At 43.3% G+C, this 72089-nt stretch overlaps 1 protein-coding gene across 3 annotated transcripts; it reads right to left on the minus strand.

Moving 5' to 3' along the window:
• Positions 1 to 1035: 1035 nt before the first annotated feature.
• LOC110506258 (AN1-type zinc finger protein 3) lies at positions 1036 to 47407 on the minus strand. 3 transcript variants are annotated; one of them, XM_021585692.2, is made up of 6 exons: positions 46964 to 47385; positions 20414 to 20454; positions 18123 to 18320; positions 13661 to 13726; positions 8231 to 8401; positions 1036 to 3181 (listed from the first exon to the last, which is right to left on the minus strand). In XM_021585692.2, exons 1-6 carry the CDS (start codon positions 47023 to 47025, stop codon positions 3027 to 3029), a joined length of 693 nt encoding a protein of 230 aa, XP_021441367.2. In that variant the 5' UTR covers positions 47026 to 47385; the 3' UTR covers positions 1036 to 3026. The 3 variants fall into 3 exon arrangements, 2 of the variants coding, with proteins under 2 accessions (XP_021441367.2, XP_021441366.2); XM_021585691.2 differs by having other exon boundaries at positions 13661 to 13729; positions 46964 to 47383; XR_005039673.1 differs by lacking the exons at positions 1036 to 3181; positions 8231 to 8401; positions 13661 to 13726; positions 18123 to 18320; positions 20414 to 20454 and adding an exon at positions 34004 to 34688 and having other exon boundaries at positions 46964 to 47407.
• Positions 47408 to 72089: the final 24682 nt, after the last annotated feature.

The following is a 72089-nucleotide window of genomic DNA, read 5'->3' on the forward strand; positions in this document are numbered from 1 at the left end:
CATTTGCATGGCCGGCCAAGAACCAGCTAAATGACAGGACTCCTTGTTTGTTGTGCTGCAAATGGATGTCTTTACCCTTAACAGCATTTCATCTTCAAATCCCCCTTTACCACTATTGAGCCACAGGCAGCTACAGATCCCATTTCCTAATAACCAACACACAAACTCACAGGCTACTCTCTCTCACACACCCACACCCACACAGTGGTAATAACAGTGCTAAGATGTAAGAATGAACAGAAAATCAGCTCTGACGATAATGGATAAGATCAAATAAATTATCTGGATTTTAGATTTCTTGAATTGCTCGATTTAAAATAGAACGGATACCAAGCTCAAAACGAGATAGGGAATAGGGCAGAAAGGTAACTGGGCTGTGTGCAGACAACTGAGCATATCGGTGGGCTAAGCATCTCTTATCCAAATTGGGGATAGTGGAGTACTACAAATTCTGCCCATGTGATGTTGGCTGCTGGCCAATGTTAGCGTTCGTTTGAAGCCACCTTTTGATCATACATAGGTTTATCTTATATCGAAAACACTAATTAGTGGATATGAGGATGGCATCAAATACCCACCTTGCCTGTTTGTAAAAATCTCCATACACAAAAGCACATGGGCACCACACACGCAAGCACACGTAAATGCGCACACACACACACACTTAACAAATTATTTTTGTAATTCAGAGCAGCTGCAAGTGGGTATACTGTTGCCAATAAACAGCTATTTACATCACCATAAAACTCTGCTACAGCCATCATGGCACAGAGCCAACAGCATGCACAGTGCCAGCAAACACTAAGTAGCAAACTACCTGTTAAATGTGTGAATGTGTGTAGACTGCACACAGACACCATACACACGTGCCGTTGAAATAGGATGTACGCACATTCATAGCTGACGACATAGGTATGTTTGTTCTGAGTTGCATATTTCTACCGAAACATTTTGCCCTGCTGAACACGGCCCAGTGTTTGTTCATGCTCCTCCCTCCATCCATCTCTCCATGAGACATTGACCACACTACACCTCCTCTCATCCAGTTTATTACTTTATTTTTTAGCAACAAAAGGGAACAAAAGAAAACGAAGGCTCCAGAATTCCCTTATCCATTTTTTCTTAAAATGTCAAACAAAAAATGCAGCACTATGCTAATGTGTAAGTAAAATAACATTTCAAAAACAAAGAGGGTTAAATAAGGGTTTTTCTTTCAGATACACAATATTATTTTACGACAATTCAATTTCTATTACATTTTTCCTCCCCGCTCTGCTTGTAGCCCCACAGCCCCACCTATGGCCAGGCCCCAACCTCTCACTCAGTGTTTGCTCTTTGGCAAGAAGAGGTGTGTGTGTGCGTGTGTGTGCGTGTGTGTGTGTGCGCGCGCGCGAGAGAGAGCAAGCGAGAAAATCAATACTGTGGAGAAATGAGAATGAAAGAGGGAAGGATTAATGGAGAGTAAGGTGGGTGAGAGCAAGACATGCTGTCTGGAAACGGAATGGAGAGAGTGAAAGGAGAAAGACAGTGGTGTGCGACGGGCAAGGGCAGGAAGAAGAGAATCTGTGAAAGAAAGAGGGAGTTAGAATCCCACCGAGGGGTCGGGGATGGCATCGAGAGACAGAGGCGTCGCAGAAACATTTCAAACAGTGGGGGCTGATGGGAAATTAAGTCCATGGCTAAGATATTATGGGTTATATCGAGCGAAACCTGAACAACCATGAGCGTCCCACTGAAGAACTTTGTCAAAAGGTTCTCCACAAATTCAGCACAGTCCAATGTGTACCACTTGATTTTGCTTAGCTGTCATTGTGCTCTGCGCATGTGGGCTGAACTGTATGTAAGAGTGTTTGTGTATGTATGTGCGCATGTGTGCAGGGGGAACCAGATTCCGATAGAGGCACATATAGAGGTCTCGTGACAGCTCTTTGCTTTTGTGTCCATCTTAGAAGTTTATCCTTGGCCAGCACCTGTAGTAGCATGAACATCATGGCCAAAGTAAATCTCAAGGGGTGTGTTTTCCGTCTCCATAGCGACTGAAACTCACTCGGGAGATGGATTAAATCCCTGACAGACAGACTGTTCCATTTTTAATCCAACCCCACTAACTAGGGGACGATCGGTGCCTGTTGTCTAGAAAGGAAGTTCTCTCTCCCAAGATACAGAAAATGGCTGCTGTGTCAACAGCAGCAGGCAGGTCAGAAAGGGAGGGGGTAAGGGGAAGGGAGTTGCAATAGTCCAACCCCCCTGCCTCTCCCCCTGTAAACCCCTCTCATTGGATTCTCCCACAACCTGAGGTGGTGGTGATGATGATAGGGACAGTTGCAATAAGCAGCAGATGGCTTTAGTTTTTTCTGAACAGGGATGTCCCTGATCTGGAGATGGGAGGGGTTAAGGCTGAGAAGCAGTGGTGGGTGTGACATGCTCAAAAGTCATAGGTCAAAATCACAAAACAGTGGAGGGAGAGGGATTCAAGGGATGTCTTGGGGTGGTAGGTGCTCCTTAGGTACAGATCTAAGATCAGCTTAACCTCCCTTGCATCACACCCTTAATCAGTGGGTTGACCTGAACTAAAAACTGACCTTAGATCAGTGTTTAGGGGGTAACTTCATCCCACTCTGTGATAGTGATGACACGAGGGGGCTCTGGTCTTTATTATGAGGTTGGCAGACAGGGAAGTGACAGATAGGTGGCTTTAGCAGTCCCTTGTCGGGGCACGAAAACTAGAAGTGCTTTGTCTGCTTATTTGAGGTAAGAGCATTGTCACAACAAAAAGTGGCAGTGGGGACAAAAGTGAGTATAAAGTGAGCATTTGTCTCCGTCCCCATTTGCCACCATTTCCCCGAAGTCTCCACTTACACACTTTCTCACATTGATTTAACAACGCAACCAATGCTTTACACCAATCCTATACTTTTAAGAAATCCATGACGGGGTCTGTACAAGTGCACATTTCTGGATAAAGATGAATGATTTAGGACGCAGTCTCCTCTTCCTCGCTCTCATCGTCGGGGTTGGGGGGGGGTTCAGGTGCACTCCTCACCGATGCGCTGGCATGAGCGGCCCACCTTGCGATCCAGCTTGACCATCTTGAGGATGGCTTCTTCACGCCCGCGCCCCAGGTGGTCGAAGACGCAGTCGTGCTGCTCGGGCAGCCGGTGGAGCATGCAGAACACATAGCCTGTTGGTGAGAAGGTGAGATGTTTTTTTTACTTTTTTTATATAGCATGAGTTGACATACCCAAAAATGTTGAAGTGGTGCTGACTATGCTCTTTGCCGAACGGAACGAGTGTGATCGTATACTCCCTTAAAAGACCTTTGCTTGAAAACTAGAAAAACGCATTATCAATAGTAATGTTTGTCCATTTTGAGAAGCTGTAGCCAGTATACACTCTCTCAAAATAGTCCGAATTAATCTAACAAGAAGTCTGTCATTCATTCTGACGTTTTGCCGAATAGATCTTAGTCGCACAATTTTACATCTAAGTAAGATGTTTGGTGAAGTATTTCTCAATGAAAAATGTGCATGAAAATGAGTCGTCTCATTAAAAGACTATTGAAGAATCCATACTGTTGACCAATCACTAATGAAGGGGCGTAGACTTCGGCTCCAAACTTCGGCTTGCCTCCAGAAAATAATGTGTGCCTGAACAGCCGAAAAAACCCTCACCGAAGTCCAAAACTAACAAAAACATCACAGAATGTTGTCATAGATGTACAAACTCTACCAAACTGTTTCAGCTGGGAAGCATACGTCTTATGGACATTTCCAAACCTAAATACATGTAATGCATTCTTCAACATAGGGGAGTTATGGAGTGGGGAGAAAATGAGGCAGGAGAAATGTTGTTCTCCTTTTTCAATTGGTTTACAGATGTGTCGTTGCACCAATAGTTAAACTCCCTTACTTTTCTGGCCCTCCCCCAGTTTTTTTAGGCATCATTTTGTCCTCTTTGGGAGCACCCTTGTTGTTAGACTACATATTTTGATGGTGATGGGCAGGAAAGGGGGACAAAAAATATTAAATGAAGATGTGAATAGATAGAGAGGAGATGGAGAAGGGGAGTAAGGGTGCAGAAGAGTGTACTTTTTCAAATTCTTTCAAAAGTTAAATTGGGCACAGACCACGATCCCCTAGCTACAGTATAGTGGCAACATTTTCTCTAATACGTCAATACATCCAGATCCAATTCAATAGAACAGAGACAAGCAAATGCATCTCCACATTGTAAAGCTTCAACCCCAGCTAATGCAATTGCAGCTAATGCAGCTACCAGGGCTTTGTGGAGGGCCGACACAATGGAGACTCAATGGGGAGGATCGCTGGTGGTAGTGGCTTCACTGGCAATGATACTCAGCCAGCTTAGCTCCTAAGGACTGAGAACAGAGTATAGAGAATAAAGTATTCTAATGCTATTATACTCTGTTCTCAGTTCTGTGTTCACGAGAACACCAATGAGTACATCAAACACCGGATCTCAAATCAGTCCTAAGAAGCAACAACGCCTGTCTTCAATACTCTACGCCTGAAGCATGTAATCACAAACCAATTCTTAGGAGCTAGGGCTGACCTCGAGTCAGTCATTAGGAGGTACAACACCCACCTTCTTGAATACACTCCAGCCTGAGTATCATTGTCAGTCAAAGATCCCTGATCTCAAATCAGCCCTTAGGAGCTAAGCTGCCTGAGTATCATTGCCAGTGAAGACACTACCACCAGCGATCCTCCCCATTGAGTCTCCATTGTGTCAGTCCTCCACAAAGCCCTGGTAGCTGAAAGGAGTCTCAATAATACAGAGAGAGAGAGCGACTCGTTAGTTATGTTGGGAGTCTTAATGTATTCGTTAATATGCATAATGTTCCTGACAGCGACGAACACTGATTAAAGTCTCAGAGCGACAGCGACCGAAGCGCCCTTTAATTGAAGAGTGGCAGAGGCAATTATTAAGCAATGCACAGGAATGAATAAAGAAAGATGTGGTTGTGTGTGGGGTGGTGTGGTGCTACAGCGGGGCTAGCATGGAGCCGAAGATAATGGTGGAAGAGGGAGTGGCTGATGGACACAAAAGGGGAGTGGGATAGGGGAGAGCGTGGCTTGGTGGGAGTATGAGGAGAAAGAGGTTTGGTGACTAAAGTAACTGGTGTGTGTCCCTGAAGTGGTGTGTGAGACTGTTGTGTACATATGGACACATGCACCGTACACACACACACACACACACACACACACACACACTCTGACATGTAAAATGCTAACAGATGTACCTACTTGTGTTAACAGTTAACACACAACTTCAAACAGAGCATGGTTAATATAAGATAAAGGGACAAAGCTATTGCACCGAAAAACGTTCACAGCTAAAAACAAAGCACAGCCAATAGATACACGGATCAAGTGAGGTACTTCTACTGACAAGCGGCAGGGAAAGTGCTTTCTCGAGTGATAGTAAACTTTGCTGTGAAAATGCTGCTAGCTCTGAACAGAATGTGCCATCAATTTGGCGGCGAAGCATTCAGTCACTAACAGCGAGACGTGTCATTAAGCCATCATTAGAATGACTTGTTGTCATAATAAATAGCAGTGCTAATAAAGCACGGGCGTTGGCTTCAGTAATGACACATTAAGTAGCCTACAACTACTGCTTTGTGGCTGAAATGATAGGCTTACTAACATGATATGATTGTTATCCGATACAGTATAAATATATACTATATATATAAATATATATATATATATATTAAAGAGGTAGCTCATTCAAAGTGATTTAGACTATTGATTTGTACTTGCTGTTGACAACATGAAAATAGGGGTACTCAACTATGCTAGTGCTAAATATTAGTAAAGTAATCAACACCAAGTTAGTTTAGCTGATTATCTGTATCCATCTAGTTGTCTCTAAGCTAAGGTATGGCCAATCAGAGTTGGGGTCACTTCCCTTCTAATTCAGTCAATTCAGGACGTGACCTGAAATTCCATTTAACCTTTTCTTAATATATACATATATATATTTTTTTTTTTAAACAGTTAAGAATATTGGAATTTCACTTAACTTCAAGAATTCACTGCAATAAAATGGAATTTACACCAACATTGTGGCCTATTTCTTTGAGTGAGGCCTAAATCTATGCCACCAGGTCTGCAGTTCTAGAAGACGAGGGTAAAGCAACGCTCAGTCCAGTTCTAATGCTCAAGAGGAAAGTAAAGAAAGGGAATCGCTTTCTGTCCCGGAATGAGGCCTAAACAAAAGCAGAAATGTGCTGTTAGATTTGTATTACCACTGAGAAATATCAGTACAGTATTTTTGTCAAGTCTGAGTATATACAGTGCATTTGGAAATTATTCAGGCTCCTTGCCTTTTTCCAAAATTTGTTACGTTACAGCCTCATACTGAAATTGATTAAATAGTTGCTTTTCCTCAATCTACACACACTCCATAATGACAAAGCTAAAACTGGTTTTTGCAAATTTATTAAAAACAAAAACAAAGAAATATCACATTTACATAGGGATTCTGACCTTTTCCTCAATACTTTGTTGAAGAACCTTTGGCAGCAATTATAGCCTTGAGTCTCCTTGGGTATGACGCTGCAAGCTAGGCACACCTGTATTTGGCGAGTTTCTCCCATTCTTCTTTGCAGATCCTCTCAAGCTCTGTCAGGTTGGATGGGGAGCGTCGCTTCACAGCTATTTTCCCATCTCTCCAGAGATGTTCAATCAGGTTCAAGTCTGGGCTCTGGCTGGGCCACTCAAGGACATTCAGAGACTTGGCCTGAAGCCACTCTTGCGTTGTCTCGGCTGTGTGCTTAAGGTCATCGTCCTATTGGAAGGTGAACCTTCACCCCAGTCTGAGGTCCTATGCGCTCCAAAGCAGGTTTTCATCAATAATCTCTGTACATTTCTCTGTTCATCTTTCCCTCGATCTTGACTAGTCTCCCAGTCCCTGCTGCTGAAAAACATCCCCAGAGCATGATGCTGCCACCATCATGTTTCACCATAGGGATGGTGCCAGATTTCATCCAGACGTGATGCTTGGCATTCAGTTCAAAGAGTTCAATCTTTGATTTATCAAACCAGAGAATCTTGTTTCTCATGGTCTGAGACTTTAGGTGCCTTTTGGCAAACTCCAAGTGGGATGTCATGTGTCTTTTCCAGAGGAGTGCTGCAGAGATGGTTGTCCTTCTGGACGGTTCTCCCCTCTCCACAGAGGAACTCTGGAGCGCTGTCAGAGATGACCATTGGGTTCTTGGTCACCTCTCTGACCAAGGCCCTTCTACTCTGATTTCTCAGTTTGGCCGAGCAGCCAGCTCTAGGAAGAGTCTTGTTGGTTACAAACTTCTTCCATTTAAGAAAGACACCACTGTGTTCTTGGGAACCTTCAACGCTGCTGAAATGTTTTGGTGCCTCGACACAATCCTGTCTCGGAGCTCTACGGACAATTCCTTCAACCTCATGGCTTGGTTTGTGCTCTGACATGCACTGTCAACTGTGGGATCTTATATAGTGGTGTGCCTTTCCAAATCATGTCCAATCAATTGAATTTACCACAGGTGGACTCCATTCAAGTTGTAGAAACATCTCAAGGATGATCAATGGAAACAGATTGCCCGAGCTCAAATTTGAGTTGTACAGCAAAGGGTCTGAATACTTAGGTAAATAAGTATATACTATATAAAAAAAATTATACATTTGGAAACATTTCTAAAAACGTTTTTTTGCATTGTCATTATGGGGTATTGTGTGTAGATTGATGAGAAACATGCTTTATTTAATCCATTTTAGAATAAGGCTGTAGCCTATCAAAATGTGTAAAAAGTCAAGGGGTCTGAATACTTTCCGAATGCATTGCACTGCGTGTCAACACAGGAATGTTAGCATACCTGCATTTGTATGAGAACGTGTGTGTGTGTGTGAGTGTAAGTATGTATGAGCCTCTGTGTTTGCTTGCATGTGTAAAAGTGTCCCATATGTTTGTGTAACCTTTATTTAACTAGGCAAGTCAGTTAAGAACAAATTCTTATTTACAATGACGGCCTACCCCGGACGACACTGGGCCGATTGTGAGAAGCCGTATGGGACTCCCAAAATCGTCCGGATGTTATACAGCCTGGATTCTAACCAGGGACTGTAGTGACGCACTGCATCTCAGTGCAAGAGGCCTTAGACCACTGAGCCACTCAGGAGACATGTAGGCCTATGTCCGTTTATGTTTTTATGAGTGCGTGTGTACTGACCACAGCGGCAGGAGCCGAGCTCTTGCTGTACCAGCTCCAGTTTGGTATGGCATCGGTGGCAGCGCCGGCTTCTCTTCTGCTTGGGACCCCCATTGGTAGATGACGACTCCTTAGAACCGGGGCCCACCCGTGCGCTCTTCTCTGGGGATGCGTCACTCTCTGACTCAGAGGCTGCTCGAACACAAAAAGAAAACACACACAAAAAGGCCACACCGATCCATTAAGAGTGTGTTTTAGTGAAGGGTCGTACGCGAACAAACGGCTCTTGTTGAACAAATCTTCATGGTGAACGTTAGGAACCTAAACACACCGATGAAAGAGATGTTCATTTGGCTCGCTGATTTGCATACTGCCACTACTGCTTGCTGAGGTCAAAACAAAGTTTTGCAGCAGATAACTTACAAAATAATTATAAGTCTAAGCCTCGGAAGTTTACATACCCTTTGGTTGGAGTCATTAAAACTTGTTTTTTTAACCACTCCACAAATTTGTTATTAACAAACTATAGTTTTGGCAAGTCGGTTAGGACATCACTTTTTCACCCCTCATGATGCCATCTATTTTGTGAAGTGCACCAGTCCTTCCTTTAGCAATGCACCCCCACAACATGATGCTGCCACCCCCGTGCTTCACGGTTGAGATGGTGTTCTTCGGCTTGCAAGCCTCCCCCTTTTCCCTCCAAACGGATGGTCATTATGGCAAACAAGTTTTATTTTTGTTTCATCAGACCAGAGGACATTTCTCTAAAAAGTACGATCTTTCTCCCCATGTGCAGTTGCAAACTGTAGTCTTGCTTTTTATGGAGGTTTTGGAGCAGTGGCTTCTTCCTTGCTGAGTGGCCTTTCAGGTTATGTCGATATAGGACTTGTTTGACTGTTGATATATACTTTTGTACCAGTTTCCTCCAGCATCATCACAAGGTCCTTTGCGCTTGTTCTGGGATTGATTTACACTTTTCGCACTAAAGTACGCTCATCTCTAGGAGACAGAACGTGTCTCCTTCCTGAGCGTTATGACAGCTGCGTGGTCCATGGTGTTTATACTTGCGTGCTATTGCTTGTACAGATGAACGTGGTACCTTCAGGCATTTGTAAATTGCTCCCAAGGATGAACCAGACTTGTGGAGGTCTCCAATTTCTTGCCTGATTTCTTTTGATTTTCCCATGATGTTAAGCAAAGAGGTACTGAAATTGAAAGGTAGACCTTGAAATATATCCACAGGTACATCTCCAATGGACTCAAATGGTGTCAATTAACCTATCAGAAGCTTGAAGGTAGGCTTTGAAATAAATCCACAGGTATATCTCTAATTTACTCAAATTAAGTAAATTAGCCTATCAGAAGCTTCTAAAGCCATGACTTCATTTTCTGGAATTTTCCAAGCTGTTTAAAGCCACAGTCAACTTAGTGTATGTAAACTTCTGACCCACTCAAATTGTGATAGTGAATTATAAGTTAAATAATCAATCGGTCTGTAAACAACTGTTGGAAAAAATACTTGTGTCATGCACAAAGTAGACGTTCTAACCCTCTTGCCAAAACTATAGTTTGTTAACAAGAATTTTGTGGAGTGGTTGAAAAACGAGTTTTAATGACTCCAACCTAAGTGTATGTAAACTTCGGACTTCAACTGTACATACCCCAACAAGAAGCCATGGATTACAGGCAACATTTGCACTTAGCTAAAGGGTAGAGCTGCCACTTTCAAGGAGCGGGACTCGAACCTGGAAGTTTAAAAGAAATCCCGCTATGCCCTCCGACAAACCATCAAACAGGCAAAGCGTCAATACAGGACTAAGATCGAAACGTACGACACCGGCCCGACGTTCGTTGGATGGGGCAGGGATTGCCAACTATTACAGACTAAAAAAGGGAAGCACAGCTGAGATCTGCCCAGTAGCACTAGCCTACCAGACGAGACAAATAACTTCTATGCTCGCAATGAGGCAAGTAACACAAACATGCATGAGAGCATCACGCCCTCCACAGCCGACGTGAGTAAGACCTTTAAACAGGTCGACATTCAAAAGGCTGCAGGGACAAACGGATTACCAGGATGTGTACTCCGAGCATGCGCTGACCACCTGGCAAGAGTCTTCACTGACATTTAACCTCTCCCTGTCTGTAATGCCAACATGTTTCAAGCAGACCACCAAGCAGACCGCCTAAATGACTACCGACTCACAGCACTCACGTCTGTAGCCATGAAATACTTTTAAAAAGGCTTGTCATGGCTCACATCAACACCATTATCCCAGAAATCCTAGACTCACTTAAAATTGTATACCGCACCAACAGATCCACAGATGATGCAATCTCTATTGCACTCCACACTTCCCTTTCCCAACTGGACAAAATGAACACCTATGTGAGAATGCTGTTCATGGACTACAGCTCAGCATTCAACACCACAGTGCCCTCAAAGCTCATCACTAAGCTAAGGACCTTGGGACTAACCACTGGATTCAGTACTTCCTGACGGGCCGCCCCCAGGTGGTAAGAGTAGGTAACAACACATCCGCCACACTTATCCCCAACATGTGGGCCCCTCAGGGGTGCGTGCTCAGTCCCCTCCTGTACTTCCTGTTCGCATGACCAGGCGTGACTCCAACACCATCATTAAGTTTGCTGATGACAACAATGGTAGGCCTGATCACTGACAGCGATGAGACAGTCTATAAGGAGGTCAGAAACCTGACCGTGTGGTGCAAGGACAACAACCTCTCCCTCAATGTGATCAAGACAAAAGGAGATGATCGTGGACTACAGGAAAAGGAGGACCGAGCACACCCCCACGCGGCAGGGTAGCCTAGTGGTTAGAGCGTTGGACTAGTAACTGGAAGGTTGCAAGTTCAAACCCCCGAGCTGACAAGGTACAAATCTGTCGTTCTGCCCCTGAACAGGCAGTTAACCCACTGTTCCTAGGCCGTCATTGAAAATAAGAATTTGTTCTTAACTGACTTGCCTAGTTAAATAAAGGTAAAATAAAAAAATAAATTCTCATCGACGGGCTGTAGTGGAGCAGGTTGAGAGGTTCAAGATCCTTGGTGTCCACATCACCAACAAACTAACATGGTCCAAGCACACCAAGACGTCGTAAAGAGGGCACAACAAAACCTATTCCCCCTCGGGAGAATGAAAATATTTGGCATAGGTCCTCAGATCCTCAAAAGGTTTTACAGCTGCACCATCGAGAGCATCCTGACGTGTTGCATTACTGCTTGGTCTGACAACCGCTTGGCCTCCGACCGCAAGGCACTACAGAGGGTAGTACATACGGCCCAGTACATCACCGGGGCCAAGCTTCCTGCCAGGACCTCTATACCAGGCGGCGTCAGAGAAAGGCCCTACAAATTGTCAAAGACTCCAGACACCCTAGTCGTATATTGTTCTCTAGGTCCAAGAGGCTTCTAAACAGCTTCAACCCCCAAGCCATAAGACTCTTTAACAGCTAATCAAATGGCTACCCAGACTATTTGCATTGTCCCATCCTACGCTGCAGCTACTCTCTGTTACCTATGCATAGCCACTTTAATAACTCTAACCTCATGTACATAATTACCTCAATTACCTCGACACCGGTGCCCCCCGCACATTGACTCTGTACCCCCTGTATATAGCCCTGCTATTGTTATTTATTGCTGCTCTTTAATTATTTGTTATTCTTATCTCTTACTTTTTTAGGGATTTTCTTAAAACTGCATTGTTGGTTAAGGGCTTGTAAGTAAGCATTTCACTGTAAGGTGAAACACCTACTCATGTTGTATTCGGTGCGTGTGATAGATAAAATTTGATTTGAGACGTGTTTGTGCCGTCATGTGCATTAGTAGCACAATTTCGAACCTTTTGACATTTGTTTTTACTTATGTTGACTTTCCCATATTGACGTTTTAAGTTTCGGCAAACTTTTCTTAGCGGATGTACAATCATTGCAAATTGAATTATGGGGTGTTTCAGGCCCCAACGTGAACATCACTGTACACTTGCAAACTCGATCAAAAACAAGGGCTGAGGAGCTTACGTTAAGAACTTCCCTTGTTTTGCTAATCATTTGGACCAACTTCCAAGACAGTGACAGGGATTCCCCCAAGGGCATTAGACGAGGGTAAGTGGAAGAGGGTGTCTTTTATGAGTTTGAAATGCAGCCAAGGGCTTGATGATAAGTTGAATCAGGTGTGCTACCTCTGTAATACATCAAATGCAAGGAACAGCTGAGGGTCCCCAAGGAGATGTTTGAAAAAAGCTGCATTGGGCTAATTAAAGCATGTCCCCCATCACATTCTACAACAAAATAACAGACAACAATGATACCCATATACAGTACTTTAGTTAAAATGGCTGCCATTGACAAAATTAGTCAAGCATCTGCCCAGAAGTCAGTTTTAGGTCAGGATTTTTCTCCTCCATCCAAGAGAGGTTTCTTTCCTCACTGGTTCGGCTGTGGAACAAAGATCTTCACTCGATACATTTCTGAGAACTAGGCCAAGTTGACCGGCAAATCTTTGGCATTCACGATCGATTCCTCCGTGCCCATTATCCTATGGAATCCTTCTGGGTGCACCATGTAAGGAATAGGGTGCAATTTGGAATGTAGAAGTCCCTTTGGTATCTCCAGTCTTTCTGCCTTTTTAATGGGTCTTCTTTTTAGCGGCGAGGGCCCTCAATGGAGGGTAGAAACATGTGATCTCCAGCAGAGGAAGAGGAGTTCCTTAGTCGATTAAGTCTCGCTGACAAATCAAATCAAATCAAATTTTATTTGTCACATACACATTGTTAGCAGATGTTAATGCGAGTGTAGCGAAATGCTTGTGCTTCTAGTTCCGACAATGCAGTAATAACAAGTAATCTAACTAACAATTCCAAAACTACTGTCTTGTACACAGTGTAAGCGGATAAAGAATATGTACATAAGGATATATGAATGAGTGATGGTACAGAGCAGCATAGGCAAGATACAGTAGATGGTATCGAGTACAGTATGTACAAATGAGATGAGTATGTAAACAAGTGTGTGTGTGTGTGCGCATGTGTGTCCACTCCTTACTGTCAACCTTAATAAGATAGAAAGGCCATATATTGCAGCCATATTACATAATACTGGAGCGCCTAAACTATGGTCACTTCACTTACTTGCTCACTGAAATACGGGTGCAGTTTCAATTGCATGGGGAATATACTTAATGAAAACTACCTAACAAATGTGAGGTAGTCTACTTTCCCCATATCTCCCCTTATTGCTTTCAATTTACAGTCTACCTATCGGGTCAATTAACTCTGCCATTTTGGATCAATTAACATTGGTTGATTCCAATTCCCTCCGACACCAGTCTCACTCCATTCCGGCTCCGTTAAGTGGAGTTGACAGACCCGTAGTGGGAACATGGCGCCTGACACGGAAACCTAGTGTTAGGTCCGTCGAGGCGTAGCTACCTGAGTTGCAGGGCCGTTTTGTGGGGGTGGATACTAGTATGCCGTGGGCTGTGTCTGTGCTGGAGACTTCTGGAAGAGAAAGGGGAAAAAAGAAAGAAAAGAGAGACTTGTGGTTGGTGCAATCCATCAACTACAAAGAGCAGACAGACAGACATGGAGGGTCAAGGTATGATGTAATCTAGTTATTTTCTGACTGTGTGTGTGTATGTATATATACACACACACACATACATACAGTGGGGAGAACAAGTATTTGATACATACACTGCCGATTTTGCAGGTTTTCCTACTTACAAAGCATGTAGAGGTCTGTAATTTTTATCATAGGTACACTTCAACTGTAAGAGGCGGAATCTAAAACAAAAATCCAGAAAATCACATTGTATGATTTTCAAGTAATTAATTTGCATTTTATTGCATGACATAAGTATTTGATCAACTACCAACCAGTAAGAATTCCAGCTCTCACAGACCTGTTCGTTTTTCTTTAAGAGGCCCTCCTGTTCTCCACTCGTTACCTGTATTAAAGACACCTGTCCACACACTCAATCAAACAGACTCCAACCTCTCCACAATGGCCAAGACCAGAGAGCTGTGTAAGGACATCAGGGATAAAATTGTAGACCTGCACAAGGCTGGGATGGGCTACAGGACAATAGGCAAGCAGCTTGGTGAGAAGGCAACAACTGTTGGCGCAATTATTCGAAAATGGAAGAATTTCAAGATGACAGTCAATCACCCTCGGTCTGGGGCTCCATGCAAGATCTCACCTCGTGGGGCATCAATGATCATGAGGAAGGTGAGGGCTCAGCTCAGAACTACACGGCAGGACCTGGTCAATGACCTGAAGAGAGCTGGGACCACAGTCTCAAAGAAAACCATTAGTAACACAATACGCCGTCATGGATTAAAATCCTGCAGCGCAGGCAAGGTCCCCCTGCTCAAGCCAGCGCATGTCCAGGCCCGTCGGAAGTTTGCCAATGACCATCTGGATGATCCAGAGGAGGAATGGGAGAAGGTCATGTGGTCTGATGAGACAAAAATAGAGCTTTTTGGTCTAAACTCCACTCGCCGTGTTTGGAGGAAGAAGAAGGACGAGTACAACCCCAAGAACACCCTCCCAACCGTGAAGCATGAAGGTGGAAACATTCTTTGGGGATGCTTTTCTGCAAAGGGGACAGGACGACTGCACCGTATTGAGGGGAGGATGGATGGGGCCATGTATCGCGAGATACAACCTCCTTCCCTCAGTAAGAGCATTGAAGATTGGTCGTGGCTGGGTCTTCCAGCATGACAACGACCCGAAACACACAGCCAGGGCAACTAAGGAGTGGCTCCGTAAGAAGCTTCAAGGTCCTGGAGTGGCCTAGCCAGTCTCCAGACCTGAACCCAATAGAACATCTTTGGAGGGAGCTGAAAGTCCGTATTGCCCAGCGACAGCCCTGAAACCTGAAGGATCTGGAGAAGGTCTGTATGGAGGACTGGGACAAAATCCCTGCTGCAGTGTGTGCAAACCTGGTCAAGAACTACAGGAAACGTATGAACTCTGTAATTGCAAACAAAGGTTTCTGTACCAAATATTAAGTTCTGCTTTTCTGATGTATCAAATACTTATGTTATGCAATAAAATGCAAATGAAATACTTAAAAATCATACAAGGTGATTTTATGGATTTTTGTTTTAGATTCCGTCTCTCACAGTTGAAGTGTACCTATGATAAAAATGACAGACTTCTACATGCTTTTGTAAGTAGGAAAACCTGCAAAATCGGCAGTGTATCAAATACTTGTTCTCCCCACTGTATAGATTTATTATTATTTATGTATTTTTCCATGGAGGCATTTAATAGACTAATGTTGTTTTGTGGCCCTAAAATGTCAATCTTTACGTCTATACATTTTAAGTTTGGATAGAGTCACCTATTTAGAAGTGAAACAACGCAGTTTTACAGTTCAATTTGTATAATTGTAGATAATTATATAGGGGTAAGGCAGCAAATGCTGAATCTGACTTACTCAAACCTTTCTAGACTTGCTGGAACAGCAACTTGGCAGCATTAATCCTTTTCGTGACATATAAATGGTATCCAATGAATGGGATCCAAATTATCTTTACATTTGGCTTACTTAGCTACCTATGATATATTTTATTAGCATTTTCTCCCCAATTTTGTGGTATCCAATTGGTAGTTACAGTCTTGTCTCATCGCTGCAAGTCCTGTATGGACTCGGGAGAGGCGAAGGTCGAGAGCCACACGTCCTCGAAACACGACCCAACCAAGCCTCATTGCTTCTTGACACAATGACCGCTTAACCCGGAAGCCAGCCACACCAATGTGTTGGAGGAAACACTGTACACCTGGCAACCGTGTCAGCCTGGCCCACCACAGGAGTCGCTAGAGTGCAATGGAACAAGAACATCCCTGCAGACCAAACCCTCCACTAACCCAGACGACGCTGGGCCAATTGTGTGCCGCCCCATGGGTCTCCCGGTCGCGGCCAGCTGCGACAGAGCCTGGACTTGAACCAGGATCTCTAATGTCATAGACCACTGCGCCACTCGGGAGGCCCTAGCTACCTATGATATCTAATCTGTGTCTGACATGTCTTGGTCTTACAGAGGACGAATTGAGGTTGAAAAACCAAGAGTCGATATGTGACTGACAAGTCAAGTATATTACACTAAAACGCTACAGAAATACATTTTCCCGTTCATTTAAATGGGTCCCAGTCATGACAGATCGCTAACGTAAAGTGGACTGTAACCACCTCTTTGTATACATAACCTGGGCAGATCTTCCAGATAGTGGAAGATCTGCCCAGTACTCCAACTACCTTCCTTTCTCCCACCTCTCTCTCCTATGTATGCCAGGACAGATATAGCCTGGTCTGGGCAGCTCCACCGTTGTTGCAGAAAATAGCAGATGTGTCTTTGGCAATAGCAGGCTCCTGGACTAAAGGAGTAAGTGTGTGTGTCATGGGAACACACAAAAAGTCACTAAAAATCTGTATTAACTGGTGGTCTAGGTACCACAACGTCTCTGACTGTATTGTGCATTCCCGGTTATGTTTTTTAAATATACTATGTATTTGACTCGTTTCAGGAAACTAAGTGTATATCGCACTTCACTACTTCACAGTAGCGGCATTTGAACATAAACATTTATATTTTATCAAAATGCATTTTTGGGGGCTGAAATGCCATCTGGAACATTAACTCTCATGTGCTTTAATAACAAACTTGTATTCCATCCATAAATACGAATACAATTGGTCAATTACCAGCCTAGTTGGTTTAGCCACAGAAAAAGTCAGGAATCTTCCCGCTAGCCATGATTGGCTGAGATAATGAGGGGCTGGACATGCAGGGAGATGAGTTTGGATTGGTCTGCCATGTAGCATGCTTCTGTCTATAACGTAAGCTGTTCAGCACGTCTTGACAGTCCTTTCTATCGCACTGTTTTTGAAAGATATAACATTATCCATCAAGAACTACACAAGTTTTGCTACGTTTCTACATCAAATTGATGCCCTGAATTCAGCAGGTGCTATCAACAGATTAGTTGGAAAAAGTGCTGGGCTAATTTCTGCACACGCCTCGGTTAGTGTGAACCCGGAGTGACTTGACACAACGCTGGTCAAACAGCTACAAACAAAAATCGAGTTAAATGGTTCCAATCTGCCACAAAAGCGTTCATCCATGTATACGGGTAGGAATCTAGTTACATTTGCAGATAAATTTCTAATTTTGTAATTTAAAGCATACTGTTAGATAACTAGCAAACGTTGCTCGCTTGCTAGCTAACGTTAAGTGTATGATCTGTGAAATAATATGATACGAATCAGGCTATAACTAACAATGTAAATTGATTCCTAAGGTTTGCTAGCTAACATTGAATGCTAGTTGTGACTAATCCTTATTGTGGCTAGCTTCACAACACATAACCTGGTCCAGCTATTTATTTTCATGACCTGAAGTTCAATTTCAATAGGCTAACAACAAGTGGCTACCTAGCTAATACCAGAAGTTGCGGCCTAACACAACATTCTACAATTAAACTGTGTTATTTTACATGCCAAATTAAAAGCTTATTTAGCGTGTCAACGCGTTATTTGACGTGTATCTTTTTTGACACGCAAAGACCCAAACGGCGTTCCATATAAGAGGGTGTGAATGATGCTGAATGGGTATACAAAGAACCCTCCAGTAGGTGTACCAAAACATTCAAGAGTAATTTTCTCAAAAGTTTATTAATTTTCAAATCAGAATTACTTCCCCATTGTTCTTCAACTGCAGTGTATGATATACCATTTTCTAGCTTGGAGTCTCTACTTTTATCCAATGTAAAAAATAAATAAATTAAAATTAAAATTCACATAAGACCGAATCGAGGAGGTCGATCACACATGTATAAAAAAAAAATCAACAGTCCAAAATACAGGACATAGGCTCCTGTCCTTACCATCTTGTTCAGGTAGAGGCGTGGCTTCTGTGTCTCCGGGCAACGGGTCCTCTGAGCTGACAGGCGCTGACGAAAGGGATTGGCTACTGCTGCTGCTTGATTCGCTATAGAAGATGACTGACTGGCTGTTGCTTGAGCTGCTTGAGCTGGGGGCAGGCTCTGGGGCACAGTCCTCGCCTGGCTGCTTCTTCTCAATGTCTGTGGTTATACAAGAGAGTGACGAGCGTGGGTGTGTGTTTGTATGTGTGCGAGAGATGCTGGATTCCAAAATAACTCCTACCCTCTAGACATTTCATTGTGAAGGGGGAGATTGAAGTGTGTGTGTGTGTGTATGTGAGAGAGTATGTGTGTGCGTACTGTATATGCTTACATAAGTGTGTGTGTATATACATACAGTGCATTCAGGAAAGTATTCAGTCCACTTTAATTTCCCCCCCCCCAAAACAATTGTTACAGCCTTATTCTAAAATTATTTTAATTATTTCCCCCCCATCAATCTACATGTTATACACCCATAATGACAAGGCAAAAACACTTTAAAAAAAAAATGTTTGCAAATTAATACATTTAAACATTGTAATATGACATTTACATAGGTATTCAGACCTTTACTCAGTACTTTGTTGAAGCACCTTTGGCAGTGACTACAGCCTAGAGTCTTCTTGGGTATGACACGACACAAGCTTGACACACCTGTATTTGGAGAGTTTCTACCCATTATTTTCTGCAGATCCTCTCAAGCTCTGTCAGGTTGGACGGGGAGCGTCGCTGCACAGCCATTTGTTGCTTAGTTAATTGTCCCGTTGGAATGTGAATCTTCACCCCAGTCTGAGGTCCTGAGTGCTCAGGAGCAGGTTTTCATCAAGGATCTCTCTGTACTTTGCTCTGTTCATCTTTGCCTCGATCCTGACTAGTCTCCCAGTCCCTGCCGCTAAAAAACATCCCCACTGCATGATGCTGCCACCACCATGCTTCCTCTAAACGTGACACTTGGCATTCAGGCCAAAGAGTTCAATCTTGGTTTCGTCAGACCAGAGAACCTTCTTTGTCATGATCTGAGAGGTAGTTGTCCTACTGGAAGGTTCTCCCATCTCCACAGAGGAACTCTGGAGCTCTGTCAGAGTGACCATCGGGTTTCTTGACCCTGACCAAGGCCCTTCTACCCCGATTGCTCAGTTTGGCCGGGCGGCCAGCTCTAGGAAGAGTTTTGGTGGTTCCAAACTTCTTCCATTTAGGAATGATGGAGAACACTGTGTTCTTAGGGACCTTCAACGCTGCAGAATTTATTTGGTACCATTCCCTAGATATTTGCCTCGACACAATCTTGTCTCGGAGCGCTCACGGACAATTCCTTCGACCTCATGGCTTGGTTTTAGCTCTGACATGCACTGTCAACTGTGGGACCTTATGTGTGCCTTTCCAAATCATGTCCAATCAATTGAATTTACCATAGGCGGACTCCAATCAAGTTTTATTAACATCAAGGATGATCAATGGAAACAGGATCCACCTGAACACAATTTCGAGTCTCATAGCAAAGTGTTTGTATTTCAGGTTTGCAAACATTTCTAAAAGACCTGTATTCACTTTGACATTATGGAGTATTGTATGTAGATAAGGATGTTTTATTTTATCCATTTTAGTATAAGGCTGTAACGTAACAAAACGTGGAAAAAGTCAAGGGGTCCGAATACTTTTCCCGAATGCAATGTATGCCTATGTGCATCTCCCCACGTGTGTGTGTGTGTGCGCGTCTGCTTGTTGTGTATGTGTTTGAGAGAGTAGTCGAGAAGTCACGCTTAGCCACACACTGCAGGACAGTATGGATCCACTATCCAGCAGTAAGTCTGTGGAGCGTAATGGTGGAGGAGAGAGGGTTTCTCGTCCCTCATCTTCACACAATCCCCCTGTTTACACAGCGTCACTAAAGCCACTCCATGCCGGCCACAGCAGCAGAGCGGGACACCAGCTTGTGACAACACAGCAGCAGAGACGTGAACAAACAGATATACGTTCAGTCATGATGGCACTGGCACACATACGTGCACACTCACTCAGGCACTATACCCTCTTACATGCACTCAGACGCCCATGCTCACACACAAACTACACATTTGAATACTCACCTATGCTAACACACACACTGCAATTCACACAGTCTCTCCCACGCACGCACACCCTCTCCCCAACACACACAAATCTTTGGTATTGCTGCATGACTCAAAGCCGTCTGCTTTAAACTCCCTTAACGCGAGGGGAAAGGGTGTGTGAAGGGAGTTGAGTGGACCTACCCGTAAAACATTTGGAACAAAGGTTCATGGTTTTGCTGGACCTAAAGAGAAGAGACAATGACAGGTTAGAAAAGGAGGTCAGCCCATCACATTATTATTCACAGGACAGGTGTACTTCGGCAAGCCTGATCGCTGCGTTCAATATTTTATTTTACTTCATCAGTCTGGCATTCCTCCTTATAGAAACAGTTTGATACTATGTCTGTAACAAAGATAATTCTTTAAAACTAACTTGTCTGGGATTGGGTGGCCTTTAACCAACCAGATGATGGCCTAATTCAAAGCACAGTGTTTAGCCGCATAGGATTTTGTCCTAAACCCACCTGAGAGGATGCTGATTGGACCGGTATTGGACTTATACGTGAAGTGAAACAGAATGGTGAACGCAGCAATCAGGCTGGTTAACCAGGCTGTAATTTTGCATCAATATTGCCTACAATGAAAATGTCCACAAGAGCGACAGCTTGTGGGCCAGTTTTAACATTGGGCAGTGCGGTTTCCTTTATCTGCAGTTTAAAAATGTAAAGTCTTCAGTTCTAATCAACTTATTTCTCCACATGTAACACGACCACCTAACCAATGCCAAAACAATTGGCTAGATAAGACCAAATAAATCGTGCCACATTCGGTATATAAAAATGGACACCCTAAAACAACGTGACAAATAGCCTAAATAATATAAGTAAATTCCTTCATTGTATCCAATCCATCATCCTTCACAGTGGACCTGTTTGTCCCTTACCTCTGCCAACTTCAGAACTTTAATCTACGACACTTCGCCAGCTAAAGAGGGAGGCTGGCTCGGCTGGTGCTAGCACATGCATAGATCAAATACACCGTTGGAATGCAGATTAAAGCATTTATATATCCTAAATTTGAATGATTGCTCAGAAAACCCGGTGTTTTAATCAACATTTGCTTACTTCAAATTTGACCTCACGCCGATTAAGATAAGCAGAGTAAGGAGTTTACATCACTATTGCATAATCTGCCTACTGCCATAATGAGTTTAAAATCAAATTATTACTGTGGATGTAAACGTACTCAACGGTGCAGCTGTAGAACTTTGAAGATCTGAGGGCCCATGCCACATCTTTTCAGCCTTCTTTCTCCTCAGACGTGCTGTCGTACCCTTTTCACAATTGTTTGGGTTTGTGTGGACCATGTTAAATTCTTAGTGATGTGGACACTTGGTCTTGATCTGCTCCATTACATCCCTATCGATGTGGTTTCCTGTAGTCCATGATCAGCTCCTTTGTCTTGCTGGCATTGTGGGAGAGGTTGTTATCTTGGCACCACACTGCCAGGTCTCTGACCACCTCCCTATAAGCTACCTCATCGTCTTTGGTGATCAGTCTTACCATCGTCGTGTCGTCAGCCATGCAGTCATGCCACACAGTTGTGGGCGAACAGGGAGTACAGGAGGGGACTAAGCACACACCCCTGAGGGGCCCGCATGTTGATGGTCAGCATGGCAGATGTGTTGTTGCCTACCTTCACCACCTGGGGGTGGCCCGTCGGAATTCCAGAATCCGGTTGCAAAGGAAGGGCTTCAGTCCCAGAGTCCTGAGCTTGGAAGGGACAATGGCTATTGAATGCTGAGCTGTCCTCAATGAACAGAATTGTTACATAGGTATTCCTTTCGTCCAGGTGGGTGACGGCAGTGTGGAGTGCAATAGAGATTGCGTCACCTGTGGATCTGTTGGGGCGGTATGTGAATTGGAGTGGGTCTAGGATAATGGTGTTGATGTGAGCCATGACCAGCCATTAAAAGCATTTCATGATGTGAGACAATAATCACTTAGGCAGGTTACCTTGGCGTTCTTGGGCACAGGGACTATGGCAGTCTGCTTGAAACAAGTTGGTATTACAGATGGGGTCAGGGATAGGTTGAAGACACTTGCCAGCTGGTCAGTGCATTCTCTGAGTATATGTCCTGCTATTCTGTCTGGCCCTGTAGTCTTGCGAATGTTAAGCTGTTTAATAGGTCTTACTCATGGGCCTCCCGAGTGGAGCAGCTGAGGTGCCACTAAAGCCTGGGGTTCGATCCCGGGATGTGTCACAGCCAGCAGTGACCGGGTGCCCCATAGGGCGGTGCACTTTCTGACCAATATTGATGCAACTTTTACCCCATTCTGGAACGAGGGTTTATCACAGAGATCTTATTTAATTACTAGAGGGGCTATGGTTTAACCTACATTGAATCGGGTCCCATAGCCCATTTATTGTCCAACTGCAACAGCGCAAATGATAAACAGCCCAATTGACCATAGTTTTTACATGCAGAGCAAAGTATTCTCTCTGCTCACCTTGGCCATTGACCTGTTGGCGGTTGCGCTCAATCAAGCCGCAATGTTTCTCTTCCATGGGGAGCAATTTACTAAAATGCACCTTACCTAGGCTAAGGTTCTTGAACATGGCACCCAAGGCATTGTTGCTCTGTGTTGGCTCATGAAAAGCCTGCTGCGGTGAGGAAGACCTTGCTTGACTGGCAGGCCTATACATTGGACCAGATGCCACGCGGAGGGAAATGAATCAACATTGACCGTTAGGCTAGAAAGGTAGGGATTGTTGAGAGGGTGTGACAGCGGCTGTGTGTTTTGTTTGATGGAATTGAAGTGCAGACGTTTATAAAAGGAAAGGCTGTGGATGAATAGGTTGGCATAACATGACCACTGATAGCACAGCCTCAGACCGTATGCGTGCATTTGTTTAAACTCCTGCTCAACAAAACAGTTGTCGGGATATGTGTTGTTGACATTCTCAAATCTTCAGCCCCTTCCCTTCCCTTCCCTCACAATTCTTCATTCTGGAAGGATGAGCTCCTCAGAGCCCTTGGAAGCTTTTATTTTTGCTGCACCTAATTTGGAGGCAAACCCAATAAAACATGCTAGGGCTGAATCTTAAACCGAACACTTTGACCACTCGATCATGCGATATGCGTGTTCACGAAGCAATCTCAATGGCTAATTGTCGAGTGATCGAGGGCTTCATTGAGCCCTTCAGGCAGCCTCTCTACCGAGTGGGCATCCTGTGTCAACTCGCCGCCCTTGGCAGCAAGTGCTACCCATGAATCTTCATAGTGAATTATGCTACAAAATAGGTTGAGGTAGACTATGCTTGAGAATGGGTTTAGAATATTGGAATATTGACAAAGTGGCAGTTAGGATGGAAGTGCGCATCGTCTCAATTCTCTTTTGGACTGAAATGGTAGCAGACTCGAGTGATCACTATCAATACAGATCAGAAAGTGGCCACTCAATAAAGGCCTCATCGGCCAAGTGTTCAGTTTGAGATTCAGCATAGTAGTCTGCAACTCCAGGCTCCAAAACAACTCAAATCAATTTAAGTACCTCAGTTTATTTAGTGTGTTTTCCCTACAGTACATTTCACCCCTTAGTGGGGCACACACAGGTCACCGAAGCACCATTCAGTGCTGCAAAACAAAAACCACCAAAGAATGAAATTGAAACCAAGAGGTCAAATGTTTTTACACCTGGGGGAAACAGAGTGGGGTGACCAGCCTGAATAACGGCAGTGGAAAAACTACCTGTTTGAGTTGCCATTGGAGAAAATACTCTGCACCAATAGGCTACTTTGGCATGCACACACACACACACTTTATTCTTCCACCACCCATCTTTGATTTGCCTGAAGAAGGTTAACTAACGTGGGCCGCCCGGCTGGTGGAATCTTGATTGGCGCTCTTTGCCGACGCCAGCCCTCATAAGCCTTAATTGCGGATGACATTTAACAGGAGATGTCAAATGAATCCCGGTCTCCTGCCTTGTTATACCCCCGGAGTGCTGCCGGCTTGATTGGCATTGAGTGATGGGTTAAAATGAGGGTGGAAGTAAGAAAGACAGGGGGAAGGGAGCAAGAGTCTTCTTTTCTTCCTTCTCTCTTTTTTCTCTCTAATTCAAAGTCCGGCTCAGAGGTGTTGCTGTGGTCAGGAAATGTTTTTAACCACAAACCATACCTGGATTAAAATAGGCACAATCTATCAAATACGTTCAAATACTTAAGCTGTGCTTGATTGCGCTAGCAATAGAGTCAAGGCAATAGCTCAGTCCTAAAAAAAGCAAAACCTGCACCTGCACCAGGCAGGCTCAATCAAATGCTCAAACTCCGGTCTGGTCCAAAACATTTGTTGACTAGCCTAGGCTAAGGCTATTTGACCCCTGAAAATCCATTCAAACCTAGCTTAAGGATCTTCCTTTGCCATGGGTGAGCCTAACACTCTTTTCAGGGAATCCATGCATGGGCCTTTATGCTTAGTTAAATATGCACTCCGGGATCTTAAGCACAACAAACGCATAACATATTGCACAAAATGAATTGGTAACATATTACACACATTTCAAAAATCGAATATCATACCAATTTCAAAATATATCACACAATGAAAAATGTGTATGATATCATACACTGCAAAATGTGTAATGTATCACACAAAATCGATTACGTAGTAGGCCTACACATTGGCTGACTTCTTACACAAAAAAAGGGGACCACTTTTGGCTTGTGAGAGTTATTTTCAGAACTAGTGACTAAAAAGTACACGAGTGTCTCTAAGTAAGAAAATGTCAATGGATGTAAAAGGCATCACACACATTCAACCTGATGTTGTGGCATTGAAAACATGAGTTCAGTCTGTGCACTCTATAGCCTTTTGAGAGGCTTGCTAATGATGTTCTCATCAAATAATATTTTCATAGACCTACAGGTGTGGGTTGAATGCTTCACTGGCATCCCATGCTTGTTTGTGTTAGGTTAGTAAATTGGTGTGTGTGTGTGTTAGATTAATGAGAGTGTGTACAGGTGTTTCTGTGTTAGATTAGTGCATGTGTTTGTGTGTGTTAGGTTAGTGAGAGAGAGAGAGAGAATGTGTATGTTTGATATATGTGTGGGTCATTAAGCTTCCTCAGTAACCACGTTTCCATCCAACCATTTCATGTAGATTAATTACCTGATGCAGGAAAAAAAGACATGACCGGGATGATGGAAACATGAAATGTCGGACCAGGTTATAAAAAGCTGACAGACAATTTGTTTGTTCGACATGGTTGTATCTTTTTGAGTCTGTAAAATTGATTATGCGGTGGAAAAGCCACAAATATTGATATAATGACCATCATATCGCAGTAAACTTGGAGTCACGCGATGATATGTGGTTTGGTCCACCCACTACGACTTGGGAAAGCATGCAGTTAATTAGGTGACAGATTAAATAAGTTATGATGAACTTCACAGGGTGGTGAATTTGTAAGGTGATGAGCTTGATGCTCCTTTTCAATAAACAGAGGGTCTTACTCTGGTGACATGATGATCGATGCTTGGCTGCAGTTTGACAAAAACAATTAATATCACTTTAATTCATAATAATCTCATGTAGGTAGCCTACCTACACTGTATCTACGAGCCGTTGGCTAGAGCACATGCGCCAAGGCCAATTGATGTATAACAGTTTTTGTGACAAAACCATATATATAGTTGAAAATGCGATAGAAAACCCATTTAACTTATAATCTTCATTCGGTACATGGGAATTTAACGGTAAAAAGTTATGTGCATTACGTCATCACGCACAGCCGTTTATCCGCAAAAAGTCAGATAGAAACATATCTGGTGTGAAAATATGCAGATTGTTGAATATTGGCATGGAAATCTGTTCCAAACTGGATGGAAACCTAGCCAGTGTAGCTGGTGCTATCTGGCAAATGTCTATAGCTCCTACTCATGTATTTTAAGGCTCTGCAAATGATGAAGGAAAAAAAACATTGTAACAGCCATTTCCTTCCTATTTTCCTAGAACCAACAACATCAAAATGGTGTCAGCAGTTCCTGGTCAGCAATACCCCACTATCAACAATGAGCTTGTTTGGCATTGCAGCAACTGACATATCTAAGAATCACCTTGCATTGTAAATAACTACAATATTATTTAGATCAGTCAGTCACAATTTACTCACATTGAATCACAGATTTGATTCTCTTGAACACGGTCAATATCTCTGAGAACTAGGGCTGACAAAAAAAATGAAGTTGTGTTTTTTCCATATTATATAGATATGAATAAAATCAACTACACGTAGGTTACTGAGCTTGTCTAATGCTTTAAGCACTGTGATTAAAAATGGACACACAAAATACTAACGAGAAAGCCAGAGATCAGTATAGCCTAACCAGAAAAAAGAAAAACTGTAGCCAACCCTCTTCCCGCTGCTGCTGGCCTTAGCTCCTGAAGTTCCCGATCGGCAACCTTTTCCATTTGGAATGCCAAGTTATCCTACCATTTCTACTGATCCGCATGCCAGTATGATTTTCATAAGCTCATTTTTGTGGAACAGTTTCATTTATAATAAAAGTCTGCATATCTCAAAATCAATTTCACATGGTTAATAAAAATTATACAAATCAAAAAGTAATTTCTATTGCCATTGCCAATATGTAAAAATAGCATACATAATGCCAACAAATAAAAAAATTGCAGCCCGCAGGAAGAAAATACTCTGATAAAAATAAATATGCTAGAAATCGCATGGCCTGTCTGCAAGAAACTTGAAACTGTGTATCAACTATTAACTTGGTCCTGCCTGAAGCGGTGCTAACAAACTTGCAACATTGTATAAAATATTCTGGGCCCTCAGTTTCCCATGCCAGTGAGCTCCAGACAGACAGACACAGCTGTGGTCTATTTGCACAAAGGATAAGAAGTAATCAGGCCTTTTTTATGACGCTTCCACCTGATTAGAGCATTTCTTCCCACCTTTCATGCTGAGTGGTTATTAAAAGGGAGAGAGCTAGAAATATTTTTCAAATAGGCTACATTGAGGAACTACTGTCATTTTCAATGGATGCGAAATCAGACCATTTATTTGCTCTTTGACGCAAAGAAAAAAAATCACAGAAGCTCCACAGTGCTCGTGAGTTAAGACAATCAGAAATAGAATCAGATCCCCAAATGGGCACATTTATAAGCCTGTATTTGCATGCAGGCCAGGTAGCACAAAAGACAAATAATAAATAGAATTAAATTTACCCAAACTTTCTCACAAGTGTAGTCTTGGTTGTGCGCTCTGTAATAATAACAATAATAAATTGAATGCATTTACAGATATTACAGTAACCAAACAAACATTACAGATTAGAAATGATGGTATTTGACAGTAAATGTAATACTGATGTGCCATCCCTGCGGCCTCTGCAATGGATTAGGCCACTCAAGACAGGTGTGAATCAGACAGGTGTCTCGTGTGCCAAAACATTTTCTTTATACATTTGCCACTGCTGGACCAAAAGCCTATCGACCAAACAAGCAGTCAACTACATGGGGTCAGCCCTACTGCGAACAATGCTTAGTCTGTCACCATCTCTCAATAAAGCTTCCTCTTTGCTCACCACTTCGTCCTCTTTATAAGTCTCCACCTCTCATCCTCCTCCGTTTTGCATCCCTCCTTCACCACCACCACCCTTTGCTCTCTCCCATGTCACTCAAGTCTCACCCCCATAGCGACAGAGCCCGGCCTGCCAGTCTACCCCAATCAGAGAGCTCTGTCTCTCGTTCACCAGGCTTGCCATTAGCCCTCGCTGCCTACTTAAAACCCTCAGGGTGTCCTCTCTTCCTGTTTCCCCTAATGTCTTAATAAGCATTATTCCTTAACCCCCTTCCACACACGCATGCACGGACACACACCATCCGTCCTTCCTGATTGGCCTATGATTATGACGATTACCCGTGATTGCCAAATCACGGGTTGCCGTCAACTCAGTGATTGTTGTTACCTGCGCGCCCCTTCCAAAACAGCACCTATATCGGTTCACTCAGTTGGTTATGGACCCCCTCATTTAGAAACTGGGACAAGGTCGCGGAGGCACCCAAAATAATTAGGGTGAGAGTCTGATATGAGTCTGTCGATCATCACGCCTAGCTAGTATGCCTAGAGTGGAGAGCGCTTGACGGTGACGAGCGGAGAACGGTTATCCCAGCAAATAGTCACCCAGCCCAGTAACGTAGCCTATTTGTTTCTCCCCCCTCTCAATTCTAAAGTACGACACAAGGTCAACTCTACCAGGTGAGGTCTAGTAGAACAAACAAAAAGGAGTATTTTAGATTTAGGTCGGGTAGGCTACACAATCCAAAAGCAAAGCATGAGAGCAAAACACTCAATGATGAAAGTAGGTGGGCTGTGTGGTTCAGCCCACTCAAAGGGTTAAAGGGAAACCCAGCCGCAAGCTGCCAAGCAACGCGAGCCTACCAGACAAGCTAAATGGAGTGGGTGAAAAGCTTCAAGGACCGTCTGTGTGCACATCAATGACAACTTGAAATGGTCCATCCACACAGACGTCGTGGTGAAGAACACAACAGCGCCTCTTCAACATCAGGAGGCTGAAGAAATTTGGCTTGTCACCAAAAACACTCTTTTACAGATGCACAATCAAAAGCCTCCTTTCAGCATCCTATCATCGCCTGGTACAGCAACTGCTCCGCCCATAACCGCAAGGCTCTCCAGGACACCTACACCACCCGATGTCACAGGAAGGCCAAAAAGATCATCAAGGACAACAACCACCCGAGCCACTGCCTGTTCACCCCGCTATCATCCAGAAGGCAAGGTCAGTACAGGTGCATCAAAGCTGGGACCGAGAAACTGAAAAACAGCTTCTATCTCAAGTCCATCACTGTTAAACAGCCATCACTAACATTGAGTGGCTGCTGCCAACATACAGACTCAATCTCTAGCCACTTTAATAATTGGATTTAATAAATGTGTCACTTTAAACAATGCCACTTTATATGTTTACATACCCTACATTACTCATCTCATATGTATATACTGTACTCTATACCATCTACTGCATCTTGCCTCTGCTGTTCGGCCATCGCTCATCCATATATTTATATGTACATATTCTTAATCATTCCTTTACACTTTTGAGTATAAGGTAGTTGTGAATTTGTTAGATTACTTGTTAGATATTACTGCACGTCGGAACTAGAAGCACAAGCACTTCGCTACACTCGCATTAACATCTGCTAACCATGTCTGTGACCAATAAAATTTGATTTGAGCGCATCCTGTCGTCTACATCACCACCTGGTATGGCAATTTCACCATCCACGACCGCAGGGCTCTCTAGAGGGTGGTGCAGTCAGCCCAACACATCACCAGGGGCACAGTGCCTGCCCTCCAGGACATCTACAGCACCCATTGTCACAGGAAGGCCAAAAAGATCAAGGACCTCTGCCACCCAAGCCACGGCCTGTTCACCCCACTACCATCTAGAAGGCTGAGACAGTACACGTGTGTCAAAGCTGCGACCGAGAGAATGGAAAACATCTTCCATCTCCAGGCCTCCGCCCAGTATCCTGTCCTGAACTTAGTCACTGTTACTAACTAGCTGGCTACCACCCGGTACTCTACCGTGTACCTTAGACTGCCCTATGTACAAAGCCATATTCTATTCATACACTGTCCATAGTATATGAATAGAATATGCTTCATGAGGTAGTCACCTGGAATGCATATCAATTAACGGGTGTGCCTTGTTAAAAGTTCATTTGTGGAATTTCTTTCCTTCTTAATGCGTTTGAGCCAATCAGTTGTGTTGTGACATGGTAGGGGTGGGATACAGAAGATAGCCCTATTTGTTAAAATATCAAGTCCATATTATGGCAAGAACATATCAAATAAGCGAAGAGAAACGACAGTCCATTACTTTAAGACATGGTCAGTCAATCCGGAACATTTCAAGAACTTTGAAAGTTTCTTCAAGTGCCACCGCAAAAACAATCAAGCGCTATGATGAAACTGGCTCTCATGAGGACTGCCAAAGGAAAGGAAGCCCAGCGTTACCTCTGCTGCAGAGGATACGTTACCAGCCTCAGAAATTGCAGCCCAAATAAATGCTTCACAGAGTTCAAGTAACAGACATATTAACATCAACTGTTGCTGCAAAGAAACCACTACTAAAGGACACCAATAAGAAGAAGAGACTTGCTTGGGCCAAGAAACACGAAAATGCACATTACACCGGCGTAAATCTGTCCTTTGGTCTGATGAATCCAAATTTGAGATTTTTGGTTCCAACTGACGAGTAGGTGAACGGGTGAGCTCCGCATGTGTGGTTCCCACCGTGAAGCATTAAGATGGTGTGATGGTGCTTTGCTGGTGACACTCAGTGATTTATTTAGAATTCAAGGCACACTTAACCAGTAGGGATATCACAGCATTCTGCAGTGATACGCCATCCATCTGGTTTGGGCTTAGTGGGATTATCATTTGTTTTTCAACAGGACAATGACCCAACACACCTCCAGGCTGTGTAAGGGCTATTTGACCAAGAAGGAGAGCTGCATCAGATGACCTGGCCTCCACAATCACCCGACCTCAACCCATTTGAGATGGCTTTGGATGAGTTGGACCGCAGAGTGAAAGAAAAGCAGCCAACAAGTGCTCAGCATTTGTGAGAATTACAAGGCTGTTGGAAAAACATTCCAGGTTAAGCAAGTTGAGAGAATGCCAAGAGTGTGCAAAGCAGTCATCAAGGCAATGGGTGGCTACTTTGAAGAATCTAAAAATATATATTTGTTTAGTTACTCATGGTTACTACATGAATCCATGTGTTTTTTCATAGTTTTGATAAGTTATTCTACAAGGTAGAAAATGGTCCAAATAAAGAAGAAATCCTTGAATGAGTAGGTGTCGAAACTTTTGATTGGTACTGTATATATAGTCAATAATTAAGGTTGGACACTTGCCTATGCCACCAATTCAGCTAGACGGCTAATACTCCAGAACTGGAAAATGGTGGTTTCCCCATCTATGCAAATGAGCAAAAGATGTGTGCATTAAAGGAAATGGCTCAAATAGAAGCCTGTCTCTTAGCGCCGTTGTGTAGAGTGATTTAAGCAAATAAATGTCTGGGCTATTAATTGCATTTTTACGGTAGGTCTTAAGCACCGCAGGGGCAAGCCAGTTGAAACAAGCCCATAAGATAACCACAAGCCACACTCTCCCAGAATCAATGGCACATCACCAAGTTCAAAGTCAGCCACAAAATACAGATTTTATTTTTAATATAAGAATGCTATCAGCGGGTGGACTGTTAAAAGTAAGACCGGTATGCAGCCCAAGTCTCAAAACAGTTTAGAGTTCCCACGTGTACTGAATACATTTTTTTTTCTAATTTCAGAGAACACCACATCTCACACCTAATATAAGTTAATTGTTTAATTCCAGCATTTCGTCACTAGAGAGCGATTGGCCGATTTCTAAGGATCTGTACTCAAAGTTTTTGACAGCTCCTCTGGTACCCAGGATGGCACCTCTCAAAACCTGTGTGTGTGTCTATCTTTTGGAGGGGTTGGGCTAAAAGCAGAAGTCAAATTTCAGTTGGACCTTGTGTGCAATTGACCAATAAAGTGACCTGATCTTAATGTGCTTGCCAGTTAGCTAGCAACTCACAGCTGTTAGCAGCCAATGGTTAGCAGTTTCTTACTGGAGAAGAAAAAATGCCAATTGTCTGTTTTTAAGTCATTAGTGAATTATTTAGTGTAACAAATCAAACATTAAAACTCGTAAACAATTCATTGCAACCTCGTTAACAATTCCTTTAGACCCTGCGTTTATTTGGAAAAAGGTGTTTACTGAAATGTGTGCCATTGCCTGGCTATTAAAAAAGGGACAGGCAGCTATGAGAGACACTGAGTTTAATTTTACAGTATGCCTGTCCAGACCCCATTGTTTTTAAATGATGTACTTGTATAAAAACAATATATTAAGTGACCTCAAAACGAGGTTAAACTTGGTCTATGAATGTGATAGTGGTTCCATTGCTCCACCCCATCCCTCGGCTGTTTGCGGGGTGACCGTTTTACTCTCGTTTGAACCGCAGATATATTTAAAGACCCATGCGGTCTTTAATTATCACTTGTCTAATAAATCACTTTCATATATAAAATAAAACCCAAATATATTTTTCACAATTTTTTTCCTGAGCTTCCTTGGGTCGCTGAAATACAATTTGAATACATTTACAGAATTGTCTAGAGCCCCCACCCTTACCATAAGGCACATGGTACTCAACCGGTCAGTTTGAGCTGGACACTGAAGCGAGCGAACTTCTACAGGTGTGTAGGCTAGTTTGTTTTGTCAACAAAACAAAAAGTCATACATAATTAATCTTTATTTGCAATATCATTGCTGTAGCGCTTTCAAAAGGTCAGCAGTAGATGCAGATCACCAGAAGACGCAGAAGGTGCAGGTACATAAGCCTTTTTCCAAAGTGGACCATCCTGGCCTATACCCTTCCTGCCATCTATTCATTGCAGAATGCCGTGATTATCTACAGGGCAGACTATATGGTATAATCTTCAATCTCAGTAAGTTTTTTTTTTATTACAAAATTGACATTGTGATAATGGAGAACTTATTTAAATTACACATTTTGAAAATGTTTTGTTGTAGAAAGTTTTTTTTTTTTAAAGAAGCCAGACTACATTGAAAGGTTGTCATTCTCCATAAATTTCTTTGGTAACATAATAAAAATAAAAGGTTATAATGAAAGTGTAAATCATGGCATGCAAGTTCACTACATGACCAAAAGTACATGGACACCTGCTTGTTGAACATCTCCTTCCAAAATCATGGGCATTAATACGGACTTGGTCCCCCTTTGCTGCTATAACAGCCTACACTATCCAGGGAAGGCTTTCCACTAGATGTTGGAACATTGCTGCGGGGACTTTCTTCCATTCAGCCACAAAAGTATTAGTGAAGTCGGGCATCCAAAATGTGTTCGATGGAGTTGAGGTCAGGCCAGTCAAGTTCTTCGAGCAGGTAGTGCTCGCCTGGCGTCCGTCAGACTGCCAGATGGTGAAGTGTAATTCATCAATCCAGAGAATGCGTTTCCACTGCCGCAGAGTCTAATGGCAGCTAGCTTTACACCACTCCAGCCGACGATTGGCATTGCTCATGGCGAGCTGTGTGCAGCTGCTCGGCCATGGAAACCCATTTCATGAAGCTCCGAACGAACAGTTCTTGTGCTGACGTTGGTTCCAGGGGCAGTTTGGAACTCAGTCGTGGGTGTTGCAACCGAGGATACTGTTTTTACACGCTACAGCACTATGCGGTCCCCTTCTGTGAGCTTGTGTAGCCTACTACTTCACTGCTGCGCCGTTGTTGCTCCTAGACGGTTCCACTTCACAATAACAGCACTTACAGTTGACTGGGGCAGCTCTAGCAGGGCTGCTAAGTTGAAAGTCACAGTTCTTCAGTAAGGCCATTCTACTGCCAATATTTCTCGATGGCGATTGCATGGTTGCATGATTTCTCGATGGCAACAGGTATGGCTGAAATAGCCTAAATACACTCATTTGAAGGGGTGTCCACATACACACAAAAGTGTATGTGTGTGTGTATATATATATATATATTAGTGTGTCTTTTCAAGTTAATAGTTCACATGTGCTCAAGCTCTGGAAGTGGATCAAGTGTGAGGAAAACAAAACATGGTGAAAGTAAAGAGGTTGTGGCTAAACAAATCAATTAGCAGGAGTCGAGCAGCAACAGAATAGTCATCGATTGGTTAGAGTACAAAAAGTTGTGTTTTTATTTACATTGAGAAAGCGGGTGGTGACAAACACCAACATCACTACACACAACTATAATCTCATCCCATGACAGGAAAGGTGGAAGAGTTAGTATTGCACATAGCTTCTCAACAAGAACTTGCTTGACAGAATCTGTTGTGATGGTTGGGAAGAAAATATCTCCAGGAAGGTTGATGACAACTCCCCCTACACAAAGTCATACATTCGATCACAGATGTCAATGGGTTGGTGCTATCTGTGATCGAATGTATGACTTTGTGTAGGGGGAGTCGTCACCAACCTTCCTGGAGATATATTCTCCGGTAAATGTTCTTGGTTCATCCACTACACTGAAAAAAGTAATATCACTTTTTGTCCCCATAGCAGAACTATCTTGGGTGTATAAAAATGACTATTTTTCAGTACATGTAATGGCTAAACAATGCCCTTTGACACTTAGTGGGAATTGTCAATGGACAGGGTCTATTTGTGATTGGCTGTATGACCAATAGAAGACATGGTATTAATTACAGGTATCTGGCCTATAGGAGCTGTGTAAGTTGATGCTAGGTCTATCTGTGCCATAGGAACAGAGTAGTGCTGCAGCCTGCGTAGTCCTTTACATCCACCAGGAGTTCCAGGATGCCAAGAGAACCATGCTGGATGGCTTTGGGAGCTTGTCTGCAGAAAGAAATGGACAGAAACAAACCATGAGCTGTAATACATCTCAAACACTTTCATAGCCATACTTTACTCACACCTTACCTTTTGATTTATGTGGTGACATAAAAATAGTTATTGCTAAGTGTTAACACAATCAACAGCCAAAGTATACTTTAGTCGGGCTATGACTTAGTATCATTACATGTCAGTCAAATAACATTTTATTAGTCACAGGCGCCGAATACAACAGTTAAATGCTTACTTACGACCCCCTAACCAACAGCACAGTTTCCAAAAATACGGATAAGAATAAGTGATAAAAGTAACAAGTAATAACAATATATACAGGGGGGTGCCGGTACAGAGTCAATGTGTGGGGGCACCGGTTAGTTGAGGTAGTCTGTACATGTAGGTGGAGTTAATTAAAGTGACTGTGCACAGATGACAACAGAGAGTGGCAGTGGTGTGGAGAGGGAAGGGGGGGGGTAGCCATTTGACTAGCTGTTCAGGAGTCTTATGGCTTGGGGTTAGAAGCTGTCTAGAAGCCTCTTGGTCCTAGACTTGGCGCTCTGGTACCACTTGCCGTGCAGTAGCAGAGAGAACAGTCTATAACTAGGGTGGCTGGGGTCTTTGACAATTTTTAGGGCCTTCCTCTGACACCGTCTGGTATAGAGGTCCTGGATGACAGGAAGCTTGGCCCCAGTGATGTGCTGGGCCGTTCGCGCTACCCTCTGTAGAGCCTTGCGGTCAGAGGCCGAGCAGTTGCCATACCAGGCAGTGATGCAACCAGTCAGGATGCTCTCAATGGTGCAGCTGTAGAACCTTTTGAGGATCTGTGGACTCATGGCAAATCTTTTCAGTCTCCTGAGGGGGAATAGGTTCTGTCGTGCCTGCTGCACAAGTCAAGGTGAGCTTGTATTTCAATCTTAAGGAAGTATGGTTTGAAGTGAAATGATTCATAAAAAATGAAGTGATAAGGATTGGGAAGTGATAAGAAGATCACCAGGCAAAAATTGTGTATGATCTTCTGTGTAGAAAATAACATCATTGTTTTCAATGACATGGTGCCCCCCCTGATTACTCCTATTATGCCTGGTCCTGTCCACTCTTTGTTCTAACGAGTCCTGCACAGCTTGTGAGCAGCTCGTGTTCCTGACAATCTTTCAGGAATGGGGTCATAATAGCTTGTAGTTCCAACCGTTCAAAAGTTAGAGCCACATTTTCAGGAGGAAAAAAAAAACTAAATCAGACTTCATTCTATGGCAGGTTCTTCTCGCAACCCCCTTTTCAAATCAGGCGAACACTTTGGGAAATGCGGTGAGGCAGTCGGGTTGCCTCCCACAATGTAAACTGTAAATCTTCCAGCCTACACTTTCCATGGGGATCCAGTTAGCAAGGTAGCCAACTAGCGTCGACCGCAGGATATTGACTGGACATGTACTAAGGCACATGTACATAATAAAGCAATGTGAGAATCGCAAATATAGCCAAATGTCACATTAGTATCCTAGCTAACTGCGGTCTAAATTAGCTAGATACCTAGCGTCCTACATAGGGGGAAAACGTCTAGCTGGCTATGCGGGGAACATTGTGGGAGGAAACGTCTGCCCAGGCCAGCAATGCCCCTTTATGATTCTGACATTACTTTTGAAGTAACATTAGCTAGCTACAAGTACCTAGCTATGGAAATATAATAATCAGCTCAGTAGCCAACGCTAGCTAGCGGTCGAGGTTTGTAGTTAGCTAGCAGCAGCAGCACCACATCATCATGACCTTTACAGGGCTCGACGTTAACACTTGTCCTGGATAAATAAATACATGTCGGACAAGAATAGATTCATTTCCCTGTTTTTTTATAATTGTCCAAAAACACACAAAATCAAACAATGACTCCGATCAAGGGGGCTATCTGAGGCTTGTTGAGCAGGACTAGGGGCTCCACAGTAAAATTAAACAATGAGAGCTGCCCTAAACAGTATACAAGGCAAATTGACAACGGAGAGGCATAAAGCAATTACCAGTGTTGATTGGGAGAGCTAAGACAACAACGGGTAAACAGCTAAGACAACAATGGGTAAATGGTGATGAATGGGCAGAGGGGGTCAGTTAGCGACACACAGGGCTTGAGTTTGAGGCTGGGGCCGACAGATAAACAAAATAAAGTACCGTGTTAATATACAGTCAAGCAGGAATCAGCTGTGTAGCCGAGTGATCATAGGGCCCAATGAGCAGCAATAGATGAAACAGGGAGCTGTTCGGTAGTTGATTACTACGCTAGGCGAGCGGGAGACACGGCGTTCAGATAGCTAGCGGGCCGGGGCTAGCAGATGGATAATTTCCAACATCCAAAACGCAGAGGTCGGTTGAGAGCACATCAGACGAATTACGTCAGCAGACCAGCAGTGATGGATCAGCGGGGCTCCGTGTCGACAAAGGATCCAGGACAATTGGCAAGAGCGCTATTGTAGTTGGTGTACTTCGTTTGCTAGCCGGGAGATGGGCCTAATTCGAGGCTAACTGGTGCATGCTTCTGGACAAGGGCATTAGCCACAATAGCCACTCGGTAGCAGTTAGCTAGCTGCGAAGATCCGGTGGAATGGTCCAGAGCTTGCGGCAGGAATCCAGTGATGTAGTGGGGGAAAAAGCAGTTGGATGTGCTCAGGGCTGATATCGCGCTGTGCAGACTGGCAGGTATTATCCAAGCTATTGGGGAAAAAGCGGATGGTGTCCGAGCTAAAAGGTAAAGACCGCTAACAATGACTAAATAGCTAGTAGCTAATTAGCTGGCTAGCTATTGATGGCTAGCTTCTGATTGAGGTTCCAGTCAAAAAAAAAAATTGCAGATCCGTACCACATTGGCTGCGCCATCTTGGAGTTGCTGTAAGTACAGAAACGGTTTGCTCACTAGGAAATTAATATTCAATTATTCAGTGACAGCTGTGTTGAGTTAGTGACGGCAACTACAGTGCCTTGCGAAAGTATTCGGCCCCCTTGAACTTTGCGACCTTTTGCCACATTTCAGGCTTCAAACAAAGATATAAAACTGCATTTTTTTGTGAAGAATCAACAACAAGTGGGACACAATCATGAAGTGGAACGACATTTATTGGATATTTCAAACTTTTTTAACAAATCAAAAACTGAAAAATTGGGCGTGCAAAATTATTCAGCCCCCTTAAGTTAATACTTTGTAGCGCCACCTTTTGCTGCGATTACAGCTGTAAGTCGCTTGGGGTATGTCTCTATCAGTTTTGCACATCGAGAGACTGAATTTTTTTCCCATTCCTCCTTGCAAAACAGCTCGAGCTCAGTGAGGTTGGATGGAGAGCATTTGTGAACAGCAGTTTTCAGTTCTTTCCACAGATTCTCGATTGGATTCAGGTCTGGACTTTGACTTGGCCATTCTAACACCTGGATATGTTTATTTTTGAACCATTCCATTGTAGATTTTGCTTTATGTTTTGGATCATTGTCTTGTTGGAAGACAAATCTCCGTCCCAGTCTCAGGTCTTTTGCAGACTCCATCAGGTTTTCTTCCAGAATGGTCCTGTATTTGGCTCCATCCATCTTCCCATCAATTTTAACCATCTTCCCTGTCCCTGCTGAAGAAAAGCAGGCCCAAACCATGATGCTGCCACCACCATGTTTGACAGTGAGTGGGGATGGTGTGTTCAGCTGTGTTGCTTTTACGCCAAACATAACGTTTTGCATTGTTGCCAAAAAGTTCAATTTTGGTTTCATCTGACCAGAGCACCTTCTTCCACATGTTTGGTGTGTCTCCCAGGTGGCTTGTGGCAAACTTTAAACGACACTTTTTATGGATATCTTTAAGAAATGGCTTTCTTGCCACTCTTCCATAAAAGGCCAGATTTGTGCAATATATGACTGATTGTTGTCCTATGGACAGAGTCTCCCACCTCAGCTGTAGATCTCTGCCGTTCATCCAGAGTCATCATGGGCCTCTTGGCTGCATCTCTGATCAGTCTTCTCCTTGTATGAGCTGAAAGTTTAGAGGGACGGCCAGGTCTTGGTAGATTTGCAGTGGTCTGATACTCCTTCCATTTCAATATTATCGCTTGCACAGTGCTCCTTGGGATGTTTAAAGCTTGGGAAATCTTTTTGTATCCAAATCCGGCTTTACACTTCTTCACAACAGTATCTCGGACCTGCCTGGTGTGTTCCTTGTTCTTCATGATGCTCTCTGCGCTTTTAACGGACCTCTGAGACTATCACAGTGCAGGTGCATTTATACGGAGACTTGATTACACACAGGTGGATTGTATTTATCATCATTAGTCATTTAGGTCAAAATTGGATCATTCAGAGATCCTCACTGAACTTCTGGAGAGAGTTTGCTGCACTGAAAGTAAAGGGGCTGAATAATTTTGCACGCCCAATTTTTCAGTTTTTGATTTGTTAAAAAAGATTGAAATATCCAATAAATGTCGTTCCACTTCATGATTGTGCCCCACTTGTTGTTGATTCTTCACAAAAAAATACAGTTTTATATCTTTATGTTTGAAGCCTGAAATGTGGCAAAAGGTCGCAAAGTTCAAGGGGGCCGAATACTTTCGCAAGGCACTGTATGTGAAATTAAAAAAGTATTATAGACACTATGTCCTGGGATTTCCAATGATCTTCCATGTAGAAGAACCCCTTACCTTTTAACAACTCGTGTAGCTTGTGAGTGTCAGAGCAAAACATGTTACATGTGCATAATATAATGCTTTAACTCCAAAAGGTTCTGGGACACTGTAAAGTCCATGGAGAACAAGAGCACCTCCTCCCAGCTGCCCACTGCACTGAGGCTAGGTAACACGGTCACCACCGATAAATCCATGATAATCGAAAACTTTAACAAGCATTTCTCAACGGCTGGTCATGCCTTCCTCCTGGCTACTCCAACCTCGGCCAACAGCTCCGTCACACCCGCAGCTACTCGCCCAAGCCTCCCCAACTTTTCCTTTACCCAAATAGCAGATGTTCTGAAAGAGCTGCAAAACCTGGACCCATACAAATCAGCTGGGCTTGACAATCTGGACCCTCTATTTCTGAAACTATCCGCCGACATTGTCGCAACCCCTATTACCAGCCTGTTCAAACTCTCATATCGTCTGAGATCCCCAAGGATTGGAAAGCTGCCGCAGTGATCCCCCTCTTCAAAGGGGGACACACCCTGGGCCCAAACTGTTAGACCTATATCCATCCTGCCCTGCCTATCTAAGGTCGTCGAAAGCCAAGTCAACAAACAGATCACTGACCATCTCGAATGCCACCGTACCTTCTCCGCTGTGCAATCTGGTTTCCGAGCCGGTCATGGGTGCACCTCAGCCACGCTCAAGGTACTGAACGATATCATAACCGCCATCGATAAAAGACAGTACTGTGCAGCCGTCTTCATCGACCTGAACAAGGCTTTCGACTGTCAATCACCATATTCTTATCGGCAAACTCAGTAGCCTCGGTTTTTCTAATGACTGCCTTGCCTGGTTCACCAACTACTTTGCAGACAGAGTTCAGTGTGTCAAATCGGAGGGCATGTTGTCCGGTCCTCTGGCAGTCTCTGGGGGTGCCTCAGGGTTCAATTCTCAGGGTGACTGTTCTCTCCGTTTTCGATTATCACGGATTTATCGGTGGTGACCGTGTTACCTAGCCTCAGTGCAGTGGCCAGCTGGGAGGAGGTGCTCTTGTTCTCCATGGACTTTACTGTGTATAGTGTAAATATCAATGATGTTGCTCTTGCAATACTTCTGGCCCTTCCTTGGACACTATGCTATCTAACCTCCAAACGAGCTTCAATGCCATACAACACGTGGCCCCCAACTGCTCTTAAACGCTAGTAAAACCAAATGCATGCTTTTCAACCGTTCGCTGCCTGCACGCCCGACTAGCATCACAACCCTGGATGGTTCCGACCTAGAATATGTGGACATCTGTAAGTACCTAGGTGTCTGGCTAGACTGTAAACTCTCCTTCCAGACTCATATCAAACATCTCCAATCTAAAATCAAATCTAGAGTTGGCTTTCTATTCCGCAACAAAGCCTCCTTCACTCACGCCGCCAAACTTACCCTAGTAAAATGGACTATCCTACCGATCCTCGACTTCGATGTCATCTACAAAATAGCTTCCAATACTCTACTCAGCAAACTGGATGCAGTTTATCAGTGCCATCCGTTGTTACTAAAGCACCTTATACCACCCACCACTGCGACCTGTATGCTCTAGTCGGCTGGCCCTCGCTACATAATCGCCGCCAGACCCACTGTCTCCAGGTCATCTACAAGTCCATGCTAGGTAAAGCTCTGCCTTATCTCAGTTCACTGGTCACGATGGCAACACCCACCCGTAGCATGCGCTCCAGTAGGTGTATCTCACTGATCATCCCTAAAGCCAACACCTCATTTGGCCGCCTTTCCTTCCAGTTCTCTGCTGCCTGGGATTGGAACGAATTGCAAAAATCGTTGAAGTTGGAGACTTTTATCTCCCTCACCAACTTTAAACATCTATCTGAGCAGCTAATCGATCACTGCAGCTGTACATAGTCCATCTGTAAATAGCCCAACCAATTTACCTATCTCATCCCCATACTGTTTATTTACTTACTTTTCTGCTCTTTTACACACCAGTATCTCTACTTGCACATGATCATCTATCACTCCAGTGTTAATCTGCTAAATTGTAATTATTCGCCTACCTCCTCATGCCTTTTGCACACAACGTACATACTCTTTTTTCTACTGTGTTATTGACTTGTTTATTGTTTACTCCATGTGTAACTCTGTGTTGTTGTCTGTTCACACTGCTATGCTTTATCTTGGCCAGGTCGTAGTTGTAAATGAGAACTTGTTCTCAACTAGCCTACCTGGTTAAATAAAGGTTAAATAAAATATTTTAAAAAATAGATGGCTTTTAATGGTTTATTGCTCAAATCATTGACTCTACAGACGTTTTTCACAAACACCGCTGTACCTCAGCCCCCGTTAATCACTGAGAAATGAATGTTTGGTATCTACAGATGCAGAAGAAATAAACTAATCCAATGGTATAACACAGGAGTCTGTAGCTCCAAAACACACCAGTGATATGGTGGGACTCATTGGGTTAAAGGGGCAGTGCTTTATTTTGAGACAGGTTTGAATATGTAACCTACATTTTTGTCTAACTACGTTAACAGATCGTAATGCAAATTATTTTGTAAAGTGGTTCCTTGTGTCATACAATGCTGTAAAAATTGTGTTACAGACCATTTTTTACTTTTGGACAACTAAAAAAACATGATCCCTACTTGTCCAAAGAAAGTTAAGTCATGCCCTGCTTAACTTTTAATAAATGATATCTAGCTAGAAGAATAACTATTTAGACTTACTTCTTGAAAAGGTTGCTGCTGGCTGCCACCGCCGGATGCAAGATGTATGGGAAAGAACCTTGGAGGGGGATGAAAGCTGCAAATCCACTGGCTAGTGTAAGTGTAGCTAGCTTCCTACCTTGAAGTGTGCTGTGCATATGCCATATCAAACAAAGTGATTGTTTGCACAGAAGACCGTGCAAAGAAACAATTGCTGCTTTGCAGCCAGCTACTGCACAATTACTTGCTTTTGGCCGTGGATAACTAGATACCTCTCCTGTAAATGTCAATATGAGGAGTACCAGTTTGATAGGGCAAGACCAGCAGCAGGAAGAGATATGCAAATATGCAAACTATTACAACTATTACAACTATTACAAATCAGACTGAAATTCACATTTTTTTGTTTGTTTCTTCAAAAACAGCTCTTACACAAGGGCATTATTATAAAATTCACAATGTGTTATTTCGACCTCCGTGTGGACATAAAAATAAAAGGAAACATGTTTAACTGCACTGTGCCTTTAACTTACAAATTTAATTGTCTGTGTGAATTGTGTGTAAAACAGGATAAACAGTTTGCAACGTCACTTTCTGACTACTTCTTCCATGTGCAAACATGTATGGATTTACCCAATATCCCTTCGCTTCACATGCTTGTGTTGGGGAATTCTGAGCCATCTGCTTTTGAAATCAATGACAGTCTGCGCGACAAACAAAGTCTGTAAGCCTTGCTGAAACAGGTTCTTAACTCAAAATGCAAGGGTTTCTTTACCTTCATAAGGCAAGAAGGATAGCCAATGTAGGGCTGTTCCTTGTTCTGCACAACAGCAACACAGATGTCAAACTGCTTAAAATGTAAAATTATTGTTCTGACACTGCAATAGTCAAAAACGGTCATGCAGAGAAAAAGAGAAAGGAATGTATCAATACTTTTTTTTTTACGGAGTAGGCCTAGCCTATACAACCCACTTCACCAATAAAAAAAATGACTGATGTTCCAGACTAGGCTAAATTTAGCTGGCAAGTGTAACCGATGTGAAATGGCTAGCTAGTCAGCGGTGGTGCGCGCTAATAGCTTTTCGATCGACGACGTCACTCGCTCTGAGGCCTTGAAGTAGGTGTTCCCCTTACGTTGCAAGGGCCGTGGATTTTGTGGCGCGATGGGTAACGATGCTTCGTGGGTGTCAGTTGTCTGTGTGTGCGCAGTGTCCCTGGTTCGAGCCCGGGTCGGGGTGAGGGGACGGACGAAAGCTCTACTCTTACACAAGCTCATGTCAATATTTACAAACAGTATCCTAATGAGTAGGCTAGCCTAATGTTAATCTATTTTCAAACACACTAGAGATCCCTTCAGTCTCCACAGATTTGGGAAAATCTGCATTTAGAATTTTTGCCCCCAATTTGTGGAACAATATACAGAGTTCACTGCAGTTACATGTGCTGGTGCCACTCGGGCAGTTAAAAATATGATTAAGGACCTCTATGTAGTTGAATGTGATTGCTCTTATTTAATGTGTTTTTGTTATCGTGTGCTGAATTATATTGTTTTATACACATGTATGTTTTATTGTAATGTATACAGGGCTCAAGTAAAATAATTGGAATCTCAATGTGACCCCGTTTAAAAAGGTTAAATAAAATGTCAAATCTGAACAAGCTATTCTGCAACACCTCGCCTCTTGCATCAGTCACCCAGCGAGAGACCATTGAGAAAGTAACAAAGTAGCCTACTGCACAGTCTATTAATAAGATAGTAACACCATTCAGTGATTTAAGGGTTTTCATAGTGAAAACTGCAACGACAACAAAAAAGGCTACTTCGATGTACATGTAGGCCTGATGAACAATTACATAGTAACATGCATTAAAAAGTAGAGATTCAATAAAATGTAATTTAGCTTGCCCATCTGTTACAGCATGTCAACAGTGCCTCATTGTTCAAGAGGTTTGCAAGTGATTTCCATTTTTCTAATTGTTGTCAAGTCCTTTGGGTCTTCTTTTTCACCATGCTCATCTCACTCGGCTGTCCTGTGCAACTATTTGCAATGCATCAGTGCAACAATTTTATCAGAACTGGACAAAAGTGTTCAAAACACCACTCAACTTTCGACAGTTAATTTGGCCTACTAGGCTATTAAGCCTAGTATAAAAAATAAAACAATTCCTATATCTTTTGCAGCCTATAGCTTTTCCTGGGATATCACGAGTTGAGGAATGGTCTATTGCGGAGAGGCTTGTGTATAGCCTATTGTGCACGAGAACAGCTTTTTTTTTTATATATATATTTTTTTTTTTAATAGTCACATGTACAATGTCCATAGGGGGAGCAGTTAATCTGACTAGTGGTGGCTATTCAGCAGCCTGATGGTCTGGGGGTAGAAGCTATTGGCCAGTCTGACAACTTTCCAATGATGCTTCTATACTGCCTGCGTCCAGCTGATGGAAAAGGGGAGAACAGGCCATGGCTGAAGTGACTGGGGTCCCTGATTATATTTTTGGCCTTCTGCAACACCTGGTGTTGTAGGTGTCCTGGGGGGCAGGCAGTGTGCACCCAATGGTGCATTTGGCTGAGCGTACCACCCTCTGTAGCGCATTGCGTTCAGAGGCGGTGTAGTTGCCGTACCAGGACGCGATGCAAGCCAACAGTATGCTCTCGTTGGTGCGCCAGTAGAACACTGCGAGGGCCCTCGCATCCTGTGGTTGAAGAGTAGCTGTCGTGCCTTCTTCACAATGGTGTCCGTGTGGTTTGACCATTTAATCTCCTCAGAGATGTGTACGCCGTCAGAGTGCCTACCTCCTCCCTGTAGGCCGTCTCATCGTTGTTGGTTATCTGGCCTACTACAGTCGTGTCATCAGCAAACTTGGAACTGTGTGAGGCAACAGTCATGGAAGTACAGGAGGGGAATGAGGATGCACCCTTGAGGTGACCCTATATTGAGAATCAGAGGTAATGTCTAAATTCACCACCTGGGGGCAGCTCATCAGGAAGTCCAGGACCAAGTTGCATTGAGAGAAGTTCAGTCCCAGGGCAGGATGCCTTCTGGGCCGCAGCCTTCAAAGGGTTAACCTATTTGAATGACTTACCTCTGTGGAGACCATAAGCACATAACCCCCGTTCTCAAGGGCTCTCCTCGACCTCTCAAAGTCATCGTGGTGCTTGAAGCATGAGAAGGTGTTCAACTCCTCCGATAGGGCTGCATTGGTGTCAGCGACGTGGCTAGCTTTCCTTTTGTAATCTGTGATCGTTAGGAGCCCCTGCCAAATATGCCTTGTGTCTGACCTGCAGAATTGCTAATCCACTTTCTCCCTATATATGTATTTCGCCACCTTGAGCGATCTGCATAGGTCGCATTTGTACTATTTAACCATAACATTGTCCCCAGTCACTTTAGCGTGTTAATCAGCAGCATCTTTCTCCTTCAGTTTCCCTACAGGCTGCCATCAAGACCCATTTTTTGAGTCAGATAAGTTTTGAAAGACTCAGATTCACATCTATGCATTGTTTGATGAATCCAGGGACTGAGTCAGCATATTCATTGATTTTATCCCCAGAGGCTACCCGGAACATATTCCCATTCACATAATCAAAACATTCTTGGAGCCTGGATTCTGATTGGTCGGACCAAGGCTGTACAGAATTGACCACCGGAACTTTCACCGGTGTTTTACCAAAATTTACCAGATTTACCGAAAGGAGGATGGGAGAGGGCCTTATACCTGTGTCGAAAGAGTGTCTAGCAGTGATCAAGCTCGAAAAGCTACCTTATTGAATCCGTTTTTTAGGGAAAACACATTTATCTTGTCTAGGCCACAACACAATGTAATGAATAATATTATTGTTTTCAAGTGAGTACAAAACTATAGCCTAAGGCCTAGGCTGTAAACTGCAGTGAATAGCCATTGTCATTTCAATAACCGTCTGGCGTTTTGAATGCTTAATTTTCTAGCATGCCTGATTAGGCAACCATTTGGATCAGTTATGAGTCTTTTATCTGTAGTTTGGCCCTACAGGGTCCTGGCACATTAGCAGGCCATTAATATGGTGCGTTTTGTCAGGATGTATAGGCTAACAGAAAGATGTTAATGCAGGGATTTCTAGTGGTGTGGAGGAAGTTGCATCCATAGGTTTTACAGTTTGGCTTCTGTTTCAAAAGCGTTCGAAAATGAGGTAGATACAATGGTCACCAACAGTTATACATACGAGTTCATAAAAACATTGTCTTATACTAAACTATAGGTCTACTCTGGTCGACATTTTGGATAAAGACTGAGCTCTCAAGGTTAATAAAACAATAACCCTCAAGAGAATTCGGTAGTAGAACACTAACAGTTAGCATATACATCAGTCCCCCTATCGAGGTGCATTGTGAATATTTGGTGTGACCTCGGAAATATGACCCATACATATATAATTAGGTCTACTAGCTAACTTAACTTCATATTAAACCAGCTTGCAACATACCGCTGACATTCTCTCGAAACGTAGCTATTGTTTGGATTGAATCTGGCTTGTAATTATATATAATTACACATTGGCTTAACTGTCAAAGTAGCGTCACAGCAGCAGCACCAAAAGCAGATATTGATATGTTTGTTAGATCGCTCCGGTTAGCTTTTACATTAGCTGTCAAGCTGATGCTAACATTAGCATTACATGGAGTTAGTAGTTACAAATGTACGGCAGACATTAATATTGAAAAACAAAATGACAATTTCCATGAAATTAGCCAGTTATCAAATTTAGCAGCTAGTTAGATGTTAACTTTAGCTAGTTGAAACAACACATCCCCCACATTCTGCTTCTGTCCCTAGCTGACGTTAGCTAGCGACAGGCTTCAAGCTATGAAAGACCGGGGGCTAGTGTACATTTCATTAGCTGTACCAAGCTAGAGTTAACTACATAGCTATATTTATTATTCATAACTAGCTAGTTAACTCTTACCCCCAAAATCCACAGGAACAGCGTGGTGGCGGCTTGCTTCGTTCACTGCCTGTGTCCCCCATGGTTGTCTCCAGTCGATGACTAGTTAACGTTAAATGCACGTAGGTGACACCGGGGATAGGGTTGCGGCCTAGTTATGGTACCGTAGAGAGATTCCAAGACACGAACTAAAGAAATAACATCCACAGTAAAAAATAAAATAAAAAATATCCGGATGAAAATGTCAACGAACATGGAGTGCTTTCCCGACACGAGCGGCCGCTGTCAACCATACAGTTTTTAATTGATCATTTATAATTAACGGCCGCGGAAAGTCCGTCGGACAACACAGGGTAATCGAGGCCGGTCAGCTGGAGTGAAGGCGGAACCAAAACGGAAAATAGTGCCGGTGAATATCGAAACCTTGGTGATATACACGCGCGTCTAAATACCGAGGTAAAGTGTTGTTTTTATATTCACACATTCGGACATTCAACAGACATTCGCCAAACGCCATTTAAAAATGTAAAAATCAATAACTAATTCACCGTTTGTCACAGAATCATCGAACTAGGTATGATTTATTCTATAAATGTCTAGCATACTTTTACAACCTTTGTTTTGAGTAGAAATTCCAGTTTTGGCTTGATGGAAATACATAAAATATATAACAAGCCATTTAAAGCTGTATAAATCAATAACTAATTCAGTGATTGTCACAGAAACATCAAACTATGTATGATTTATTCTATAAATGTCTAGCATACTTTTACAACCTTTGTTTTGAGGAACATTTCAGTTTTGATTTGATAGAGGGCATGTAGTCCGTTTAGAGGGCACAAAACTTTTTTTATCAGGGTTATCCTTGTGTTATTGCACTAATGTTCTATTATCATGACTCTATTTTATGATTCTACTATGAGAGATACTAGATACATACTATGACAGCAATTCACTGTAATGGGTACACACATTGTATCTGTCACAAGTGATGAGTAAACTGATTTGGATCACAAAGACTGACATTATTGTAATGTTTGATATTACAACATTGATGTGTGATACCTTTTTTATCAACGCATACGTTTTTTGCAAATGTATGCCTTTATTACAACATGATTTTTTAGTGCCTGAATACTCAACGATGATTAACACCTCAGTTATGTGTGCTTCTGTCAGGGTTGTGGTCAAATGCATGTAATTTAAAGTCAATATAGCAATTGAACAAAAATCAAATTCAATTTCAAAATGTTTCTAATTGCAAAAGCATGTAACATAATTTGGGTATTCCAGATTTGTAATTTACAATTTATAACCCTGTTTTATGTTTTTAATACTGCAGATCGAATGCTCTGTGTGCCAGAGATGGTACCATTCAGCTTGTCTGGGAATGACAAAGAAGGATTTCAACAAAGCCAAAATAGAAAATGATTGGAAGGGGCCTCTTGGCTGAGAGAGACATATAAATAAATTACTGGTGTGCCTTGTAACTACTTTAAAATGTGGAACTGTTGCACTAAAAATGAAAACATTGATTTGGCATACAATTTAAGATTGTAAACATTGTACAACTTTATGTAAACATTATCTAACTTCATATAGAACAAATTGCACTTTAAATGAAAAGTTATTTAAAGCTATTGCAAGTAACTGCATATTTTTAAAAAAAATTCTGAGACAATCACTGAATGAGTTATTGATTTCTTCATCTCTAAATGCAATATTTGAGATTTTATGTATTTCCATCAAATCAAAACTGGATTTGATTTGGTTGTAAAAGTATGCTAGACATTTATAGAATAAATCATACATAGTTTGATGTGTCTGTGACAAATGGTGAATTAGTTATTGATTTATACCACTTTAAATGGCATTTAATAGATTTTGTGTATTTCTATAAAATCAAAACTGGAATTTTTCCTCAAAACAAAGGTTGTAAAACCATGCTAGAAAGTTTTAGAGTAAATCATACCTAATTTTACGTTTATGTGACAAGCGGTGAATTAGTTATTGATTTACACAGTTTTAAATGACATTTCATAGATTTCATATATTTCTATCCAGTCAAAACTGGATTTTTTTTTGTCAAAACAAAGTTGTAAATGTATACAAGACATTTATAGAATCAATCATATCTAGTTTGATGATTCTGTGACAAATGGTGAATTAGTCATTGATTTACACAGCTTTAAATTGCATTTTAAAGATTGTGTTTTTTCCATCAAATCAAAACTGGATTTTTTAATCAAAACAAAGGTTGTAAAACTAGACAAATGCTAGACATTTATAGAATAAACCATATCTATTTTTATGTGTCTTTGACAATCAATTAATTAGTTATTGATTTTTACAATTTTAAATGGATTTTGGCGAATGTCTGAATATGTGAATATAAAACCAACTTTTCCTTGGTCGTCTAAATGAGCTGTTTCACAGGAATTAATAACAAAAAGTTAAATATGAATTTATATTGTTTGACTTTCTTGACACCACCTCAGTCAAATAGTTTTTCTCCGATGATGAAAATGGAGTAAGCCATTCAGTATTGCCAATGTCTTCTATATTTTAACTGTTTGTTATTAATATTTTACTATCTTCTTTAGGTCGTATAAGTAGTACACTGATATTATCTTGCTTATTTGATAGCATATGCACAACCATTGGCAATTTGTCCAAACTCAAATCATAGCAGAGTGACAAAACATCTAGAATGCTATTCAGGTAAAGAAGACAAAATATTATTCTCTTGCCACAATAATGTGACTGACAACTGGGTAAAATAGAAGGGAACTCAGTTGGACATAACCACATCAAACAAGAAAGCCCTTTTTACATTAGCAGATGTCACAAAGTGCTTATACGGAAACCTAGCCTAAAATCCCAAACAGCAAGCAATGCAGATGTACAAGCACGGTCATTAGGAATAACTCCCTAGAAAGGCAGGAACATAAGAAGAAACAGCCAGGAGTCATCAGGCCAGGTAGTCCTAAGGCATGGTCTTAGGGCTCAGGTCCTCTGGGAGGAGAGAGAGAGAGAGAGGGATGGGAGAATTAGAGGGAGCATACTTAAGTTAACACAAGACACTAGATAACACAGGATAATTACACCAGATAGGACAGACTGACCCTAGTCTCCCGGCACATACACTATTGCAGCAAAGATACTGGGGGCTGTGACGGGGGGTTCAGGGGACACTGTGACTCTGTCCGACGATACCCCCGGACAGAGCCAACCAGGCAGAATATAACCCCACCCGCTTTGCCAAAGCACAGCCCCTACACCACTAGAGGGATATCAACAGACCACCAACTTACTACCCTGAGACAAGGTTGAGTATAGCCCACTAAGATCTCCTCCACCGCACGAGCCCTATGGGGTGCAAAACCAGACAGGGAGCTCACGTCAGTGACTCACCCACTCAAGTCGAGTATAGCAAAAAAAAGCCTGGCACGAAGTGACACACCCCTCCTATAAAATAAACAGTATAAAATAAACATCTTACAGATTACACAGAATAAGAATTTTCTCTTCATTGAGGTAGAAAGGCACAAATGTGAGGGGGAGACAGATAGGTAGAAGAATACAGATATGAAGCTGAACGCAGGCAGGGTTTGAACCCATGCCACAAGGGGTATGCTATTTAACTTGGCAAGTCAGTTTAGAAAAATTCTTATTTACAATGAAGGCCTACACTGGCCAAACCCGAACAACGCTGGGCCAATTGTGCACCGCCCTTTGTGACTCCCATTTACAGCCGGTTGTGATACAGACTTTATTCAAACTGTATTCACTGTAGTGACGCCTCCAACACTGAGATGTAGTGCCACTCGGGAGTCCCACTGCAATGCACATTCTGTCATGTCTGCTCCTTCCATTGGAAAGCCACCAAAAAAGGTGTGTAGGTGGCCTGTCTGGTCTAGCGGTATTGCATTAACCTCCAGCACACACTTCGACAGTGTCAGCATAGATTAAAATCCGGCCTACTGCCCTTTGAGACAAACTATCTTTCTCACTGTGGGATATCAACAGACACTGTCATCCTCTCTCTGTCTGTCCAACAAAGTCAGAAAAGACCTGACATATTTGAAAGAAATGATGTGTAGGTCTAACACTCACTTTAGAATATACACTACAATCCCTCCATCAGTTATTTTTAATTCTTTATTTCAATAGTTTATTTTCTTCTAAGAGATTGTCAGTCGGATATGCTCTCTGCAAGGTTTTGTATGTCTTGTAGTGAGATACGCTATGGGTTGGACGATTCTCTTCTGCAACAGATATCGTCCTCTTCGTCTGAGGAGGAGTAAGTATCGGACCAAAGCGCAGCGTGGTAATTAAAGAAAGCACTGAACACTGAATCAAAACAATAAACGAGTACGTGAATTTACAAAACCGAAACAGTACCGTGTGGCCAAAAAACACACACGGAAACAAACACCCACAAACCAAAAGTGAAACCCAGGCTACCTAAGTATGATTCTCAATCAGGGACAACAATTGACAGCTGCCTCTAAGAACCATACTAGGCCGAACTCAAAAACCAACGTAGAAAAACAAACATAGACTGCCCACCCCAACTCACGCCCTGACCATACTAAAACAAATAATAAAATAACAGAACTATGGTCAGAACCTAACAGTACCCCCCCCCCCCCCCCCCCCCCCCCAGACCCTCCCCCCCCCCCAAAGGTGCAGACTCTGGCCGCACAACCTGAACCTATAGGGGAGGGTCTGGGTGGGCGTCTGTCCGCGGTGGCGGCTCTGGCGCGGGACGTGGACCCCACTTCACCATAGTTTTTGTCCGCCTCCTCAACCGCCCCCGTGTCCTCTTATGAGCGGCGACCATCGCCGCCAACCTCGGACTGGGGACCCTCGCCACGGGTCCCGAATGGACGGGAGATTCCGGCAGCGCCGGACAGGCGGGAGACTCCGGCGGCGCCGGACAGGCGAGAGACTCCGGCGGCTCCTGGCTGACTGACGGCTCCGGCGGCTCCTGGCTGGCAGCTCCTGGCTGGCTGGCTGGCGGCTCCTGGCTGACTGGTGGCTCCGGCGGCTCCTGGCTGACAGGCGGCTCCAGAGGCTCAGGACAGACTGGCGGCTCCGGCTGCTCAGGACAGACTGGGAGACTCTGCGGCTCAGGACAGACGGGAGACTCCGGCGGCTCAGGTCAGATGGGAGACTCCGGGCGGCTCAGGACAGACGGGAGACTCCGGCGGCTCAGGACAGACGGGAGACTCCGGGCGGCTCAGGACAGACGGGAGACTCTGGCGGCTCAGGACAGACGGGAGACTCTGGCAGCTCAGGACAGGCAGTAGCACCTGTAGGGAGAAGACGGAGAGACAGCCCCTGGTGCGGGGGGCTGCCACCGGAGGGCTGGTACGTGGAGGTGGCACCGGATAGACCGGACCGTGCAGGCGCACTGGAGCTCTTGAGCACCGAGCCTGGCCAACCTTACCTGGTTGAATGCTCCCCGTAGCCAGGCCAGTGCAGGGAGGTGGAATATCCCTAACTGGGCTGTGCTGGCAAACCGGGGACACCATGCGTAAGGCTGGTGCCATGTACGCCGGCCCGAGGAGACGCACTGGAGACCAGATGCGTAGAGCCGGCTTCATGGTACCTGGCTCGATGCCCACTCTAGCCCGGCCGATACGAGGAGCTGGAATGTACCGCACCGGCCTATGCACATGCACCGAGGACACCGTGCTCTCCACCGCATAACACGGTGCCTGCCCGGTCCCTCTCGCTCTCCGGTAAGCACGGTGAAGTTGGCGCAGGTCTCCTACCTGACTTTGCCACACTCCCCGTGTGCCTCCCCCCCAATACATTTTTGGGGTTGCCTCTCGGACTTCCAGCCGCGCTGCCGTGCTGCCTCCTCATACCGGCGCCTCTCCGCTTTCGCTGCCTCCAGCTCTGCTTTAGGGCGGCGATATTCCCCTGCTTGTGCCCAGGGTCCCTTGCCGTCCAAAATCTCCTCCCAAGTCCAGGAGTCTTGTGTTTTCGGCCGCTGCTGCTGCCCATTACCACTCTGCTTGGTCCTCTTGTGGTGGGTGTTTCTGTAACAGATATCGATCGTCCTCTTTGTCTGAGGAGGAGTAAGGATCGGACCAAAGCGCAGTGTGGTAAGTATTCATGATGATTTTATTTAAAGAAAGCACAGAACACTGAATCAAAACAATAAGCAAATACGTGAATTTACAAAACCGAAACAGTACCGTGTGGCCCAAACACACACACGGAAACAAACACCCACAAACCAAAAGTGAAACCCAGGCTACCTAAGTATGATTCTCAATCAGGGACAACAATTGACAGCTGCCTCTGATTGAGAACCATACTAGGCCGAACTCAAAAACCAACATAGAAAAACAAACACAGACTGCCCACCCCAACTCACGCCCCGACCATACTAAAACAAAGAATAAAACAACAGAACTATGGTCAGAACGTGACATCTTCGTATTACTCATCTTGAAAAAACGTGGAAATCAATCAATCCATCATCATTAACACAATGGAACAATCAAATTATTTATGATTTAAATATTGAAAGTGCGTGTGCTATGGAGAGAAACAAAAATGGTGCAGTTTCAGGTCATGTGGCAAACAATAATTCAGGCACTAGAGATGGGGGTGTGAGCCTGTGGGTCTGGGCAGAGGATTTGCAGTCATTATTTGTGTGTGTCTGTAAGTTGTTCATATGTGTATGTTTTTATTTGTTGTAAAAAACAACAACACCAACAACATTGTATTAAAACATTTTAATAAAAAAATAAAAAAAGAATAATATAGGCTACATTGTACAAGTTAAAAATGCAAGTTGTGTGAGTCCATATCAGTGTTTTAGCCTAGTACTTGACTGGGATTCAAGTCACGATTTTCATGAATCGTGACTCGACTCGGACTCGACCAGTTGTGACTCAGACTTGAACAGTTTGACTTTGTTGTGAGAAAATCTCTTCTCTTTTGCATAATTCAACATACTAGCTACAGCAGCAAATGTTAGATAGCTGTATGACCTATTTAGCCTTACAAATGTTCAACAATGTAATGAAATTTAGCTTAAAGAAATGGTTGGACAGCTACTTTTAGTACAACCAAGGGACTCGTGACTCGACTCATGACTCGAGGATAAAGGACTTGGACTTTGACTCGAAAACACAAGGGACTTGGGACTCGACTCAGACTCAAGGTTTAGTGATTTGACTCCATCACTCATCCAGTCCACCACTTGAGGATGCACTTGATAACAATGACCGACTCAGAGACATAGAATTACATATTAGAACACCTATAATTTAATAGGATCTCTGTGCTCAGAGCTATTAACATCACACTTACGTTCTGTTTATTGTATTTACCTTGGCCAACATTTGACTTCATATATTTGTGTATGCTTGCATGGATATGGATTTAGGATCTTAATTTGATCACTCTTTTGTTGCTGAGAATGTTCCTGCAAAGCAGGAAATGCAAACTTGTAGTGTATTTGAGTTTTAAAAAGGCTTCTAAAGTTAATAATTTCTACTTTGAAATTTCAAACTTGATTTCTCCCACCAAAAAAATTTATAAACTCCTAAACAAATGTCCATTAATTAAAATCTACATAAGAATTAATGTTTAATGTTATTTTCCTGCTATAGCAAACTGGCTCAAATTAGGATCTTACATCTTCAATTGAAAACATGTTACCTTGCAACATTCCTCTTTAGAAAAAGCTTGTTCAGTTCCACAATATTCTTGGTATGTCTGGTGTGAACCGCTCTCAAGATCATGCCACAGCATCTCAATTGGGTTGAGGTCAGGACTGACTGGGCCACTCCAGAAGGCATATTTTCTTCTGTTCAAGCCCTGTTCAAGCCATTCTGTTGTTGATTTCCTTCTGTCTTTTGAGTTGGACAGCAGTGGCTTCTTCCATGGTGTCCTCCCATGAACACCACTCTTGTTTAGTGTTTTACGTATTGTAGACTCATCAACAGAGATGTTAGCATCTTCCAGAGATTTCTGTAAGTCTTTAGCTGACACTAGGATTCTTCTTAACCTCATTGAGCATTCTGCGCTGTGCTCTGTAATATTTGTGTTGTGGAGAAATTACCAGGCAGGAGACGGGAGTACAGTTAGTTTTCATTTAGTCCGCGGCACCCCAGTGCGTATGTGCATTTCCTATTAGGTGTAGTAACGTAACACTGCCGTAATACATTACTGCTTAGTAACAGAATAGTAACTAATATAAACAGATGTAGATCCCAGATACTACACTCCTCCCCCATAGTGTTTAACTTCCAGAGAACAAGGTAAATATGTTAGGGAACTGCTAATGCAATATGTGAACAATGCATTCTTAAACATTTTTCAACTACTGGGTTGAAGCAGACTTTTCAGAGCCCAGCACAAATCCAGGGGATTATTCTGCCCCGAAGACGGAGTTTGTGTCCTAATAACTAACCCAGGTAATGTCCTTTTTCTTTCCTTTTATCTAGGACATATTAAAGTGTTTGTTTGTTTTACTGTCTGTTACCTCCTTAACCAGCTCAACTCACAGGTCAAGCTTTTGAGGTGCCCTTCGCTGTCGAATAGGATATCTCCGCTCCTCCTGGGCTTCCGGTGGTGGGCCAGGTTCGGGTGGAAGGTCAGGCTATGTCTCTCCCGTACGTCCACAGTCAGGAGAATAGTCCTGGGGGTCGTTATTGTTCTTGTTCTCTCGGCATGTCTCTGCTGGGGCGTTGGACCGTAGCAGATGATCCACATGAACGTTGACCTGTCGATGACCAATTTGGACTTGGTAAGTCAAAGGTCCTCTGTGTTGCAAGATCACACCTGAGTTCCATAGGCGCTTGGGGTGTCTGAAATCACGTACCATCACCCTCTCTCCCTCTTTGAATTCTCTGACAGTCTTTGAGTGTCTGTCATGAGCCCTCTTCTGCTGTAGCTGGTGCTTTGCCACAGTGCTTGACAAGTCTGGTTTCAACAATGTCAGGCGGGTACGTGGTTGGCGTTTCAGAAACAGTTCAGCTGGTGTACATTCCGTTACTGTGTGTGGTGTGGTACGGTAAGTAAACAGGAACCGCGGGAGCCTTTTGTGGGTGGGCACAGACTGAACCTCGAGTCTAGTCCAGGCCTTCTTAAAGGTTTGCTCTCTCCGCTGCTCTGTTTGATGCCGGATGTGCCTTACTCCGTTGTTCTTGATAAACATTTCAAAATCATTTGACCTGAAAGGAGGGCCATTGTCCGATACGAGCTCCTTGACTAGTCCAAAGGATGCGAACAGGTGTCTGAGAAGACTGATGGTCTTCTCAGCTGTGGTCAGTTGAGTGGGGAACACGTCCATCCACTTGGAATGGACATCGACGACAACAAGAAAATGTTGCTTGTCAATCTCGGCGTAATCCACATGGATGCGTTCCCAAGGTGTAGCAGCCCAGGACCATGGATGAAGAGGTGCAGTAGCAGGCTTGTTGCGAACAGCTTCACAAGGTGAGCAGTGGCCTACATGCGGTTGAATGTCCTGATCCAGTCCAGGCCACCACAGATAACTGCGAGCAAGTGCTTTCATTCGAGGGATCCCTGGATGTCCCTCATGCAGGTCAGATAGCAGTCTCCTCTGGAATTTGTGAGGTACCACCACCCTTGATCCCCACAGAACACATCCTTGATCAGTGGACAACTGGTCTTTCTTGTCGATGAATGGACGAAGGTTATCGTCAATTACGAAGGTTGGCCAACCGCCTAATGTTAAGTCCAAGACTTTGGAAAGCACTGGGTCTTTCCTTGTTTCCTCTGCTATGTCTGAAGCAGATATGGGCAATTCGTCAATGAGAGAGATCTGGAAAACTGCTCTATCATCTTCACTGTCGGAGTCACTATTGTATGTAGTCTTGATAGTGCATCGGCATTTGCATGATCACTGGATCGTCTGTACTCAATCTCGTAGTCGTAGGCTAACAATATCAGAGCCCAACGTTGCATTCGAAGTGCAGCAAGGGTTGGTATAGCTGATTTTGGTCCAAGGATGGCCAACAGAGGCTTGTGATCTGTCAGCAGTTGGAACTTCCTTCCGTAGAGGTATTTGTGAAACTTCTTCACTCCGAATATTATGCTCAGGGCTTCCTTCTCAATTTGAGCATAATTTTCCTCAAATGCAATAGGGTGTTCTTCACCTGACGGTAGAACATGTGAGATGACGGCTCCTTCTCCGTATGGAGATGCATCACACGCGAGTCTCAGCTTCATCTCTGGGTTGTAGTGGGCAAGCCACTTGCTCTTTAGCAGACGCTGTTTGCAAGTCTTGAATGCTTCTTCGCATTGTGTGGACCAATTCCACTTTGAATCGGCCTGCAGCAGTTGGTGAAGCGGATGCAACAATGTGGACAAGTTTGCCACAAACTTTCCGTAATAGTTCAGGAGCCCCAAAAATGACCTCAGCTCTGAGATATTTGTGGGTGCTGGTGCGTTTAAGATTGGTTCCACCATGCTGTTGGTTGGGTGCAGGCCTTGTGCATCAATCTTGTATCCGAGATACTCCACTGAGTCCTGGAGGAACTCACATTTGCTGCGTTTCATTCTCACTCTGTATTCCTCCAGTCTTGACATCACTTTGTCCAGCACTACAAGGTGCTCTCCAATGGTTGGTGCTGACACGAGGATGTCGTCCATAAAGCACACAACATTGCCAATACCGTCCAAGATCTGATCCATTGTGTGTTGAAATATCGCTGGAGCTGTCGAGATTCCATAGGCCAAGCGATTGAATCTGAATAGCCCCTTGTGTGTATTGATGGTCAGATACTGTTCTGACTCCGGATCCAGCTTCAGTTGCTGATAAGCGAATGCCAGGTCCAGCTTACTGAAAACCTTCCCACCAGCTAGAGTGGCAAACTGATCTTCAGCGTTTGGTAGTGGATATTCCTCTGGTAGTATGCAGCGATTTACTGTGACCTTGTAATCACTGCACATTCTGACTGTCTTGTCTTTCATTGGGACTACAACAATCGGAGCTGCCCAGTCGCTCCTCGCTACTTTCGTGATTATGTTATTCTTCTGTAGGCGGTCCAGTTCCTTCTCTACTGCTTCCTTAAGAGCATAGGGAACTGGACGTGGTTTGTGAAAGATAGGCTTGGTTCCTTCTTGCATTCTGACTTTTGCTGTGAAGTCTTGTATTTCACCGTAGCAATCTTTGAAAAGTTATTTGTGCGTCTCCAGCATGTTAGTGAGTGTAGCCTGACTCACTGGTTTGTCATTTCTCAGACTGAAGATTTCTCCCCAGTTCAACTTGATCTTTTATAGACAGTTTCTGCCTAGCAAGACAGATTTTTCTCCTTTAACAATGACAAGCGGTAGCGTCCACTCCTTCCCCTCATACCGGACTGGTACCTGGATCTGACCTGACCAGGAATAGTGTCACCAGTGTATGAAGAAAGGCGGATTGATGCGGGCTGAAGAGGGCACTCTTTCAGTTTTTCTTTGTACAGTCTCTCTGGGACCAGAGATACAGATGCTCCGGTGCCCAGCTGCATTTTTACTGGTTTTCCCGCTAACTCCATGTTGAGATAGATTCCATCTTTTTGTTGTTGAGCTGTGTACACTGTGAACAGTTCCACTACTCTTTCAGTTGTACCTTCCTCTTCTTGTGCTGCGTCTGACACTTTGTGCGCTCTTGGTGTGCGTTTCGAGGTTTTACACACTCTCTGTAAATGTCCAACCTAACCACAATTGTGGCACTTTTCATTTTGGAATCGACATTCACTGTGCTGATGATTATCTCCCCCACATCTGTAACAACTTGGCTTAGACCTTTGAGATGTGGGCTGCTTTGTTCTGTGGTCTGAGAAAAGTGTGACTTTTGTGAGCCTTTTTCACCACGTGCATCACTGACCTTGTGAACACCGTTCTGGCGTTCTGCATGTCCCGATAGCTCAATAGTATCCCTGTGGGCAAGCTCGAGTCCAAGTGCTATATCACAGGCTTTCTTAAAGGTCAGGTCCTTCTCTGACAGAAGCCTTCTGTGATATGCTTCACCTGTGAGACCACATACAAACTTGTCTCGGAGAGCATCATCAAGAAATCGTGCAAACTCACATGTACTTTAAAGCAAGGATGTAGTCAGCCACGGTTTCCCCTTGACCCTGGTGACGTTGGTAATATCTGAAACATTCTGCAATGAGAATTGGCTTAGGCTTGAAATACCTTGAAAGAGTTTCAGTCAGTTCTGCATAGTTCAACTCCACTGCTTTTATTGGTTCAATGAGACCTTTCAGCAATTCATACTCAGTTGGATCCAAAACACTAAGAAATAACGTCTGCTTTCTTTTCATCTTTGATTTCATTTGCAGCCAGCCAACGCTCAAAACGCTCCAAATAGGAATCAAAATCCTCTTTTGTAGCCTCAAACTCTGGTACTCGACCAATGGTTGCCAATTTGACAGTTAATTGTTCAGTTTCCTTATTCCTTGTATTTTATTTTTTTTCTGAATTTTCATCTAATTCTTCACTTCAGAAGTTTCTGCAATTACTTCATTCACTGCACTCATTTGTAATAATGTACACATCGTGTTACGTTCCTTCTTCCTTTTTTTTTCTTGACAACATTTCTCCACTGAGATCACCTAATTTCAATGGGTTCAATGACAGTTTTTTTATTTAACCAGCAAAGGGCAGTGTCGCTATTCTGGCTCCCAATAGTCTTGCTACTTGGCAGCTCCTGAATACTGTACCTACTAGCAGTGCTTAGCCTTCTCTACTGGCGAAAGAAAAAAAAAAACTGACAAATTACATAATTATTTTGAGTTTCATTACTCAAAATAGACCAGGCAGGAGACGGGAGTACAGTTAGTTTTCGTTTAGTCAAAAACCCCTCATGCTCTACAGTTCGCGGAACCCCAGTGCGCATGTGCATTTCCTATTAGGTGTAGTAACGTAACACTGCAGTAATACATTACTGCTTAGTAACCACATAGTAACTAATATAAACAGATGTAGATCCCAGATACTACATGCTCTTGCAGTCATCTTTGCAGGATGGCCACTCCTAGGGAGAGTAGCAACAGTGCCGAAATGTCCATTTATAGATCATTTTTCTTACCGTCTTACCTTTCTTTTAGGGAAACTTTTGTAACCCTTTCCAGCTTTATGCAAGGCAACATTTCTTAATCTTAGGTCTTCTGAGATCTCTTTTGTTCGAGACATGGTTCACATCAGGCAATGCTTCTTGTGAATAGCAAACAAAAATTTTCTGAGTGAATTCCCAGCACAAGGTGCACCTTCTGTTTAATCAGCATGTTGATATGCCACACCTGTCAGGTGGATGGATTATCTTGGAAAATAATCAATTCTTATTAACAGGGATGTAAACACGCTTTTTGTGCATATACAGTGCCTTGCGAAAGTATTCGGCCCCCTTGAACTTTGCGACCTTTTGCCACATTTCAGGCTTCAAACATAAAGATATAAAACTGTATTTTTTTGTGAAGAATCAACAACAAGTGGGACACAATCATGAAGTGGAACGACATTTATTGGATATTTCAAACTTTTTTAACAAATCAAAAACTGAAAAATTGGGCGTGTAAAATTATTCAGCCCCCTTAAGTTAATACTTTGTAGCGCCACCTTTTGCTGCGATTACAGCTGTAAGTCGCTTGGGGTATGTCTCTATCAGTTTTGCACATCGAGAGACTGAAATTTTTTACCATTCCTCCTTGCAAAACAGCTCGAGCTCAGTGAGGTTGGATGGAGAGCATTTGTGAACAGCAGTTTTCAGTTCTTTCCACAGATTCTTTGATTGGATTCAGGTCTGGACTTTGACTTGGCCATTCTAACACCTGGATATGTTTATTTTTGAACCATTCCATTGTAGATTTTGCTTTATGTTTTGGATCATTGTCTTGTTGGAAGACAAATCTCCATCCCAGTCTCAGGTCTTTTGCAGACTCCATCAGGTTTTCTTCCAGAATGGTCCTGTATTTGGCTCCATCCATCTTCCCATCAATTTTAACCATTTTCCCTGTCACTGCTGAAGAAAAGCAGGCCCAAACCATGATGCTGCCACCACCATGTTTGACAGTGGGGATGGTGTGTTCAGGGTGATGAGCTGTGTTGCTTTTACGCCTAACATAACTTTTTGCATTGTTGCCAAACAGTTCAATTTTGGTTTCATCTGACCAGAGCACCTTCTTCCACATGTTTGGTGTGTCTCCCAGGTGGCTTGTGGCAAACTGTAAACGACACTTTTTATGGATATCTTTAAGAAATGGCTTTCTTCTTGCCACTCTTCCATAAAGGCCAGATTTGTGCAATATACGACTGATTGTTGTCCTATGGACAGAGTCTCCCACCTCAGCTGTAGATCTCTGCAGTTCATCCAGAGTGATCATGGGCCTCTTGGCTGCATCTCTGATCAGTCTTCTCCTTGTATGAGCTGAAACTTTAGAGGGACGGCCAGGTCTTGGTAGATTTGCAGTGGTCTGATACTCCTTCCATTTCAATATTATCGCTTGCACAGTGCTCCTTGGGATGTTTAAAGCTTGGGAAATCTTTTTGTATCCAAATCCGGCTTTAAACTTCTTCACAACAGTATCTCGGACCTGCCTGGTGTGTTCCTTGTTCTTCATGATGCTCTCTGCGCTTTTGACGGACCTCTGAGACTATCACAGTGCAGGTGCATTTATACAGAGACTTGATTACACACAGGTGGATTGTATTTATCATCATTAGTCATTTAGGTCAAAATTGGATCATTCAGAGATCCTCACTGAACTTCTGGAGAGAGTTTGCTGCACTGAAAGTAAAGGGGCTGAATAATTTTGCACGCCCAATTTTTCAGTTTTTGATTTGTTAAAAAAGTTTGAAATATCCAATAAATGTTGTTCCACTTCATGATTGTGTCCCACTTGTTGTTGATTCTTCACAAAAAAATACAGTTTTATATCTTTATGTTTGAAGCCTGAAATGTGGCAAAAGGTCGCAAAGTTCAAGGGGGCCGAATACTTTCGCAAGGCACTGTAGATCTTTTATTTCAGTTTATAAAACACTTTACATGCTGTGTTTATAATTCTGTTCAGTATATAATAATCTTGGTCCGGTTTCTCAGACCCAGAAAAATAATCAATTGAGCATGCTTTTTAGTCCAGGAGGAGTAGGAGTAATCAGGTTCCGGGATGTGGTTGTACTCAAAATATGAACATATTTAACTGGACATGCCGACGAGGACTATATCCCACAAAATGCATGTTTTTCAGGTAAACATATAGGGATTAAAAAAATATACATGTTTTCATTTCACCTTTATTTAACCAGGTAGGCTAGTTGAGAACAAGTTCTCATTTGTAATTGCAACCTGGCCAAGATAAAGCATAGCAATTTGACACATACAACAACACAGAGTTACACATGGAGTAAAACAAACATACAGTCAATAATACAACAGAAAAATAAGTCTATATACAATGTGAGCAAATGAGGTGAGATAAGGGAGGTAAAGGCAAAAAAAAGGCCATGGTGGCGAGGTAAATACAATATAGCAAGTAAAATACTGGAATGGTAGATTTGCAGTGGAAGAATGTGCAAAGTAGAAATAGAAATAATGGGGTGCAAAGGAGCAAAATAAATACAGTAGGGTAAGAGGTAGTTGTTTGGGCTAAATTATAGATGGGCTATGTACAGGTGCAGTAATCTGTGAGCTGCTCTAACAGCTGGTGCTTAAAGCTAGTGAGGGAGATAAGTGTTTTCAGCTTCAGAGATTTTTGCAGTTTGTTCCAGTCATTGGCAGCAGAGAACTGGAAGAAAAGACGTCCAAAGGAGGAATTGGCTTTGGGGGTGACCAGTGAGATATACCTGCTGGAGCGCGTGCTACTATGGTGATCAGTGAGCTGAGATAAGGCAGGGCTTTACTACAATTTAACAGCCTCCATACTTACCATTGTCAGATTTCAAGTAGATGTATGGTTAGCTATGTTGTTAACAGTTATTTCATAGTCTTCTTTAATCTGGTATTACAGACTTTACACTGACAATTGGTGAATATTTTGTTCTTAACTGATAATCACTCTAGCATAATTACTTTGGGGTTTCTTTGTGATTTATTTAAACTTTTTGTAGTAGTTGCAGATTGTGTTGAATTAATAACAATGTCTCATGAAATACCAGCTGAAACAGAACAGTGAGTGAAATAAAAAATGATACCCAAAAATAATTGTCTTTACAGCACACACTTGTAAGATACCACCAATACACATACTGTAACTAATGGCATGAACCAACAGAGTTAACTACAGATACTGCAGCAGGGGATGGGAGAAGTGGGTAGGAGGATGGATGGATGGTTAGTTGGTGGTGGTGGTAATGGTTGGGAGAAGAGAGAGGAATGTTGCCGAGGGTTTATTCTCTTCAAAAGCGCCATCATCCAGCCCAAGGCCTGAGGGTCTCTAGAGACTGCAAAGCATAAACTTCAAAGCCTGATTTCCCCCATCACTACCACCTTCACACGTACACTCTGCACAATAAATACAAGCACTTAAGGAATTAATTAGACACCGGATCAAAAGATGGATGCGGCCCACTTGCAATGAATGCTCACCTAGATAAACTAAAGAGAATGAGAACACAAAATGGCTGAAAGACATGTACAGATAACTGGCAAAATAAAGGAAACACCAACATAAAGTGCCTTAATAGAACATTGGGCCACCATGAGCCACCAGAACAACTTCAATGTGAATTGGCATAGTGTCTGGAAATCTATTGGAGGGAATGACACCATTCTTCCACGATAAATCCCGTAAGTGTTCAATTCGGTTAAGATCTGTTGATTGAAATGGCCAAGGCATATGGTTTACATCGATTTCATGCTCATCAAACCATTCAGTGACGACTCGTGCCCTGTGAATGGGGGCGTTGTCATCCTGGAAGAGACCACTCCCATCAGAATTGAAATGATTTACTATAGGTTGAAGGTGATCACTCAGAATGGCTGTGTATTTATTGCCATTTACCTTGCCCTCAAAGAGGCCGAGTGGATCTAAACCATGCCGGGAAAAAGCACCCCACACCATAACAGAGCCGCTAGAACCCTCATTTACTCAAGTGTTTCCTTTATTTTGTTAGTTACCTGTACATACATCATACTAAGAGTCACATTCAGTCATACTTTGGAAAGAGCCAAAAGAGTCACAACTGCTGTGTGACTTCTTGTTGTTTTCTGCCCTGAGGAGGACTATGGGAAACAGGCAGCACACTCTCAGAGGGGTTTTGATGAATTTAATAGGAAGATATTAGGTGGTGAGGTTAGTTCAGGGAACTACTAGTATGTGTAATGCAGGTGGTTCCATGAACCATGCTAGCGTGATGAATAACCCTTCCTGAGACCTGAAGACTAGCGTTAGATCCCCGAAGTAATGCTTAGGCTTTAGCTCAGCAGGTCAACACCGTCTTGTGATGCAAGTGACACACTTCTAACCCAGGCTGTCACATACTGTAAGCAACACTTTGATGTGCAAAGGAGTCAGTGAGAACATGATGTCGCTGTGATGGCCCAATGAAATAATTCTACACAGGTTAATGAATGCTCTCTCATGTGACACAACTTTTATGACTATGGGGGAAATGCTTCATGCAAGGGCAAGGCTGTCATGCAAGGGCAAGGCTACATTCTTCTATTCATGTATCCATCATCACACTGAAGAGCTTGAGAGGCAGTCTGTTATTTCCATTCAGATTGCTTTGCCTGTAGACCCTATGCCTACCATATACACAAAAGTATGTGGACACTTCTTCAAATTAGTGGATTTGGCCATTTCAACCGTATCAAATTGAGCACTCCTTAGAAAAAGTCAGTGACTTTCAACGTGGCACTGTCATAGGATGCCACCTTTCCAAGAAGTCAGCTTGTCAAATTTCTGCCCTGCTAGAGCTGCCCCCATCAACTGTAAGTGCTGCTATTGTGAAATAAATATGTCTAGGAGCAACAAGACACACAAGCACGTCGAACGGAACTGCCGAGTGCTGAAGCGCATCCTCGGTTGAAACTCTCACTACCGAGTTCACAAGAACTGCTCATGAAATGGGTTTCCATGGATGAGCAGCCTCATACAAGCGTAAGATCACCATGAACAATGCCAAGCGTCGGCTGAAGTGATGGTAAAGCTCGCCACCATTGAAATCTGGAGGAGTGGAAACATGTTCTCTGGGGTGATGAATCACTCTTCACCATCTGGCAGTCCGACGGACAAATCTGGGTTTGGCGGATGCCAGGAGAACACTACCTGCCCCAATGCATAGTAACAACTGTAAAGTTTGGTGGAGGAGGAATAATGGTCTGGGTCTGTTTGTAATGGTTGGGGCTAGGCCCCTTAGTTCCAGTGAAGAGAAATCTTAACGCTACAGCATACAATAACAAAGGAAGGCCCTTTCCTGTTCCAGGATGAACATGCCCCTGTGTACAAAGTGAATTCCATACAGAAATGGTTTGTCGAGATCGGTGTGGAAGAACTTGACTGGCCTGCACAGAGCCCTGACCTCAACCCCATCGAACACGCAAGCCAGGCCTAATCGCCCAACATCAGTGTCCGACCTCACTAAACATGCTCTTGTGGCTGAATGGAAGCAAGTCCCCACAGCAAGTTTCCAACATCTAACCCTTCCCAGAAGAGTGGAGGCTGTTACTGCAGCGAACGGGGAACTCCATATTAATGCCCATGATTTTGGAATGAGATGTTCGACCAGCAGGTGTCTACATACTTTTGGTCATGTAGTGTATATTGTAACATTCCATATGGAATAGAATTAAAAATAAACTGCACTGATGCCATACATGAGACATGACAGGGGACTGTAACCACCAGATGAGGACCAATGTCTTATTTAACTCCAAAGTCCTGTTCTTGGAAGGCTTGTATCAATATTAAGAATGCACAACCCCTTTAAGAAGTAGACCTGACAGATGAAACCTTGCATTGGCATCTATCCACTAGGCGCAATTTAATCATGATTTGGAAAACAAATTGTTAAGAGTGGCAGCTGATGATAAAAATGGGTTGCATGGTTAAAGACGCACTCCGGGATCATAAGCACAACATATTTGTAACATATTGCACTAATTGTATTCGTAACATATCACACAAATTGCAAAATTCCCAGCATATCACAGGAAATGGATGACATAGTACACCTAAAAAAACAGGAACCACTTTTGGCTCGTGAGCACCACTTTCAAAACTTCTGGCTGAAGTTATCCAAATGATTGAGAGTGCATCTTTAAAGACGTATAAATCGTTCAGCCATTTCCTGTTTGCTAAAATTCTAATAGTTTGTCTAATTTTAGTTTATGTGACAAAACAAGCAAGTATACTGTAGATAAACATTGTAGCATCTAAACCACTGTGAAATATATTTTCCGTTTTCCAAGCTGGTGTACAAAACCGAAAGTAAAATATGCTAAAACTAAACTTAAGAACAGGAAGCAAAGAAAGAATGCATTTCCCTTCGGCAAATCCGACCACAACGCCATCTTGCTCCTTCCGTCTTATAGGCAGAAACTCAAACAGGATGTACAAGATACGAGAACCATTCAACGCAGATCCGACGAATCAGAAGCCACAGTTCGATTGTTTGATTCATGCGGAATGGAATATGTTCCGGTCAGCCTCAGAGAACAACATCGACCTATAAAGGAGAGCATTGGAGATGTGGTACCCACTGTGACTATTAAAACCTACCCTAGCCAGAAACCATGGATCGATGGTGGCATTTGCACAAAACTGAAAGTGCGATCCACTGCATTTAACCATGGAAAAAGAGGTCGGGGAATATGTCTGAATATAAACAGTGTAGGTATTCCTTCCGCAAGGCAATCAAACAAGCGAAATGCCAGCACAGGGACAAGGTGGAGTTGCAATTCAACGGCTCAGACACGAGACCCCTGCAGGGTCTACAGGTAATCACGGTCTACAAAAAGAAATCCAGCAACGTCACGGACACCGAAGTCACGCTTCCAGACAAATTAAACACCTTCTTTGCCCGCTTTGAGGATAACACAGTGCCACCGTCGCAGATTGCTAACAAAGACTGCGCCCCCCTCTCCTTCTCAGTGGCTGACGTGAGTAAAACATTTAAACATGTTAACCCTCGCAAGGCTGCTAGCCCAGACGGCATCCCTAGCCGCGTCCTCAGAGCATGTGCAGACCAGCTGGCTGGTGTGTTTACGGGCATATTCAATCTCTCCCTGTCCCAGTCTGTTTTCCTCACATGCTTCAAGATGGCTACCATTGTTTCTGTACCCAAGAAGGTAAAGGAACTGAACTAAATGACTACCGCCCCGTAGCACTCACTTCTGTCATTATGAAGTGCTTTGAGAGACTAGTCAAGGATCACATCACCCCCACCTTACCTGCCACCCTAGACCCACTTCAGTTTGCATATCGCCCCCATTCAGGTCCACAGACAATGCAATGGCCATCACACTGCCCACTGCCCTATCCCATCTGAACAAAAGGAATACCTATGTAAGAATGCTGTTCATTGACTACAGCTCAGCATTCAGCACATAGTACCCTCCAAGTTCATCATCAAGCTGGAGGCCCTGGGTCTCAACCCCACCCTGTGCAATTGGGTCCTGGACTTTCTGATGGGCCGCCCCCAGGTGGTGAAGGTAGGAAACAACATCTCCACGTCACTGACCCTCAACACTGGGGCCCGACAAGGGTGCATGCTCAACCCCCTCCTGTACTCCCTGTTCACCCACAACTGCGTGGCCTTGCACGCCTCCAACTCAATCATCAAGTTTGCAGATGACACAACAGTAGCTTGATTACCAACAACGACAAGACAGCCTAGAGGGAGGTGGTGAGGGCACACGGAGTGTGATGTCAAGGAAACAACCTCTTACTCAGCATCAACAAAACAAAGGAGATGATCGTGGACTTCAGGAAACAGCAGAGGGAGCACCCCCCTATCCACATTGAAGGGACAGCCGTGGAGAAGGTGGAAAGTTTTGAGTTCCTCAGCGTACACATCACAGACAAATTGAAATGGTCCACCAACACAGACAGTGTGGTCAAGAAGGCGTAACAGCGCCGCTTCAACCTCAGGAGCTTGAAGAAATGTGGCTTGTCACCAAAAACACTGACAAACCTTTGCAGATGCACAATCAAGAGCATCCTGTCGGGCTGTATCACAGCCTGGTACGGCAACTGCAACGCTCTCAACCGCAAGGCTCTCCAGAGGGTGGTGCAGTCTGCACAACGCATCACCGGGGTCAAACTACCTGCTCTCCATGATACCTACAGCACCTGATGTCACAGGAAGGCCAAAAAGATCAAGGACATCAACCACCCGAGCCACTGCCTGTTCACACCGCTGTTCACACCAGCATCAAAGCTGGGACCGAGTCTGAAAAACCACTTCTATCTCAAGGCCATCAGACTGCTAAACAGCAATCACTAACTCAGAGAGGCTGCTGCCTACATTGAGCCCCAATCACTGGACACTTTAATAAATGGACAACTAGTCACTTTATATAATGCACTCTAAATAATTCCATATTGATAATGTTTACATATCTTACATTACTCATATCACATGTTTATACTGTATTTTATACCATCTATTGCAGCTTGCCTATGCTGCAAGGCCATTGCTCATCCATATACTTATATGTACATATTCTCATTCACCCCTTTAGATTTGTGTGTATAAGGTAGTCGTTGTGAATTTGTTAGATTACTTGTTAGACATTACTGCACTGTCGGGACTAGAAGCACAAGCATTTCATTACACTTGCATTAACATCTGTTAACCATGTGTATGTGACAAATAAGATTTGATTTGAGAACAGATCAGATAACTACATCACATCTGAGATGGCGGATAGCATCGACACAATCTTGCCAGTAGCATGTCTGGCCTAACACAACATTGTACTGGATTGGCTAAGTGAATATGATTATACCAGCCCACGCAAATCATTGTTCATGTACAATGCCAGCTGATTAAGCTTGTTTATGCTTTGAAAACCCATGTCAATAACAACAGTTGATTCATGGCGGCTTATATCAGATGCAGGCTCTGCCAAAACAGCGTCACCATGGATTGCATGGTAAATCCTTAAGGGTACATGTTTGTCCATAAATGAGACCCTTTATTATCTTTTATTGACAGCGTAAGCAAGTGGCGTTTTAGTGGTTATAAATCCTCCAGTGAGATAAGGGGGTTCTTGCGGGCTGTATCCCCAACCTTACAGCAGCCAGGCCATTCGTTTCACTGGTTCTATACATACACATGCTCAATTCTGGAATGCAATTGGTTGTGCAATGGTGTGTGATGTATTGCATGAGCACTGATCGAAATTTGAGTTTTTCTCCCATGCTGGTATGGAACTCTCTCGTTGTTCTTCAGAAGTGCCTATTGACTGTTATTACAAGGCCAGAGTATGGTTTGTTGAGAGGCAGCTGGGATATACTGCCAAGGCTTAAGTGATCAGGTTCTTGGTAATGTTTAGTAGCACACTCACATATTTATTTTACCTTTATTTAACTAGGCAAGTCAGTTAAGAACAAATTCTTATTTACAATGACTTCCAAAAGGCCTCCTGCGGGGGCATATAAGAAGGTTGCTTTGTGGGTAAATATCTGAAAGGATGCATGGCATGAGGGAGGAAACAACAGCTGTTTGACTTGGAATTGCAGAGCCACACACATGTGAAGCAAAATGCCCCCAAACTCATCTCTCGCTTTCTCTCTTGTGCAAGGAAGCGGGGGGTCAACAGACAAGCTTGCAGGGCGGGCCTCTCTCCCATCACTCTATCTGCTGATCAAAGTAGCTCTAAACAGCCAGAAACTACGGAGGGGGAAACACAGGAGATAGCAGCAGTGCACCCTGCAATTAATGAGCGGGGGAGTTTATTTGTTGTATGCCTCCACTCCCCTCAGTATGGTTGTGGGGAAAAGCTGCAGAACAGATAGATGAGATACAGAAATGTGTAATGCATAGGGACACGTCCCTGCCTATAGTTTGTGCTAGCTACAGCTACTTGGGTTTGACCGTAGTTGAGGACAAAGTTTGTGGGGGGGCCTGATTCGCCGAAACTGAGCAAGGAGGGAGGGAAGGCAGGAGGGAGGGCAGGGGAGATCAAAGAGAATATGGAGAGAGACAAACCTCCTGGCAAAGGGGAGAGAGATGAGGATAGGGTGAGAAGAGGTGTGAAGGAGAAAGAGAGAAAACAGAGAGAATGTGGAATGAGTTTGATGTTGTAATGGAAGTTCATCAGGGGTCACAGTTGAGGAGAGTCCCTATGTCATGTTTCAGAAGGTCAGTGAATTTAGATGATGCAAGTCAAAACACATTAAAATAAAGCTTGGATAGAGTTCAACCCACTATAATGAAGAGAGCAAGGCAATAATGATTAATATGACTGTCCTCTGCGTGGAAGGGTAAAGTCAATCATATCTCACCAAGCTGGGCGTGTTCAACCCACTATTATCTAGAAGGCGGAGACAGTACAAGTACATCAAAGCTGTGACCGAAAGACTGATAAACAGCTTCTATCTCCAGGCCATCACTGTTAAACAGTCACCACTAGCCGTAGACACTGTTACAAGCCGAATACCACCCAGTATTCTACCCTGCACCTTAGAGACTTCTGCCCTATAGAGTCATTGAACACTTTAATGTTTACCAGTGGGGAACCGTCAGGACCTTCTAGACTTTCTGTATGTATAGACATATCTGCACAGTATGTATGTTTGTTTGTCAGCTAACTAGCCAGCCAGTTTAAGTGGAATGATTAACTGACAATATTTAAAATGAACAAACAAGAATCATCCAGTCAGCGGCAGTTCTGTGGACGTTGAACAGCTCGTTGATGAGAGAGGTCGAAGGAGAATGGCAAGAATCGTGCAAGCTAACAGGCGGGCCACAAACAGACAAATAACGATGCAGTGGTGTGCAGAAGGGCATCTCGGAAGGGAACAACTCATCAATCCTTATTTCAGCAGACGACCACACCGGGTTCCACTCCTATCAGCTAAAAACAAGAAGGAGCGGCTCCAGTGGGAACGCCATCACCAACACTGGACAACTGAGGAGCGGAAAAACATAACCTGCTCCGAGGAATCCCAGTTCCTGTTGCATCATGCTGATGGCAGATTCAGGATTTGGCGTAAGCAGCATGACTCCATGGACCCATCCAGCCTGGTATCAATGGTGGTGTACCGCCTTCGTATATGCAACAACTGCGTGATACCATCCCGTCAGCATGGACCAACAGACCACGGACCAACAGACCATGGACCAACATCCCACAGTTTCCCTTCAGGCTGTTCTGAAGGGAAACTGTCCGGTGAGCGTGTGTATACAGTTTGGACACACCTACTCATTCAAGGGTTTTTCTATGTTTGTACAATGTTATACATTGTAGAATAATAGTGAAGACATCAAAACTGTGAAATAACACATATGGAATCATGTCGTAACCAAAAAATAGTTGAACAAATCAAAATATATTTTATATTTGAGATTCTTCAAAGATGCCACCATTTGCCTTGATGACAGCTTTGCACACTCTTGGCATTCTCTTAACCAGTTTCATGAGGTAGTCACCTGGAATTGTAGGGGTGGTATACTGAAGATTGCCCTATTTGGTAAAATACCAAGTCCATATTATGGCAAGAACAGCTCAAATAAGCAAAGAGAAATGACAATCCATCATTACCTTAAGACATGATGGTCAGTCAATCCGGAAAATGTCTAAAACTTTGAAAGTTTCTTCAAATGCAGTCGCAAAAACCATCAAGCGCTATGATGAAACTGGCTCTCATGAGGACCGCCACAGGAAAGGAAGATTGAGTTACCTCTGCTGCAGAGGATTCATTAGAGTTACCAGCCTCAGAAATTGCAGCTCAAATAACTGCTCCACAGAGTTCAAGTAACAGACACATCTCAACATCAACTGTTCATAGGAGACTGCGTGAATAATGCCTTCATGGGTGAAATTGCTGCAAAGAAACCACTACTAAAGGACACCAATAATAATAAGATAATTGCTTTGGCCAAGAAATCTGTCCTTTGTTCTGATGAGTCCAAATTTGAGATTTTTGGTTCCCAACCGCCGTGTCTTTGTGAGACGCAGAGTAGGTGAACGGTTGATCTCTGCATGTGTGGTTCC

Source organism: Oncorhynchus mykiss, chromosome 26 (assembly GCF_013265735.2).
Source record: "Oncorhynchus mykiss isolate Arlee chromosome 26, USDA_OmykA_1.1, whole genome shotgun sequence".
NCBI lineage: Eukaryota > Metazoa > Chordata > Actinopteri > Salmoniformes > Salmonidae > Oncorhynchus > Oncorhynchus mykiss.

Coding starts and splice junctions, on each gene's coding strand:
- LOC110506258 (XM_021585691.2), bottom strand. CDS start 47,025: ATGGGGGACACAGGCAGTGAACGAAGCAAGCCGCCACCACGCTGTTCC. Junction 13,730..18,122: donor GCCTCTACCTGAACAAGATG/GTAAGGACAGGA, acceptor TTTCTCTTCCAG/AAGTCTCCAGCACAGACACA. Junction 3,182..8,230: donor GCTCGGCTCCTGCCGCTGTG/GTCAGTACACAC, acceptor TCTCACCAACAG/GCTATGTGTTCTGCATGCTC.